The sequence below is a fragment of the Eubalaena glacialis genome, chromosome 3 (genome assembly GCF_028564815.1).
Source record: "Eubalaena glacialis isolate mEubGla1 chromosome 3, mEubGla1.1.hap2.+ XY, whole genome shotgun sequence".
Lineage (NCBI taxonomy): Eukaryota > Metazoa > Chordata > Mammalia > Artiodactyla > Balaenidae > Eubalaena > Eubalaena glacialis.
Window position 1 is genome coordinate 39,702,614 of NC_083718.1, and position 72,089 is coordinate 39,774,702.

The following is a 72,089-nucleotide window of genomic DNA, read 5'->3' on the forward strand; positions in this document are numbered from 1 at the left end:
AGAATTGAAAGAGAGCTGGGCCCCTCTCCAGAAAAGTGCACATTCATGCATAAACATAATTTTGCACGGTCAGGGAATTCTCAGACTTCTCAAAGCTCCGTGGACCCCAGCTTAAGGACTCCCTCTCTGCCGTACCCAAGATAGCAAGAGATGGAGCTGGTGATTCCCTGTGCCCGCTGCCATCTTTGCTCCTGCTGCTTCTTCCTTCAGGAATACCTACTCCTACCGCAGTCCCACATTTATGCCTATAGAAATTCCACCTCTCCTTTAAGACCAGCTTGAATACCACTTCCTCCCTGGTTTTCCCATTCAGAAGTGAGCTCGGTCTTCTGAGAGCATGTTCTTTATGCCATTTATGGCTATTAACACTATTCATGTGGACCTGTAGTTATTTTTGTTGTTGGTTGTCTTATCGCTGCTTCTAGATTATAAACTCTTTTAAGAAGAGTTTCCGCTCTGCGACTGCGAAGGTGGCTTACGTGGTATGCCCTTGACAAATAGCTCTTAAATAATCAAAGGGAAGCTGGGATGAGGGAACAGGAGGCCCACTGGAGACCCAGGAAGATGAATGCCTTTGCTCCAGAGGAACCGGAGCCCCTCATACTAGATGCTTCACCATCAACGTACATCCACACCTTGGCACCTGGCAAGCAGAATTCTCAAGTTGGCAGGATCATTTCATCCATTTCTTCTCCTCTGGGCAAGACAAACATAATTTAGAGGTCCCTAGGTGAAATTGGGTTACAAGCTCATACAGGATACCCCTGACAAATAGCAGATATTCTACCCCAAGTGTCCCCTTGTTGAATAAGGGACATCACCACCCACCAGTTGCACATGACAGAAACAAGCTAGTGTCATCCTTGACTCCTCCCCCTCCCTTCCTTTCCTCCATACACATTCCCCATCAATCACCATGTCCTAAATTTATTTCAGAGATTGCCCTTCTCTCCATCTCCATGGCCCCATCCCAAGCTCAGACCACCATTATTTCTTGCTTGAATTTCTGCATCTGTCTCCATCCTAGCTGGCCTACCTGCCTCCAGTCTCACCAGGCTCTGATCCAGTCTCCACATCCCAGCCAGAAGGATCTTCCAAAAATATCTACCACTTCTCTGCTGAAAATGTGTAGGCAGCTCTGCATTTACTAAGAATGAGGTCCCAACTCCTTCACCCAGCTCTCTCAGCCTCCAAGCTCTGGCCCTCAGCTAACCCTCTGGCCTCCTGTCTTGACACTTCCCTCTCACCCTTTGTGCTTCACTTGTACCAAACAACAAGCTCTTTCCCACCGTGAGGTGAGAAACCCCTTCCCTGATTTGTGAGGCTATACCCTACTCATTCTTCTGGTTTCCCTTCTGTCTCTGTCTCCACGTATGTCACCTTGCCCTTCCCCAGCTGTTACATTCATCACAGAGATTGTTCCTCACTTAGAGGATGTCCACTTACCCTGCCACACTAGGAGCGCTGCAGTAGTATCCTCAATGCCGGGCACGATACCTGATAGGAACACAAATGTTTACTGCTTATCAGAGGAATGAAAGCTTTGAACATGACGCACACAGGGACTCTGGGACAGATACTGTGGTGCTGCAGGATCTGAAAGTCAGAGGTGCTGGGGCCAGGCCCACTGCTTGTGAATAATAGCACCACTCACTGTTCTCTAGTGAATTCCAATCTTTCGGGGTCTTCGATTTCCTCAACTGAAAAATGGGGATAATAATACTCAGAGTGCTCTGAGGGTTGCCAGGGTGCTCTGAGGGTTGCCAGAGGTATATGGTATATGTGGAAGCACTTTGTAATTTTGAAGTTCTCTCTATATAATAATAGTATTGTATTAACTTCGCTTAATCCTCACAATAACATTTTGAGGAAGGTGGCTGACATTTCCTATTTTGCATATGAGGAAACTGAAGGTGGACAATGGAAGCAATTTGCCTAAGGTCACCTAGCTAGTTACCGGGGAACAGAAGCTTGTCACTGGGTTCCAAGCCCAGGCTCTCTCCATCACATTACCACTGCCCCTCCATTCCATCCCCAAGAGGGAACGTTTGTACATGTTGACATCCAGAGGCTCATGCAGCTAACAAATGTCACCACTTACTATTTCTGAAGGGGTTTTTTTTGGGGGGGAGGGGGGTAGTGGGGTGGGGGGTGGAATGTGATGGGTTGTTGGTAGAAAGTAGATTATATAACAACAGGTGTCCGGCAGGGGAATTGGGTTCAGGAGCAGTTGACCTTGGATCTGACCCTATACTCCCCATCTCTGCCCCTTCTCCCACCCTAGAAGGGTGGCCTCAGCTGACATTTCCCTTTTACCACATAGTTGGACCCCTGCAGGCCCCATAGTTCCCAGAAGCTGGAGATCTTCTCTTGCCTCCATATTTCCAATTCTGTCTGTCAGCATATACTTACTGAGCTCATTTAAATGTTTTGTCACTACCTGTGGAGTCCTAGCCAAATGATTTACCCTCTCTGAGCCACAGTTTCCCTATTTTGTAAAATGGGATTGCTAGTGGTCTGTCACACGGCTGTTGTGAGGATTGTAATAACAAGGTAACCTAACCGCTGCTGGTGGGCTGAAGCTGGTGAAGACTCTGTGTCTGCTCGTCTTCATTCGAGGGCACCAGAGTGTGTGTTTGGTAACCAGGGTGGGGAGGACAGAGGCCAGTGGAGGGGCTGGAAAAGAGAGGAAAGGAGTATGAAGGCCACAGTCCTCCCAGGAACACGGAGAGAGCTGTGGGGCTCAGAGTCTATTTGAACTGCTCAAGAATGACTTGTGAGTTTCTGGGCCCTATAAGTTTGCATGACACAGTCAGCCACAGCGATGAGAGGCTTTTCCCAGCTCTTGGTGGGCAGGAGGCATGGACCACTGAGAGCCAGACCAGGAGGAGAAGAGCAGAGCAGCCATTCTTTGGTGACCACAGCTGTGAAGGCTCGTATGAGGCTCCTTTTTTTGGGAATTCCCAGAAATAACTCGAGGGCACTCTAAGAATGTCGACGAAGTCATCAAACACGATGTTACAGACATAAAGAATGGAGGTGGTGCCTGGCACATAGTAGGGACTCCATGTGTGTAGGTTCCCTAAGAAGTACACACGTCAGCATCAGGGCATAGTCCCCGTGCTCCAGAGTCTTCTGATAACGCTGTGTTTGCCCTAAGCATGTTTGTTTCTCACTGTATCCAGTGCCCCAGGGAACACGCAGTGGATCTGCCCTTCACAGATCTGTGTGTGTGGTTATGGGGGTTTTTCTCTTTAAAGATTAAATCATTTTTTTCCCCTTTCTGTTCAACAAAGACAACAGCCTTTTGGTTTTTGATAAACGTTCCCTTCCTACTAGCAGGTGGATTTGCCCCGGGCACTAAGCGCTGTGCTTTTAAAACACACACATGCCCAGCTGTTTGAATCTACTATGCACTCCAGTCTTTCTTACTTCTCTTATCTCCTGCCCCCTGGGGGCTTGAGTTTTCTCTGCCTTGCAGGCTGATAACGTGTGGAAGGAGGAGAACAGTTTTAATTAACAGACTAATTAAGTGGTACAAGCCTTTAAATGCTGATTATAGAAAAGTCGTTCCCCACCCCCCAAGTGATTGATTTATTTATTGCTCTTGTGCTGCGTTATGGCGAAATAGTCAGCTTCTAATTATCTGTCGGTTGGTTCAACAGGTCTTTTCCTTCTCTCCCTTTTCGCGTTTCCCCTTGCTAATGGTGGGCACAGGTAGAATGGGAGACCTCAAACCAGGTGATAAGCAGTTCTGAACAGATATAAGTGTTGGGATGCTGGTGCCACCCCCATCTTGACAGTGAGAGCTAGAATGGGAATGGGAGGTAGGAGGAAAAAGAAGGCAAGAAAATCCTAGCCATACTTGTAGGTTTACCTCCCCATGACCCCTCCCCCTCATAGGCCATAACTCACACACATGTCAGTTGCATTCAAAAACAGTGCATTATGGAGTTTTAGAGAATGCTCTGAAATCCGACTGCCTGGGTTCAAACCTTGGCTCTCCCACTGGCTGGCTATGTGGTCTAGGCAAGTCGCTTAACCTCACTGTGCCTCAGCCTCCTCGTTTATAAAGTGGGAAGATAATCGTTCCTCCCTAGGATTGTCACAAGGATTAAAGGAAACAAGCCGGGTAAAGCACTTAGCCCACTACCTAGCACGTGCTAAGCCCGCAGACGTGAACTATGATCACCACTCCTGCTGCCTGAAATTATTCAAATTACCTGCTACACAGAAGGAATTTGATAAATGCTTGTAGAGTAAATGAATGACTATATCATAATTTTCAAATAGATTGTGAGTCCTTGTAGTTCAAAAGGGTGAAGAAAAGAGGAAATTGTCCATTAAATCGTAATAAGAAGCTACCTTTAGTTTAGAGCGCTGATCACAGGTTGGGCTCTGAGCTAATTGCTTTCTGTACATTCTCTCATTTAATCCTTATGTAACCTGATTTTTACCAGCCTTCTTAGAACATGTTTTCCTTAAACAGCCCGAGTCCCCGTACCAAATTCTGTGGGATGTCCCTGTTCTCCCCAAGATTTCCAAGGATTCTTGGGGGATGGGCTGACATTTTCATGTTCCCTTTTTCTTATGAATTCCTGCTCCCGCTGAATTCAAGGTCATTTTCCTGCCTCGTGACAGTGCATCCTCTCGTCCTATTATTCTCATAGCAAGTTAAACTTTCCTTCCTTCTGTCCTTAAAGCTCCCAGAACACAGGGTCATTTTGTGTGGAAGACTTTTACTGAAGGTCAAAGGCAAGATAGGACAGTTATAGCACCACTTAGAGCAAGCAATAGCTGGGAATCACCACAGTAAAGCTCCTCACCTCCCCCGCCCACCCTGCCACCCTGCCCTCCCTCCTGGCTGTTTTGCTACCCAGAACCCTGCCTGCAGACATTTTTCCTTCCTGAGAGCCCTCTCCTCCATTTCTCTACTGTTCTCCACCTTTCCCTGAAAGTAACAGCTTTCTATAACTTTATCACACGAAGAAATTTAGCTCTTTGAATAAATGTCTCCAATCTGGGCTATTCTCAATCTGGGGTCAAAGGAGGAGCTAAGGGGATGGGTGTGTATAGAGTTGCTCAGCTGGTTTTCTCAGCCGCAAAAGTTTACCCCAGCGTTCTCCCCAACAAATGAGCCGAGCGCCTCTGAGGCGAATCCTGCCTCACTTAGAATGAAGAAATACGGCAGTAATATTTTTACATAAAAATGTTTTCTTCCTGTTAAACTTGTGGTCATGCTATGAGGTAGATATGATTAAACCCCATTTTTTTTTTTCCCAGATGAGAAGCCTAGGAATGAAAGAGGTTAAAAAAAAAAAAACCCCACTCAAAGTCACATACCTTGGATCAGGGCTGGACTCCCAGGTCAGGCCTATCTGATTCTAAAGCCAGGGAGGTGGACCACGACACCGTGTGGTCATTTAATGGCGCTCAAGCCAGTCTGAAGTGGTTCTACTCCTAGGGCAAAGCTTTCTCAGGAAATCTTTCTGTGAGTGAGGCCCTGTGGGTCATGGGAAGGTGAATTGATTGACTGGAGGCCAAAGACATGAAAATAGATTTAGAGCTAGAAATAGCTACATATCTATAGGTTCATGTATGAGACCCAAGAGGAGTTGCTGCTATTAATCACCGCCGAATGATTACTATGATTGCTTCAATTTGTTGATGCTGCAGTTGCTGAATTTTGCTGTGCTTTATTCAACCTTGGGTAGGGGCTCTCACTCCAGGAAGATAAGGGAGATTTTCTTTTGCTTGTGGAGTGCTGACTTCATATGTAAAACATCACGTTGGTAGCCCATTCTTGTCTGAGAAGTCTGGCCAGTAGCTGAGGCTCTTACAAAGAGTTCAATAAATAGCTTTGAAATGAATGAAAGAATGGCTCTTCACTAACTTTAATTTGTCAGTTCTCTTCCCAAGGCAGGAAGGGTGAGTTAGGCAGAACCAGAGGAAGGAACATCCCTTCCAGCTGGGCAGCAGGCTGGGACACCAAAATTGTAACATTGCCGGAACATCGCTGGAAGTGGGGTGAGGTTACAAAATGGATTGATCGGAACTCTTCCCAGAAAGAGTAATGAATGTAGTTAGAATTCTCTAACAAGCCACTGCAGTGGGGGGCGTACAGATTTTACCACATAGGAACAATGTGACCCTGGCTTTCTCATCCCCAAAATGGGGATTTGGTGTTTATCACAAGGGATTTTCCCCCCAATTAAGTGTGATAATGGAAAAATTCTAGCTTTTATCCTTACTTATTCTTCAGTCTATTATAATCTGGTTTCTACCCTCCCACACTCCACTGACTGCTTTCACCAAGGTTACCAATCACCCATTTGTTGAAAATTCCATTTCTCTACCACTTGGTAGCATTTGACACTGTATAACAGACCTTCCTCCATGAAATAGTCTCTTCCCTGGTTCCTTATGATGCCAGTCTCAAAGTTTTCATGTCTCCTTGACCACCCTTCTAAGTCTCCATTTGAGACATCTGTATCAGTTATCTGTTGCTACATAACAAATTACCCCCAAATTTAGCAGCTTAAAACAGCATTGATTATCTTACAGAGCTTCTTAGGGTCAGGAATTTGGGAGCAGTTTTGCTGAGTTGTTCTGGCTCAGGATTTCTCATGAGATTGCAGTCTCATTCATTCATTCTTTCATTCATGAAGATTCTCTTCCAACCTCTTCCAAGCTCCCTCCCATGGCTATGGTCAGGAAGTTTCAGTTCTTCACACATGGACCACTGCGCAGGGCTGCTCGTGACATGGAGATGGCTTCCCCAGAGTGAGTGATCCAAGAAGAATAAGCACATGTGGCCAAGGTCTCAGGAGTGTCATACCATCACTTGTCACACAGACCAATACTAGTACAATGTCGGGGAGGACCACACACCAGTATGAAGATGAGGAGGCAGCACTGGGGGCCATCCTGGAGGCTGTCTACCATGGCAGCCCTCTTGGCTGACCCTAAAAAGTCAGTGCTCCCCAGGGTTCTATCCTCACACCCCGCTCTTCTCAGTCTCCACACACACCCTTGACACCATGGTGCTCTCCTTCAATTACTATCTAGATTTTAAAGTCACCTAAGCCTGCATCTCTAGCCAAGTTCCCTCTCAGAAACTTCAGCTTGTACACTACCTATTGGATCCCAAAGGCACTTCTGAGTCCACAGATCCATACTGAACTCATCCTCGCCCCACAAGCCTCTTTCTCCTCCTGTGTTTCCATCTTGAGGATGACAACACGGTCCACTCTGTTGCCGAAAGAGAAACAGAAAATCATTCTTCACTGCCCTTTTCCCTATCTCTCATATCCAATTGCTGCATTCTTTGTTTTTCATTATTTTCCCCATCTTTTTGCTTTGAAAAATGTCAAACCTCTAGAAAAGTTAAGAGTAAAATGATCCCCTATTTACTAGATTACTTCATATAGGTTCACAATTGCTAATATTTCATGCCACATTTGCTTTCTCTCCCCTCCTCCTCTCTCCATAGATATATATTTTTTCATAATAATACTAAGATGCTATTTGCCCTATCACTCTTATTCTCTCACAGATGTACTGTGTGTGTGTATGTGTGTGTGTGTGTGTGTGTAAAGTTTCCATGTAAATACGGTGGATTTGAAAGTAAGTTGCAGGGAAAAGAATCTGAAAAAGAGTGTATATATGTATATGTATAACTGAATCACTTTGCTGTACAACTGAAACTAACACATCTTTATAAATCAACTATATGCCAATAAAAATTAAAAATTAAACTAAAAAAAATAAAGTGTAGATAATAAAAGAAAGTTGCAGATATTATGACACTTCATCCCTAAAGAGTTCTGTGTGCATCTCCTAAGAATAAGGACATTCATTTCCCTACATAACCACGATGCCAATATTACACCTAAGATTACATCCTCCCATTCTGTCTCCAGTTTAGCCACTTTCCTTCAGGCCACATGTTTCCCTTATCTCCACTAGTGCAGTCACCTCCTAACTAGTTCTTCCTTTGATCCATGCCCCATACTTCTGCCAAAGTGACCTTTCTAAAATACAAATCTGATTGAGTCACTTCCTTTCTTTAGACTTGTCAATAGTTCCACATTACCTTCAAAATAAAGAATAGACCTCACATGGCATATAAAGCTTTCATCATCTAGATTCATTTAGAGCAGTACTGCCCAGTAGAAATATGAGTTACATAAGTAACTTTAAATTTACATTTTAAAAGTAGCCACATTTTAAAAAGTTAAAAAAAAACAGGTGAAATGAATTTTAAAAATGCATTTTATTTAATCCAATATATTCAAAATCTTATCATAGCAACATAAACCCAATATAAAAAATTATTAATGAGATGTCTTACTTTTTTTTCTAAAAGTCCTCAAAGTCTGGCCTCTATTTCATACCTTGATTCAGATGCTAAATTTTCAAGGGTTAAAGTGAAATGTATTCCTACAAAAATAACAAGATTATATTTAACCAAAGAAAACTATATTGTTCCAGTCTTAAAATTTGAATTAATTAAAATTAAATAAAGTGGAAAGTTCTGTTCCTCATTCACACTGGCCACATCTCAAGTGCTCAGTAGTCACATAGGCTAGTGGCTCCTGAAAGAGTGAATTCTAAAGCAGCAGTGTGGTCCAGGATCTCCTGGGGGTCCCCAAGACATTCCCGAGGGGTAACTAAGGTCAAAATTACTTTCATAATAATATTAAATGTTATTTGCCCTCTTTCGCTTTCATTCTCCCGCAAGTGTAGTACAGTGGAGTGTTCCAGAGGCCACAAGACATGTAATATGACAACAGATTGAATAAAGAATCATATGAGAGCATCAGCAGTTTTCTATTAAGCCAGATATTGAAGAAATTTACCAAAATGTGAAACAATGCCTCACTTCTCCCTTATTGTTTTTGTTTTGGAAAATATAATTATTTTTCATTAAAATGGGTAACTTATACACTCACTTAAAGAGGTAATTATTATTTTTAAATGAGTTAATGAATAATTTGAAATGGTCTCAGTTTTACTTTCTGATACAGTAATTATTGATAGATATAATTCTCAAAATCAAAAGTCTTTTTGAAATTCTAGATTACACCTCTCGATGGTGTAAGAGGGCTTTGAGAACAACTGGTCTTGAGCAGGCCTAACTCTCCAGCCTCATGGCTAGTGATTTCCTCTCCTCCCTCCTATTTCTTGCACGAATGTCCAGTTCCAGACAAGATGAAGCAGACACACTTCTCCCAATCCTCTGGCTAAATACTTCTAAAAACACTGAACATCATATATAAAATAAAAATCTGAAAGGTAAAGAGAAGAAGGTTAGGGACCTCAGGACTCAAGGAGTGACATGTCATCAAGGTAGTATCAGCAGAGACCTAGGGGGGGGATGCTGAACTTCCACTCTGGTCCAGCAATAATGAGGCACCCACCACTCCACAAGTGTCAACAGTTGAATGGGGATCCTGGACTTTTACCCCCACCTGGTGGTAACCAGGAGGTACCCCCCCGCCCAGTGCAGTATGAAAGGGGCCCTGCTGAAACAGATCCAGAGTTTCATAACACAATACCCGAAGTGTCCAGGACACAATTTAAAATCATCTGTAGTGCCAAGAACAAGGAAAATCTCAAACTGAACGAGAAAAAATAATTAGCAGATTCCAACACTGAGATGACAGAGATGTTGGAATTATCTGACAAGGATTTAAAAACAACCATTATAAACATGCTTCAATGAGCAATCATAATATGCTTAACATAAAAGAACAAATAGAAAGTCTCAGTATAGAAATAAAAGATACAAAGAAGAATCATATCCTTTGCTTGGGCCTTAAAAGAACCACTCACATTTCTGGAATGACCAGTCTCACTTTGTGCCTGGGCCAAGGTGCCTACCTCTCCCTGGAACTTCCATATCTCCTCTTCTCCTTTTTAAATCCTGCTTGTCCCTCAGGGTCAGCTGAGTTGTCACCTCCTCTGGGTAGCCTTGCATGACTTCCATGCCCTTCCTCCTCAAGGCTCCCTACACCACAGCACTCACACTCAACGCTAATTATTCTGTCATCTGTCCCTCCACACCCACCCAATGTAAAGGCTTGACAGAGGGACTGTGTCTTATCCCAGGCCTGGCATAGTACCTGGCTTAAAATAAGCACTCAAAAAAATTTTGTTGAATAAATGAATAAATGGAAACTCTGCAGTGGCCCTCTCTCTTCTATTGCATAAACCTAAACTCTGTGGTCTGGCATTAAACACCTTACACAAACTGTGATACATATCTTTTTGGTACCCTCATTCCCTCCATATATCCTACTTTTCTGCCACACTGGAAAACACAGTGTTTTGAAAGTACTTTTTACATATCTGTATCCCTATCTCCACATACACATATGTATGTACTTCTGTCAGCCTCAAATATCCTCACCCATTTTTTTTTTAATTTATTTTTTGGCTGCGTTGGGTCTTCGTTGCTGCACACGGGCTTTCTCTAGTTGCGGCGAGCGGGGGCTACTCTTCGTTGTGGTGCGCGGGCTTCTCATTGCGGTGGCTTCTCTTGTTGCGGAGCACGGGCTCTAGGCGCACGGGCTTCAGTAGTTGTGGCACGTGGGCTCAGTAGTTGCAGCACGTGGGCTCAGTAGCTGCGGCACGTGGGCTCAGTAGTTGTGGCTTGCGGGCTTAGTTGCTCCGCAGCATGTGGGATCTTCCCGGACCAGGGCTCGAACCTGTGTCACCTGCATTGGCAGGCGGATCCTTAACCACGGCATCACCAGGGAAGTCCTCCTCACCCATTTTTGCCATCAAATTCTTATCCATTTTTACAATCCTACTCAGATATCACCTCTCCATGACCCAGCCCCTGATCTCCCCCGCTAGAAGGGGTCCTGCCCACCTCTGGATATTCGGCACCTCATTTAGTCTCTTCTTGTGTTATTTCTCACTTTCTGCCTTGCATTTGTTTTTGTTGGTTTGTTTGTTTGTTTGTTTGAATGCACTTGTAGTATTCTCCCCAAGATTTAAAACTCTGTGGGTTTGGGACTTCCCTGGCAATCCAGTGATTAAGACTCTCCTCTTCCACTGAGGTGTGGGTTTGATCCCTGGTGGGGAACTAGGATCCCGCGTGCGGCACAGCCAAAAAAAAAAAAATCTGTGGGTTCAAGTGAACTCATATTTTGTTCATCTTTGCCTCTGGCACTGAGCCCTTAGCACAGTCCCCTGTTACTCTCTGAGTTTCCATTTCTTTTTCTGAGATCATGGTACCTACTTCATAGGATTTAATTTAATTTTTGATACAGCATCTCAATTTTGATACAGTCAGTACTCAATAAGTGTTAGCCATTATGATGATGATGATGATGATGATGATAATTTGAAGGAATAAATGATGGAGCAAGTCCTATTGGCTCTACCTTGAAAACATCTTTTGAATTCCATTTCATCTCCCCTCTTCCACTATTATCGCCCTGCTCCCAGCCATGACCATTCCTCTTGATACCATCACTATAGTCTACTTGGTCTCCCTGCTTCCCCTCTCTTGCCTGTCTACCTCTATTCTCTACTTAGCAGCCAGCACAATCCCTTTAAATAAATCAGATCATCTTACTTCTCTGCTCAAAATGCTCCAATGATTTTCCCCATCTGCTAATAAAGGCCCAACTCCTGAGGCCTCAAAGGCCTGATGCGATCTGGCCTGTCACCACTCTTCCCCTCACTCCCTCTGATGCAGCTTCAGCCGCCTTCTCGTCCTCCTTCACCTACAGCTTCTTGCACTTGCCAGAGTTTGCATCACAGGCGCCTGCACTTGCCCTTCCCTCTGCATGGCCTGATCTCTCCCCCACTTCATTCTAGTGAACTGTGTTCTCAATTCTTACCTCCTGGAGGGTAACAACCACATGTAGATATCAACTGTTACTCTCAATCTATTTTATGCTTTCCATAGCTCTTAATACAACCTGAAAACATATGGATAGATTTGCTTAGATAAATGTGTTTGTTTCTCCTGCACTGGAATTGTAAGCTCCCTGAGGATTTGTTCACTGCTCTGTCCCCAGCCTCTAGAATGGTATCTGGCACATGGTAAGTGTTCAGAAGACTTGCTGAATGATTGAATGCTGGCTGTGGGCTTCTTGGGTGAGGGCTGTAGGGATAGAAGCAGCATCCCGTTGCATTAAATTGCTCAACTGCTACTGGGTTTACGTGAAGAGGAAAGGCAGGACTGTTCCGCTTAGAGGAGATGATGCGGGAGGGGGTGGGGGCAGACCTTTCACAGACAGGAGCACAGTAGCAAACCCCATGGAAGTGGAATTTCCTAACCAAAAAACACTTGCTTGTTTGCTCTGTTTTCTGTAACTTTTGCTAAATACTTTATACATTTTTAATGCTAAAAAGCTGTGTCTCCTCTAGCATTCCTCACCCCGGTATGAATGTGTTTACTCCACATAGTATATCCTTCCATCCTCTGGCTGCCTAGGTCAGTAAATAAAATCGATGTACTATAATTTATAAGTAACACTGTTGAAACTCTGATCCCTATGGAGGCTGTAATCTGCCCTTCCCACCCTGTCCCCACTCCCAGCCCACCCCCGTAGTAGCATTTGTGTGTATTCGTGCTGGAAAATTAAATGTTTAAAAGGTTTAAATTTTAAAGGTGTTTGCTATATATAACTGTTCTGCATTATTATAAAGCATTTTCAGGAAAAAAAAAAGGGCCACTCTGTCACCGACCTTTTTATCCAGGCTTAGGGGACCCTCCTCTTTATCCATTAAATGAAAATCTAGCAGAAGATACATCTAGGTACGCTTTTCCATAATGAACTATGTAATAGTCCAGGGTCAATTCTCCAGGGCTGACTTCAGGCACAGCAGAGTGAACTAAGGTCCCGGGACCTGCTTGGCTGCCCAGGCCTGGGAGAGCATCCATTGATGAAATGCTCCAGAGGTGAAGCCCCAGACCTATCCTGACACTGTCCTCACCAGCTTCAGGACATCCAACTCGAGGAAGCCTGAGGTCCCAGCAGAAGAGTGGGAAAAGCTTTGGATTCAGGACACCTGAATTCTAAGTGATTTGGGCCAGCTACAGCCCCTCTCAGGGCCTTAGTTTGTCTTTAACTGTACCATAGTGAGTCGAGTTAAAAGTATCTTTCAAGTATCCTCCAGCAGCGACTGTCTGTATTTAAATGAGCTTCAGGTGTGGGACTGTCTGGATTAGGCTGCTTAAGGGCAGGGCAGTAGTGGAGAGAAACCCAACATGGAGGCAGTTGAACTGAAGCTGAGCGGTAGGAGCCCAGCATGGCCAGCAGGTGGAGCCATTGCCACACCAGGATGCTCAAACAAAGGTGGGAAAGTTTCATTTTCTAGAAAGCAATGAGTCCTTCAGGGCAAGCTGTCCAGCATCAAAAAGAACCAGTCGCCACCCCACCCTACCCCCTAAAGACACACATACACACACACACACACACACAAACACACACACACACACACAACCCTCGCTTCCTCCCAAAGCCTACACACTCTGACAAACTCGGGGCAATATACTATTACAGGTTGCTGGGCCTGAGGCTGAAGGCGTTTCAAAGACCCAGCTGCCTTTTCTCCTCCTCCCTTGTTTCCTGGGAGTCTGTACCCTGTACCACCAGCCTGACCTGGCCAGACTCTCCTCCCGTCCCTCTCACGGCCGGATGTGTGACCAGACAGAGGCCAACCTGACTTCTCCTTCTGATTACCATCTTCCCTTTCTCCAACCCCCAGCCATCACCTTCTAGGGAAACCTCAAGATTTCCTCCCTTTGCCTCCCCTGAGTCCTGGGGAGGAACCTCTGGTTAGAGCAGTTGGAGAAAGGAAAGGGGGAAATGGGGGTAGGGCTGCTGAGGGAAAAGGTCTGGCTTTGGCCAGATAAGAATCGAAGGATCCTTTGTTTGGCCCCAACTGCTGCCACCACTGTTGACACACTTAGGAGTGTTTCCTGAAGCTCCTGATTGTCCAACAGCTCTCCCTCCCCCACTTCCTATGGTAGGGGCTGGGGGTGGGGCGTCTGGGCTCTGGGGGTAGGGGGGCTTACAGATGGTTTTGCAGTTAGGTTGCTGTCTTAATGCAGAGGTGGAAAGCATCCCATCCAGGAGTTGGCAGCCAGATCTCTAGAGAGAAGTTCCCATACTGTCCTTCACTGTTCTGCCCCCAGCTGGGGATGGGGATAGTGTGACTATAATAGAGGGTGCACAGGCCCTGGCTCCTTCTCTTTGTTTGGCATCTTTTGCATATGGTGACCAAAATGTGCCTCTATCTCAGAAAGGTGTTCATGAAGGGTACAGCTCCTAAGTCCTCAGCACCCTCCATCCTGAAGACCCCGCTGCATTCTGCCTGCTTTTCTTTCCGCGACTAGAAACATCAGCTTCCCTGAGAGCATCCCTGTCTCTCCCCAGAGAGGGGAGTAGTTAGTAGGCTTAGACAACAAGCAGCATCCTGGTTGGTACCTGTGTCCCCTGAGCTGGTCCCACCTCTTCCCTGGCTAGCCCCTCCCTACCGGGTCCCTGCGTAGTCTGGCCAGGTCTCATGGGGAGACCGCTGCTCTGGTCTTCAGGCACACCCGGCTGGGACAGAACCACAGAACAGATATGTTTCAGTATCACTTTAATTACAGTATTTACACACATAATTTTTTATTCAGGAAAAAAAAAAAATCCACCCCATCTTCCTATCTCTGGAAAGTTCTATTTCCAACCGTCATTGAAACCAGGATCCCTTTTCACCCCTCTGGAAAAAAACAGAAACAAAAACAGGACCTGGGTCACTCACAGAAAAGGTGGCTGGTGGTGAGGGTCCTCTGGAGATGTGCTGGGGCCCTGACCACATGGTTTGCAGAGCAGTAAAAGGATTAAGGGTTGGGAAGGCAGAGACAGAAAGGAAGTCTGCTGGGAGGCTGAGGCCACAGCTCAACCCAGGAGTCAGGGAGAGGAGGGAGGAAGCCGTTGAGACAGAGGTTAAGGTCAGAACCTAGCCTCAGCGCAAGAGTCTTCCTCAGAAGCACACAGGTCAAGAGGCACGGCTCAGAGATCTGGTCCCACGGTCCTGTCCACTCTGAGCCACAGGGAGAAACAGCACCCCAAGCAGAAGCTCTGCGTGGCCCCGCAGAGATGAGGGCCAAGCTATGTGCCCTCACCCATTAGTGCCCATGTGTGTGCCCATTTATGAACATGTGTGTCCATGCACCCCAAACACACAGACACAGGACATTGTTCTAAAACTTGGGGGGGTGGGAGGGGGGAGGGGCCTGTGGAGCTCAGGGAACTTGGAGAGCAAGAGGGGAGCTGGTGACGGAATCCACAGTGCCTTAGAGGGGGAATGAGGGAGATGGTTTAAGACAACATGATTTTCTGTCTATATCATTACAAAGGAGCAGGTGAAAGGGGTTGCTTTTGGTTTCCCTAAAGTAGAGAAAGAAAATATAACGAAGAAAGAGTAAAAGGCAAAGTCTCCTGGGAGGAAATTACAGCCCAGAAAAGCCTGTGCTTTCCCCTGGGAGTTCCTATAATGAGGCAGAGAGGAGGGGGAGGGAAGGGGACCTTGTGTGGAAGCTGCAAGACCATCAACCCCCCCAGGGAGTTTCTCTGGACCTTGGCTTTCCCTATCACACCTTTACGCAGAGCAGCCCAGAGGCTGGGTGCAGGGAGCTGAATGTGGAAAGGGCAGGAGCTACCTGTCTCTCCCCAAGGTGGCGAGAACCCCTTGGCCTGGAACAGGGCAGGGTCCCAGGAACGGCCTCCGAGGGGGTGTGCAGTGGGAAAGGGTGGAGGGTGAGGGAGGCTCCTCCAGTAGGGAGACAGCACGTGCTCAGGTGCAGGGAGGGGCTCCTTCCCCAGACTTTGCCCAGTCTCGCCCCGCCCGCTCGCCCCCGTCACAGTTCGGTATCAGCCACCACGTGTTGTCTCGCTGAATGGCCGTTTCTGGAGGTGGCCTGGCCGGTGCCGTTCTCCTGAGCCCCTTGATTCACACTGGCCTTTCCCTGAGCCTCAGGGGAGGCCCCAGGGCCTGAGCTATAGCCCTGGCCTCCACCGTTCTCCGTGTAATAAGGGTCTTCACCCTAGATGGTGTATAAATAAAGGAGCATTATCTCGTAAGCAGGGCAGCAGGAAGGGGGATGGGAGGAAGAGGAAGGAAGTAGGAGGGGAAGATGGAGGTTGCAGCTGCATGTGCAGACTCCTGTCTTCCTGAAGAGCGATCAGGGTTCCAGCTCCTAGAGGAGAAAGGACAGAGGAGAGGCACCACACCGTGCCACGGCAGTTCAAGAGCCAGCTCCCGCCAGAAACTAGGCAGTCCCCAGGGTGCAATAACCTCCCCAGAGGAGGTAAAGGGCCAGAGGCCAAAAGTCAAACCCTGGCCTTGTCCTCTCTCATCCAGAACACGTCAAGAGTAGATTTTCTTTCCATGTGTCCCCTTGTGAGCCACTTGGTGCCCGTGGGCTTTTAACATGCTTGCAAATAAGTGGCTGATTTAGCAGCCTGTTCTGGTTTGTACCCAGCTAAACTATCCCAGGGAAAATAATAAATAGATGACACGAACCACCTGCTACCACAGGGACCAGGGCCCCAGTCAGTGCCCCCTCCCCAATCTGCTATATATTGTTTTGACTTGTCCATGGATACAGTAATGTGCATACACGCATATTCCCGTGTGAGGGCACAGAAGTGCCTTTTCTGGTATTTCTCCTCCCCCACCATGACATTCATGGACCTCCCCAGGAGACCTAGCTTCCCATTTTCTTTGCCCTGGACCCTAGAACTGACCAGCCTTTCTCCTGTGGGGCTCCAACTGCGGCGGTTCATCAGGAAATAGCCCGTGGTGCCCAAGACAGCCAGCAGGATCCCCGAGGTGACCAGTGCAATCAAGGTCTTTCGAGAATAGCTCTGGTGGCTCCCGACATCTTGTTCAGTGAAGCCTTGGATGCCCAGCTTGAAGAGAAGAGACAGAAAAGAGAGCCTGTCATTTGTGGAACATGGGTTCTAGACAAGGGGCCCAGTCCATGCTAGACCCTGTATGTGACTCAACAGTGAATAAACCCAAGAAGACATGGACCTCAGGGATTTTCTAAACAGGACTTAAGACTGGAATCTCTTAATTAAGCTGCACTGTAAAATTTTGTTTCAAACATAGAAGGGAAAGGACTATTGGAGAAGGGTGGAGAGGTAGGAAGGGCAGGTCTGGAGAAGATAATTACTTTCTCCCCTGCTCCAGTGAATTCCCCTGAGACCCCTCATCTCAGAGAGCTTACCTCTTTCAGGTCAGACTGGTGCTTTTTCAGAAGTTGGAGCTTGCTGGAAAGTTCTAGAATTAGAAACAGAGGTTGTTGGATCTAGAAGCTGGAACAGCTCATTCTGTACTATTCTAGAAGATGCTCTGATGGTGAGGGTATATCTCGGGAGGGTCTTTCCCAAAGTCAGCATAGCCCTGCTCCCTAGCACCTGTGCTCTCTGAGTGAAGATGCCTGATTTCTACCCAGGATTCCTCTAACCTCAGCCCCTCTCCCTCCCTAGACTTCAAGACAGATGTGCCCCTTACCTGTTCTGTTGGCCAAGACCAGCAGCAGGCAGTGAGGCCTCACCTCAGACTGGGCCAGGAGCAAGGAGCACACCCCCGCCCTGGCCTCAGCCTGCTCCTTCCCACATAGGACTCGGGTCAGTTCCTCTCCGTTGTCCTTCTTAAACTCCTCCTGGGACGACAGAGAAAAATGGTGAGAAGGAGATGAGGTTACTAGTATACTCTGAACTACATCCGGAGTCTCAGGCAATAATTCTGATTAAAGTCACACTATTACCCTGAAAACAAGAAGAATCCTTTTTTTCTAAAATTCCAACTGAAGAAAAAAATCTTGCAAACTTCTTATGTGCAAAAACACAATAAGATAAAAACTCCAAAATCTTGCAGGACCAAAAGGTGGTCTTAGGTGGCACTGCAAGATGCCAGAGAATGAATTTAGGAAACATCATCTTACTGAAGGATTGCCCATGTAAACATATACTATTCAAATTAAATTCAAAAGAAATTACCAATAACAGAAAATATTAATAATGCAATACTAATGAAGAGAAAATCCTCTGTTTCAAGGTTACAATAGCCCCAAATATTGAAGGAAAAGCTAAGGGAGGTGAGGAATAGAGAACAAATTTATGACTATAGACGCAACGGGATCCTGGGTCCCTTCCCTCTTACTCTCCAAGGGGTCTCACAAAGAGCACGGCTCAAACTCAAGTGGTGTTCTTGTCTAGTCTTCCATTCCCCTTTCCCATTAGAAACATGGAACCCAGTTTTACATGAGGGTGACAGATTGCTCCAGGTTGCTGACATAGGACTCAGGCACTCAGACTCAGAAGACAAACTCTGATTATTCTTCAACAGTTGAGTCCCAGAAAAGGGATGAATTGGAATCACTGACTGTGTCCCTCCAGCACCCTGTGCTCAGACCTCCAGGATTTATTCCAATAGCCTTCCAAAGGGAGTGGCCTCCCCTGCACAGAAAAGGAATTAAAACCAAGACTTTCTCCTCTGTCCAGATGGCAGATGGCAGGGGAGGAAATGCCTGAACGGCTCTGACAGCTTTCCTGTTAGGGGAAAACTGCTGGGGCGTGTGAGGGGCATCAGAACTGAGCCTCCGTGGAGAAGAAAGCTTCCTGTTTGTGGAGCAGGACTGTTCCTCAGGGCAAGGCCAGAGGGCCCTCCCAGCTTGGAAAGCAGCCTGGGTATTTTCCTACTGCTATGGCCCAAGGCAGGAAAACCCAGGCTCCTTTGCTCCTGCACAAGACAAGGTCAAGATTGGCCTCACGTCCAGCTTTCTCCTGCCAGCTGGAATTCAAGGCTTTGGGGAGGCCAGAGAGCAGGGCTACCTAACCTCCAGATCACAGAGAGAAGAATCCAACGGTAGCCTCAGAAGGTCCCCAAGAGCCAAGGTTACAGAGAAATGAATTCTCAGGCCACGGCTGCTTCCCCCTCAGGAAAAGGATAGATGATGCAGGTGTCCAAGGAAGTCCTTGGATAGAGGCTCTTCACAACAGCATTTGCTGTGGGGAGTCTGGGCACCACATTTGATGTGACCAGTAGTCTTCTTCCTCTCTGGGCTCCTGTCCCTTTGGAGAGCCTTGCCTTGCCTCTCCGTGAGCACCTCACCCTCCCCAGCACCGCGCCTTCTGGATGAGGAGGAGGGAAAATCCTGCCTGGATGATTCTGGGCTTCTGAAGTGTCTCTGGTTGAAATGTGTCTTGTTACTGAGAGAGGCAGAGGGACAGGGCTCCTGCATAATCTAAACAAGCCGAACAAGGCGGCACCTCCTCAGTCTGCTGAGTCCTAGGAAGCTATTCCTCAACCAGATTCAGCTGTTCTGACAGTGATCAGGACCCGAATATGAGACACTGTGTGAAACCCTCTGCGCGTGTGTCAGGTATGGGGGCGGGGGGCCGGGGGGGACAGGTGTGGCAATGAATTCCACATGGTCAGAGCTCTCACTGTATATGCATGGCCATGAAGATAAATGATGCTTCCTATGTCTCAGGCCCTATTTTAAGTGCTTTATGCATGGTGACTCATTTAGGCCTCACACAACCCTACAAGATGGATACTATTATTCTCCCCATTTTATAGATGAAGAAACTGAGGCACAAAGAGACTAAGAGGTAACAGAGCTAGTTACATGGTAAGAACCCTAAGAAAGGCACAGACAACTGCTATGGACATTCAAAGGAGGGTGAGCATACATCTGGTTTGGGGTTATCAGAAGCATCCTGAAATAGGTCTTGAAGAATGGGTAGCATGTATGCAGGAGAAGCTGGCAGGAAAGGGCCTTGGGAGTGGGGGTAGCACCACGAGGAAGCCCAGGAGTGTGTGAGCCTGCGACCTTCACAACCCTGGTTGCAATGAAGAACATGGCTTTCCCCCTTGGATTCCCATCCTTCAAGACTCAATTCCATCTCACCTCCTCAGTGAAGCCAGTCCTATCTTCCATTAGACTGGGTATCAGCCCCTGTTCTGCTATTAACTAGATTCTTTGCAAGTCATGGAACTCATCTGAGTGTCAGGCTCCTCAGCTGAAGACTCAGTAGGGGTGGTGACTGAAGAGCTGCTGTATGAAGAGTGCCTGGCAAGGTGCTTGGAACCAAATGGGCACTGGATAAATGGCAGCTGTTACTATTACTATTAATAATAGCAATACCTCATAGACTATATTGTCCACACTTCGATGTTTAATCACATTCTGCCTTACTGCTACTGTCATTTCTCTGTGACTAGACTATAAGACTTCTTAGTGGGGGGAGTGGGTGTACATTACATAATTTTGAACCCGGACTGCACGAAGCATAACACTAAACAAACAAGAACTCAGTGAATTGTTGTTCGTCTTAACATCCCAAGTGGTTTGGCTTCTACACAGGGTCCCTCCACCCCTTGTTTAGCTTCTTGGACTCAATTCAAGGGAATTGAGTGGCCAGCCTCCCTCCCACTCTGGAATCCAACAGCATCAGTGAATTGTGTTTGGGCCTGGAGAGGAGCAGGTGGATCCTGAACAAAGCACAATGCTCCTCCGGATGCTTGAAATAAACATCTTCCCCCAAGGGAGGCTGTGGGCAGACATCATGGGAGAGTGGGCAGGAGGAAGCCACAGCCTCAGCATTTTGCTCATGGGAATCAGATTGGTGGACCCCTAACTACATCTGCTTGCACATGTTACTTTGTAAAAATAATAATCATAATAAAACCACCTAACCTTTCTAGAGTAGCATTCTCAAACTTTGCAAAGACTCTTAACATGTTAAAGAAGCACATTAAGTATTGGAGCTGGGAGAGAGAGGGACAGGTATTTTTCTAAATGAACGTTAAGATATTTCCCAATGTTAAGATTCTAGGCTAAATCGCCTCTCTCTGTCCCTCCCACCCTCTCTTTCAATAAATTTATTGACTGTGGTGTGAGTTTGACAATGCAGCTAAAACACCTATTTTCATATACAGGCTGGAGTAATTAAAGGACCTGTTACAAGTCACACAAATGGGCAGCTGACCAAAAGTTAGGCTGTCCCAGATCTCAGGCTCTTTCCAGAAGACACACTGTCTTCATCAGTCCTCCATCTGTAAGTTATTTTTTCTGCATGGAAACTGACCTTTAGTGTTGGGGCAGAGGGCAAGGAAGGCGAGGGCTGCGGATATTATCTGGAGGCCGGAGGCAGCCTGCCTCCAATGAAGTAAATGTGACAGAACAAGGGTGATGTGAGCTAGCGGAGAAAATACAACTTCTGCATATAAACATACGTGTTTCTGAAGAAAGGTAGTTTTGAAAAACAAACTGGAGGGCAAAGGACTTGAATAGAGATTTCTCCTAAGAAGATATACAAATGGTTAGTGAGCACATGAAAGGATGCTCAACATCATTAATCGTTAGGAAATGCCAATCAAACACACGTCATGCCCATTAAGATGGCTACTATCAAAAAAGCAGAAAATAACAAGTATTGGTGAGCATGTGGAGAAACTGGAACTCTTGTGCCCTGTTGCTGGGAAAATAAAATGGTGTAGCTATTGTGGAAAACAGTATGGCGATTCCTCAAAATTTTAAAAATAGAGCTACCATATGATTCAGCAATTCCATTTCTGGGTATATACCCAAAAGAAATGAAATAAGAGTGTTGAAGAGATATTTGAACAAAGCAGCATTATTAACAATAATAATGTTATTGCTCATAGCAGCATTATTACCAATAGCCAAAAGGTGGAAGCAACCCAAGTGTCCATAGGTGAATGAATGGATAAACAAAATGGGGTATGAACATACAATGGAATATTACTCAGCCTTAAAAAAGAAGAAAATTCTGACACATGCTACAACATGGATGAACCTTGAGGACATTAGGCTAAGTGATATAAGGCAGTCACAAAAAGATAAATACTATATGATTTTACTCATATGAGGTACCTAGAGTAGTCAAATTCATAGAGACAGAAAGTAGAATCATGGTTTCCAGGGGCTGGGAGCAGGGGGGAATGGGGAGTTGTTTAATGGGTGGAGAGTTTCAGTTCTGGAAGATGAAAAGAGTTCTGAAGATTGATTGTACAACAATGTGAATGTACTTAACACTACTGAACTGTACACTTAAAATGGTAAATTTTTATATTATGTGTATTTTACCACCATTAAAACGATTCCTTGGTAGATTCCCCTGGACCAATAGCTATAGCATAAGAGAATAAAGTAATCTCACAGTTTGGAAATTATGTGGGAAACCACAACCACAAAAACTAAATTAACCTGATATTGCAGTGGAGAGAATGAAAGTCAGATATAGGGTGGCATGTTCTGCTAATGAAGATTCTGAGATGTGGTAACAGGTGCTTGACAAGAGTGTGGGATTACCTTCCTTCCCTCTGGCTGAAATAGGTGATTTCTGCCTAGAGGTGACGGATGAGGAGCAAAAGGAGAGTAGTTGGGATAGAAATGTCTACAGAATGCATGTACAGAAGACAGGCCTAAATAATCCCCATAGCAAGAGCTAACAGGTTGGATACTCACTATGTACCAGTGCAAAATGAGTGTCTGGATAGCTGAGAACAATGCATGCATACTTCTGTTATGGGAATATACTAGATGGAAGAGCATGACAACATTACATAAGTACTCAAGGATGTGATGTTAGAGGAACCCATGTCTTTCATGCTTCTCATTAGGCCTGAGTTTCCCTCGATTAGAACCAGTGTGGTAAGGCTCTCTGACACCGAAGGTACAAATGCAACCTAAGGAAAATTAGGAGACACTACACCACTTTGGAACAGATTGATTATCAGACAAGCATGCAGTAGGACTCAAGGAAAAGGAATCTGGGACACAATCAGGAGCTGTGGCCAAAAATTCTGGAACAAGGATTGCTGACTGAGGAAAATTACCTTGGGAGGCAATGCTCCTTGGGGGCTGGGGAAGAGGAACCCTCAGGAAGACAGGGGTATCAACGGTGGTGGAAGGAAAAGGAAAACAATAGCACTACACAGGTGCTGCCATAGAGTTGATTCATCATGGGCAGTGCAGAAGCCTTCTTTAGGATATTGGAGGAATTGCTATCTTTTCACATCCCTACTTGCAGATCCTCTCCAAATTGAGTAGAGTGCAGACCTTAGCTGTGGCACAGAATAGAGTAGACAGTAAAGACCTCAGAGAGAAAGAGACTGCAGCACAGAAAGAGGAGTTATTTCTGGAGTAGCAGTAAGTTTCTGGCACTTGTCTTGTACAATTACCCTCATTAAATGTGAACTTTGAAGAGCAGTGGACAGACATTTAGAATGAATCCTCTGCAGTTAGCTCTAAATCGTTCATACAAAGAATTAGCATTCTGGCACAGACCACTGTGATGCACAAGAAAATAAGTGCTCAACCAAGATGATACAAAAAGAAAGAGAGAGAGAAGATGGTCATTTTTCTTGGCTATAATTAGCAAAGTGTTGGGCAAAAAATTTTTTTAAATGACTAGCGTTGAAAATCAGCGTCAGAAACACACAGAATGTTACTTGTACGTTGTATATTCATGCTTAACTATTTTGCAGATTGCACTTAGTTATTCCATTGTGTGAACCTATGTCTTCAAAATTTGTGTTGTTTTTTAAAATTGTAAGTTAAATAATTTTCTTAGGTATTATTCTAAAAGACCTGTGAGTCACAATGACCCAACTGATAATCATGAATAAGATACCAATAGTCAGAGTGGACAAAATAAGTAACTTAATGCCCTCTACAGACTACGGTATTTGCTCAGGCTCTTTCCAATCTATGAATGTCACACATCATATATATGGTCCCCTTAAATGGATTCCCATCTTGTAAGAAAAGGTTTTTTTTTTTTCTATGAGTAAATACCATTCTTCCTGTCATCTTATCCTTCATCCAGGAAATTGTTACTGTCAGGAAATTGGATTTACTGAAACAAAGCAAGGAGGTCTGCTATCATCATTAAAAATTAACACCATGCTGTACAGTTTACCAATGCAATAAGACATGAAACTGAAAGAAGAGGCATAACTACTAAAAAGAAGGAGAAAAGCAACATGTTATGAGAAATAACACAATAGCTTATGTTAAAAATGAAAAATAATCAGCTAAAAAGCTCCTGGAATTAATAAACAAGTTAAAGAAAATGACTAGACCCAAGATGTTCAAAACTCAATGAACTTTCCAATATACCAGAAAAATCAATTGGAATATATCATGGAAAATCTATATTATAAATAAATCTTAAGAAATCCATAAAACCTAAGGAAAAAACATTTTAAAAACTAAAAACAGAAGATACTGAACAATACCAAAGAAAACCAGAAAAAAATAGAGGGATTTTAGAGCAGTTCCAATTAAAATTTTAATGGTTTTGTGGTTTTTTGGAATCTTGAATAGGTGTTTCTAAAGTTTTTCTAAAAGAATAGATGAAAAATGTCTTACATTTTTATAGTGTAATAAGCAAAAACCTGCTTGGCTGGATATTAAAAGTGCTGTAATATAAAAGTATAATAATTTAAAAATTTAAAACAGGCAAAAAAAAAAAGACAAACTAAACAAATAAAATCTCTCTGAAGAATATGCCCTAGGACATATAAAAACTTAATACAAACTAAAGGAAGCATTCCAATCAATAAAGGAGAGGATCATGCAATAAATAATGCTAGGGGAAATGGTTATATGGAGAATGCAGCATTTACAGCAAAGAAATTCTTTGTATATTAAAGAGTTATATGAAAATAATAATAAATAAATTGATATTTTAGGTGACTAGTTTATATTTCATGAAGAACTTTCTTAACATAAAAGCAAACTTAAATCTGACTATATATATATGTGTGTGTATATATATATATAAAATGTACAGTAGAGGAGGGAAAACGTAAATTTAAATAAAATTGTCTTTGCCTTCTTTGTCCACCAGATGGGGCCTCTCATTCCTTAAATCCAAAGCTCAGTATTCAAAGTAGCCTGTCCATGTTAAACTCCCCCCACCCCCTCCCAAGTCAGTCAGTCCAAGACTTGCCTTCAGGACATTCAGAAGGAATTTTGGGAAAAGAGGGACAGGTAAGGAATTGGGGGCTTTGACTTACACAGCTGGAGGTCTCATTTAGCTCCAGGCAGATACCTTGGGTCAATTTCACTTCTTTGACTCTGGAACATTTTATTTCTCCCTGTATTAAAACAAAAACAAAGTAAATAAGCCAGCATCTTTGCCCCTCATTTCTTCCCCACCTCTTTTCTGGTTTGATTTCTGTGAGATACTTTTTAAAGAGGCTTTAAAGAAAGGAAATTTAAACATTTTGTTAGGAGACTAGAAATTTATGTCACATTCTTCTTTCACCTCACTTCCTAACTCATCAGATAATCAAAACTTTTGTTACTAGCCTGGGCTTGCAGGCAAGCAGCTATTTGTGACCTTGGTAAACATTAGCTTGGATGGCGAAGAAATGGAAGAGGGGAGGATCTTTTCCCCTTTGAGCTGTTTTCCCTCCAGTGAATTACACACTTGCAGGGAAACAGATCATGAGGTGGCCAGGCAGATCCTGGTGACACTCATTTTCCTCCTGGTCCCTTAGGACTTTCTATTCTGGCTCCTTTAAAAACAGAAATCAGGCAGGTCCCCCATGCCTGCCCCCAGGCTCCATGCCCTCACATTTTCTACTCTTCCTGCTGAAAGCTGTTGATAGCCACAGGTCCCAAGGCTGAGAAAGGCAGGTTGAGCTCAACATCCCTGGTCTGCCTAGTTCCTCACTGCCTCTCTACTCCTGGCATACCACCAAACCCTCTTGCATACAGGAAATGGTATTTGCCCTAAACATTTTGGGAAAAGCAGCGCCATTAAGTAGAAGATGGTTTCCAAATATGTCCAAAGGCGAGTGGTACCCTAGTCAAAGATTAGACCAAGAGGTACTGGAAAGAACCACAGAGAATTAGATGGATTTCTGAGAATCCTCTTTACTCTTTACTTCCTAGAAATATAGTACCCACGGCACAGATCAGCCTTGCTACCCAACTCTACCCCTCTCCTCCCTTTTCTATCCCTTCCAGCAATATTTATGCTGCACATTTTTCATGCTAACTCCTATATGACCCAAATTCATTGGTTGGGATAAGCAGAGGTTAAGGGGAAGAGAGAGCTTGCATACATATGAAGTGAGGGGGCAATCTGTCATTTTCGGCCTGATTCACCCACCTTGATGGTACTTGGGATAGGAGAAAATGATGTATAGGGGTTAGTAGGAGATGTCACAGGGCTGGTACTATTGTATGGGGAATCTGAAATATTTCCAGGTAACATGCTGGGCTGCAAGGTCATCTCTGAAGTTGTAAAGTTGATGGGGGTAGAAGACACTGTGGTGGCTAAAGAGGTCTGTGACTGGACAGAAGAGTTCATGGTTCCAGGGACTGGGGTGATCCCAGAGGTAGATGTGAAATTGACTGTAGGCTCTGGAATTGACCAAAACAGAAGTGTGAATATATGCACATTGGCATAAACACACACACACACACACACATACACAAACACATCTCAGTTCATTGACATAGGCACGAACTTCAACCCAGAAAAGGGAATTTGGGGAGTTAAGAGTTACTTCATGTCTTAACCCTTACCAACTCATTTCCAGCCAGCTGTTGGAACCATAGCTATAATCATAGAATGTATTAGAGATGCCCTCAGGACTCTGAAACTGAACTGGAAACTGGTCCACCCTAGAGATGTTACAGACCCCCAGTTTGAACCTGTACACAGTCTGCTTCACTTAGAAGAGATCAGAGATCTCTACAGAGTCCTCATCAGATCCTTATTTTATCACTAAGCTGAACTCAAACAGTACAAGGAGCATTACAAATCAGGATCAGCAGCCAAGGCGCTGACTTGAGAAAGCTGTCACTACAGGAAGAACTGTTCTAGCACTTACTTCAGGGTACCCTAAGCATGATACTCAAGCCACTATTAAAAAGGGCTTGTATGTTTCCATCTGTGGTGGGAAATAGAGGGTGGGGGTATTTGCAAATATCCTAATGCTTTACCCAAGTGCCAGCAGCATCCTCCTGGGGCCTAAGACAAACACTCTTTACCTGAGATGGCTGCTGTGTTCCCATTGCTGTCCTGAGAGACAGCATAGAGGCTGATGTTTCCAAAAGTACTTGATACTGTGCTTTCCTGGTTGGGTATAGTTGTAGGGACAGTTGAAGATATTCCTGGGGTAGATGACTTTGTGGCAGTAGTAGTCAAGCTCTCTGTATTTGTGAACCCAGAGGCTACAGAGAAACAAAGAAGAAATATCAGAACCCAAATCATCCTGGAGCCTCATGGCATCACCTGATTTAATTTCTTGACTTTAGGTAGAATCCATCTAGAACATCCCCTGCCACCCCTGGCAACAGAGCAGAACAAGGATATCCTCCTGGACATGTGACTAATTTCTCATTAGATTTCTCCTAAGGAAAGAGAGAAGGAAAAGTTTGCATGCACCAAGCATCTAGTATAGTATTATTTATAGGAGGGAAAAGTTGCAAGCAACTAAATGAATTACAATAGGACAGATGTTATATGCACTTAACATACCATAATCATTGCAAATAAAAAAATATAAAAACTATAGCAGCATGAGAATATGAGGCAATGCTCATAACATGCTAAGTAAAATATTAAAATTTCAAATTACACCTGAATAAATATTGCCAAGATCTGAAATGTGGGAAAAGATGTGCTTCTATTTACTTTTTAATGTATCCTTCTCTTCAGCCAATATACTAACTCCTGGAATAATCACCAGATTGACACCATCTCTATGTAATCCTTTAAAAATCTTCTATCATCCCTAGATTCCCCCATTCCCCAAATCCTTTCATTCTTTCCTTTTATTGAGGAACTGCAGCTAGCAACCCCAAGATTTCTTTCAGGAAGCTCCGACCTAGGAATCTAGCTGATGGACTAGAGAGCATAAGGCTTGGTTTCTCAACAAACGTCCTGGGAACAGAGAACTTAGTCCTGGCTCTGTCAATAACTCTGTACTTTAATGTGTGTGTGTCTCAGTTTACTAATTTTTAAAGTGAGGGTCTTCCCTTACAGGGATTATTGGGAAAATCAGTGAGATAACAAATGTTAAATTGCTATAGTATAACGTTCCTGGAACTAGTTATTCTCTGAAAATTTTCCTGCAGGTTATTACCCTTCCATGTTTCCTGTGGTACCCAGCAGTGCCATCCTTAGACCCAGGAAGGAGAAGCTACCTGTCTGGACCCTGCACTTTAGAGCCTACACTCTGTTCCTCTTCCTGCCCTCCCTGTCCCCAAGCTACGAGGAGTCCATGGGGCCAACAGAGGTGTACCCTCTCTTCTGGATCACGTGTTGGGACCAGAAGTCCTAGAACTTCTTGCCCCAATGGCTCTTTGCTCACTTGAGGACCTGCATGGGCCTCTTCTCTCAGTCCATCCTTCCAAGGGTGAACTGCAGCACCAGGGTGTGTGCCTCCAAGGCCCAAGGGTGGCCAATGGGTGGCTGTTTGCAGGGAGAAGGGTTAGAGCTTAAGATCTAACCCCACCTTGTAGGTGGGGTGTCCCTTGCCTGCATGCAAGATCCCTTACAGTATGGACCAGAGCCATGAGTAAGAAGAAGAGAGGAGGGTAGGCAAGGGCCGAGGACCACCTCTTCCTGCTAAGCCACATTGTGGCATTGAACTCCGAGGCTCTGAGAGTCCTAAATTCAAATCTGGCCTTCCAGGTGGCCATGAAGGTAAGTTTTTCAAGGTAAGAGGATAGAAGATATTTTATTTACCATATGGTTGGCCTGATTTATAACTTTGAAGTATTTAAACATATAATATGTGGGCCTCCATTGTATTCTTAGCTTGAGCCCTGTAAATATTAGGGGTAGACTTCGTATTCAGAGCTCATACCCGGCAGCAGCATCCTCAAGGAAAAGGCAACTGAGGGTCCCAGGCCACCCTAAAGCTTGTCTCTAACTTTTCTGATTGAAATCTAGGCCTGTATTTTACAGAAGTTTCTGGGTAATTAGCAGTGCAAAATGACACCTCTTCTTTTCCTCAGCATCAAGGTGGAAGTTAGGCATTAGTTTCAAGACAATGAACCTGAGGCCAAAAGTTTCCCCTAAAGGTGGTGGCAAGTCTCACTCTCCCTCATCTGCCTCTCTTTCCAGCCTGCTGCAGGTAGGTTGATACTCATGGTGAGTACAAAACTCGTATCTCAAAATTATAGGGCAAGTGAGCAGGAGGAACAAGTGATATTACTATCTCCGTTTTAGAGCTAAGAACCTGGATCACCAGGGTTTTGGCCAAGAGGGAAGGCCATCATTCATGCAGGGCAAGGAGCAATGGGGCCACTGAGGTTTAGCTGACTCTTGAGTAGAAGTAGCAAGAGGGTCAGGGAGTCCAAACTGCTAAGGATCGGATGCATCTTCCATATTTTGGAGAGAAAAGTATGGGCTCCTGTCTGGCTGGGATAGGGGGCAGTAGCGGGTGGGGAGTGGATTTATCAAAATAAAATAGATGGGGAAGCAGATCCACTCTTCTTTTGTCCTTAAATAAGTCCCTCTCAGCAATCTGACCCTAAGGTATGAGTTCAGTTCAGGGGGCAGGTGGTGGGAACATTTGGACACTGAATTGAAGGACCATCCTCTCAAGGTACCATTCCAAGGCACCACTGGAACTCCTCCTTGACATCACTCTTCCTGCCCACCCTTATTTCTTCTTCCCACCAATACATCAATTCTTGGGAATCCCATCTGGCCCAACCTGGCCCAGCCCTCTTCTCTCCCCAGAGAAAGCTGGGCCTGGCTGAGGTGATGTCATGCTTTTGAACCCCCTCTCCCAGGGCCTCCTTCACCCAGACAAACAGTTTTGAACTTTTCCAGATGTGAAGAGAGACCTGCTGCTAGCTCTGAGGACAGACATGCCTGTTCCAGATGAGTGAAGCAATCCTGGACCCAGGCCAGCTACTGAGCCACTAGGGTCAGGCTCCCGGCTGCGGCTGCCCCCTCCCACCCACCCCTCAGCCAAGAACTGAGGAACAGGTTGCAGGATCTGTCTGCAAATGGAAAGGGAACCCCAATCTCAGATTTATGTCCCTGAGCCCAGGGTGAGTGGGGAAGCCTCTGAGACCCTAGAGAAACAGGACAAAGAGGGAAGGCAGAAAGGCAAGGCTGAGCAATGGGGTACATATGAGCTGGTGTAGGGCAAGGGGACACCTTGGCAGAGCCCTGGGGGCCAATCCTGACCTACACTGCAGCACAGAGGCTGTCAGTAGAGACTGGAGTCTCTTGTTTTCACAGTCTCTAGGGCTCCCTTTCTCGTGCTCCCTTGAAGAGATGGGTCTTGGAGGAATGACATTTATAAGAATCAAGACTGACCACAGATTTGTTCTTATCCTATATTCCCCCCCACACCCATGGCATTAAACCATCCAATGCTGATCTTTCTTTATCTGAGCTTCTTATCCCTGACTCTGTATGGAAGTCATAGCAGCCTACCAGGCAGATCCAAGAGACAATCGATGAAACCTCTACCCCATTCCACTCTAGACTGGAATAACAGCCCTTACCCCCAACCCAACAGAGCACTATACTACAATTTAAATTTGAATGAAAGGCTATCTTCTGTTGTTTACTTCTCACTCTGTCTTTATTAACTGTGTCTCCCTAAGTACCCTATTTGCCCCTACCTACCCTACTTGATCTCAACCCATGAACTTGGGACAAAAGGAGACAAGGTATCAGGAAGTTAGCAAGATGAGGATTCCAAGAAGCCAAATAGTGGTCACAAAATTCATGTTGTAAAAGTCACGCATTTAACTTACACGTACTTATTTCAGAGGCAATTATTCTCGTTTTACACACAATTCTAACAAACTTGTTTATCTGATATCCTAGCTAAAGCTAAAAATTAGAAAGAGAAGCAAACAATAAGGAGAAGCAAATAATAAGGAGAAGCAACAGTTGAAAATGAATAAGCAGCAATAAATGAAAAACAGACATGAGTATCAAAAACCACACTAGTCTGGAACCATTTATGGTAGGAGTAAATGAAAATATACACCTTCATAGGCATTAACGATGCCACTGAGTTGCACCATATCTGAATTATTTTCATGATACATCTGAGTCTGAAGGCTAAAGCCCTTTTTTTCCTGATACACTAAGAAAGCAGAAACATATGTAATATGTTTTTAAAAGATTTCTACCTACAATTAGTAAATTAAAGATTCTTTTAGTCTTTAAAGGGGGTTTACAAATCCTCAGAGATCCAGAAAGTTCTGCTACCTAAATTACTAAATTCCTGTACTTTAGGAGAAGGTTTTTCCCCCTATATTTGGTCTTGTTTTTCACAGACCCTCTGAGTTTTAGTTTTTGCTGGTGCTGTTTTCTTATCTCCTAGCCAGTCAGCACCGTTCTGCCCATCCTTTCAAATTCTAGCACCTGGCCCAAGAGGAGTTTCTTGGAGGAGATCCTGGGTATCTTAGATGCAGTACTAGGAAGAAGGAACAAGCTGGCCTCTGCTGGGAGCCCACAGCCTGCGTTGATGGTTGATGAGAAGACAGGAGTGCCTCAAAACAAAGAGCTCGGGCTCTGTAATTGGACCTTGTTGAAAGGCTCCTCTACCAAGTTCTAGCTGCATGGCCTCGGGAAGATTCTTCACCTCTCTATACCTCACCTGTAAAATGGAGATAAAAATAGTCCCTACCTCCTTGTTGTTCGGAGGAATAAAGGAGATGGGGGGTGTAAAGCAGTTGCCTGTCTGGTAAATGCTCAAGAGACAGTGGTTATCTTTAGGACAGGTCCCTTTTTTCCTGCCTCTCAGAGACCTTAAGACACATATATCCATGACTTATCTGGCACAAGATCATATATGCTGTTTCCTGAGTATAGGTCTTGTCACCTCGGTTACATCATAGGTTTCCTGAGTGTCGGAACCATCTCTCATACTTGTCTGTATTACTCAGGACACTGAGCACAATCCTCTGAGTTCACAATAAGCACTTGGGTTGAATGGCAACTGCATCAGGAGTGTTCACACTGACCACCTCTATGTAGAACCGTGTCATTCAATGCTATATTTTAAGAGGGAATTTATTTAATTAAGGGAGTGCCCATGAGAGGACAACTAGAATTAGGAAAGTTCTAGAAACCAAGTCATATGGTTGAGGGCTTAGTGCTATTTCATCTGGATCAAGGGTTGGCAAGTATAGCTGGTGGACCAAATCCAACCCATGGGCTGTGTGTTGTTTGGCCAGTGAGCTAAGAATGGCTTCTACATGTTTAAAGTGTTGTAAAATAAAACAAAGTAGAGTATGCGTCAGAGACCACATATGGACTCCAGAGCCTAAAATATTTACTATCTGGCCCTTTACAGAAAAAATTTGCTGATTTTTGATACAGAAAGGAAGAATTTGGGGAGAGAGAATAAATACCTTTCTTCAAGATTCATTTCACTCATTCATTCATTCTTATTTTCCCGAAGCGCCACCAAACTCAGCACTGTGCAGAGCACAAGCTAAGAGAAGATACCTTTCTACTGCTAGGTGTTAGTGTCACTAGAATTTAAATAAATCCCTGTCCTCAAGGAGCTTATAATCTAGTGGAGCAGACGAGAAAGGTTGTTAAGGATTGTCATGAAGAAAGATCAGATTAATTCTGTGAGAGTTTAAGGAATAGAATTGCAGTTAATGATTAGAAGCTATATAAAGGCTAATTTCACTGCAGTACAAAAAAAAAGCTAATAATCATGGGATTTTTTTTTTTTTTTAATAGAATGAACTACTCTGGGAGATAGTGAGCCACCCATCTTTCCTGGGAGCATTCAGGAAGCATCCCTGCTATGGGTCTTGGTGGGTTTGGGTCATGTTGCACTAGATCAAAGAACTGGGCTGATGCCTTCCTACACTGCAGAGGCTAAGCTGAGGTGTGAGCATAAAAAAGTGTCTGTGGCCTGAGTGTTCCCAGGGGACTGAGACTCCCCTTTAATATTCAAATAGCATGTCTTGGCCGCCATCCACTTCCTGTGGAACCCCAATATCTTGAGCTTTCCCTGGGGGCCTACGTTTCTCCCAGTCACCTCTTCCTCCATTTTCCTAATTGCCACCAACCCCTGTTTCACAGCTCTGTGCCTCTCTGTCCTTAGGCTGCAGGAGTTCTTGTTCTACACTACTGCACCATGGGCTTGCCAAACACCCATTCCTTTATTCCCCCCCACCCCACCCCAGAGCACCACTAACAGTGTTACAAGGCCAGTGCATGTTTACTGAAGGTTTGAGATCATGGACGGAGATTACAGCACAGCCCAGAAGAGACAAAGGCATAATCTTGAAATCCTAGGCTAGACATTCCTATGCTAAACAGCTGGGCCACACCATAAGGAATTTTCCCAGCCAGGTCTTTTCCACCCTCCACTCACTACTGTTCCCTACTGCTTCGAGCACCTCCCCTCCTCTCTCTGTGCTCTCCTGGCCTCTGGAGTCCTTTAGCCTTTTGTCTCTAAGGCCCATCAAATACAAAGTTCTACTTTATCATGCTCAGCAATTCAGCCTCCTGTTTGCCACTGCACATCAAAGGTTTGTCCAGGGGTCTAGGTTTTTTCACCCAAAGACTCATTAAGGCATTTTCTTAAATAATGGAGCTGGCTACCTAGAGATGCTGCTCTGCTAAGAAGGTATCAGTGGTGGGTTCTTTGGGGGTTTTTTCCTCTTAAACCGGGAGCAAACTTCCCAATGAAGCCAGAGGCTTTTTCCTTTGTATTCCAAAGGGAAGTGATTCATTTCAGTGGGCTCCAGAGTGTAGGTCCTAGGAAGTACACCCTGGTATATATCCCTATTCATTTGTATCGCATTCTCCCAAGATGCATGCGTCTTTCTCCTTAGCAAAGTCTAGGGCCCTTGGGACTAAAAATCGTAGATACTGTGTTTTTATTTCTTAGCTGAGGAAGGAAGAGAATGTTCTCATTAGGGAAGTCAAAGCCCAGAAAAATATGGAAATTCTGCCCTGGCGACTCCAAGCATTTTCTTTTGGAGGGTGTGTTTTATTCTTTTTCCACACCTTCACATTTTCAGTTCCCCACACTCGGGGCCATTTAGTGACATCCGGCAAAGTCAATGGGAGAAGGAGGCCCAGGCACCCTGAGGGTGGAACTGGGTAACCATCCAGCTCTGAAAGTAAGCCCAGGCCCTCCTGCCCAGGATCTAAAGGAAATCAGGCAGTGAGACGGTAAGAAGTGGAATTTGTTGCTCCTTTTGATTTGTTTTTGTAAGACTCTGAGCCTGAGTTTATCTGTTGCAGTTTGGCACTTCTTGCTCTGAGCTTTTGGAGACAAAGACTCACAGAAGGAAGGAGATGAGAACTAGTGAATGAACAGGCCCAGGAGGTGGAGCCAAAGGGATAAGAAAAAGATGCCCAGGCTCGTTTTATCAGTCAAACAGGAATGTTGCCGAAGATTTGCATTTGCAAAGGCTATGCCAGCTGGGCTGGCCCTACAAGGGGGAGAACTGGGGACCACGGAATTAGTCAGAGGTCCCAAGGCTGCTCCTTCTTGGTCGCCATGTGGCAGAGAGTCAAAGGGTGGAGTCCTCTCCCCTCCGGAAAATATCTGATAAAATTCTTTTCCCTTTTCTTTTTTCCCCTCTTACACGTAGCCCCAGACAGGATATGGGTGTGGGGTCAGCAGACACGAAGGACCCAAAGGAAGAAGAGGAATGTGAAGGGGTGGGACTTGTAAGGGAAAGAGGAAGGACAGCCTTGGAGGGCTTGGAGGAAACAGATACCCTGGGCCTGACAAATGGGGTTCCCTGATTACCTGAAAGATTTCTCTTTCCAGCTGGTGGTGTGGCAGTGCTACCTGGTGGCCTCTCAACGCCCACCCTGACTCTGGTCACCACCCAGAGCCACCCCATCTCCAACAGAGAAAGTCCACTTTTGGTTGGCTGCTGTACCCAAGCCCAGGCCAAGTTCTCACAGGGACAGAAAAAAGACCTTCCCAGAACAAAGCTCTTTGTCAGGGTCAGTGAGGAGAAAACCAGAGAACCCTCTTCTGCCCTAAAGTTCACAGTAACAATAGCACAGAATTTCTGCAATGCTCCTTTGTTAGCATTTCAAGGTAGAGTCACTCACTCATTCCAGTCACCCCACAACATAATAGAAAATGACTCCTACTATTAAATAAAAACAAACCGTAGAAAGCTCTTGGGGAATGCATAAAGCTACACACTGGCCTTAGCAGTCTGGCAAGATTGAGCATAGGGACCCAGGCCCCACCGCTCATCCTCAAAGCGGAGACACTGAAATTCTCAGCATATCTGCCCAAGGTTTTGCAGAGGTTAAATCGCTCTCCCCGTCCCCACTGCTGCAGGCCAAGGCGAGACTGAGACTGGCCAGCTGAGGAAATAAGAAAAGGGTGGGCCTCACTCGGCCCAGGACCAGGTCATCATGAGCTGTGAAGCCAAAGGAGAGTGGAGCATCGGATAGGAATCTGAGCCGCTGGTCAACTCACCCCATTGTGAGGTGCAGCCAGCCTCCAGGGCAGTTCCCCATTCTAGGGCTTCAACGGACACCTTAGTGACAGCTTTTTCCCTGCCCTGAAGGGCATGTCTGGGGCTGCCAAACAGGTCAACCCAGAGCCTAACTTAGAGCCTTCTCCAGCCTGGAGTCTCTCTCCAACTGGGTGGACCCAAAGGGGGACAGCAGAGGAGACTGAGAGCAAAGAGGCCTAGCTGGCTGGCCCAGGTCCCTCTGGGGGGCCGTGGTGGGTGGCCTTTAGGATGCAATAAGAGTAGGGAATTGGGAGCCCTAGAGGCCTGGAAGCAGAATCTTGAGCCAAAGGGAGAATAACTTACAATGTTTAAATCCTTCTCAGTGCAATGAGATGAGATGGAGAGAATGTTATCCCCAAATGAAAGCAATTATGAATGAATATTTATTGAGTGCCTACTAATTTTTCTTTTTAACCAAAGTGAGAGCAAGAGCTTAAGAAGTCAGGGCGGACGTGGATAAGCAAAGGAGTGTCCACCAGTCTGCTGATCTGTCCACTAGTTTTAGAAATTGGAGAAGAAGGGCAGGGGAAGAAAACTCCAAAATGTAACAAGTTTGAGTTTGTGCCAGGGTGAGGGCTGCATGGGGAGAGGAAGGCAGGGCACAGAACAAACTCCATCTACCCTGTGCCTTCTCTCCAGTGGAATGGAGAAGAAGGTGTCAGAAGACGGAGTGTAACTTAGCTTTCTGGTCTTAAATGCAAGAATATTTTCACGGACTGTTCTTCATTCCAAACTCCCCATGTCACCTAACTCAGCCTGCCTCCTGGGCCTCTGGACATCGGACCTGGGGCCTCATCCCAGGTTGGCTTCGCTCCGGTGCCTTGAATGTCCAATTCTGGCTCCCCCTGTCCTAGTGGTCGGTGGGCACCAACGCTCTCTTCCCAGGAACCGCTCTCTTCCCAGAAACCGGCTCAGGCCGCAGCTTTCTGAATCAACCATCAGTCACGAAACTTTCCTGCTTCTCTCCTCCCCTCTCTCCTGGTTCTGGCTCCAACTCTGCACTCTGCACCTTTGGCAACGCGAAAGGACACTGGCATCTTCAAAGAGCTTTACTTTAGAGACAACTCGAGAGAGCCTCATTGACTCTGGGAAGCCTCCGGCGCGCCCTCCGGTTTACACCTGGGCTAGTTCACGCTCACAGTGTGGTTGCCTTCCCGGCGCGTCCAACCCCCACCCATTCCCAGCTGAGGCACCAGTCCCCATGGGGCTCGGTTCAAGCGGCCCCGGTCCCACCAAGCCAGGAGCAGCCGTGGGCGTGGGGGCGTGGGGTGGGGCAGGGGTCCCTTCGCTCCGCCTAACTCGGCTCTGCGCGCTCTGCCTCCGGGAGAGCGTCGACCCTCCCCGCCACCAAGTCGGCCGGGCCGGGCGCGCGGCCCATACTCACGCAGCAAACTCAGCAAGCAGAGTGCGGTCCAGCCGCGCTGCATCCCGCGCCCCGCGCGCGCGCCCCTGCGGACGAGCATCCTTCCCGCGCCGCTCCCGAAGAGATGCACAGAGCCCGAGACGCTGCTTGGCTAGGCCCGGACGCGCAGCTCCCGCCCCTCCGCCCGAACGTGGGGTGGGCGAAACTTGCTTTTTCCCCTCCCCTCCCTTTTTAGTCCTGGCACGGCCAACCCCTCTCCTTGGCTGCCACTAACGTGAGCTTCCCGCTTGGTCCCAAAGGCGGAGGACGTTAGGAGGGAGGCTGGGGTTGCCGCTGTCGAGGCCAAAAAAGGTTTTGTGAGGACCCCAGACGTCTTGTTCAACTTTATATAGAGGCCCCATCTTCTTAAAGCTCGACTTCACTTAACTTTAACCCCTTTGTGTCAGCCTTGCCGGTGCCCAGGGCAGGGGGCAAGTTTCCTCTGATTTTTTTTTTCCATTTCCTTTCCTTTTTGTTTTTCTTTAGGTTTTAAGCTGAGAACAATCTTGCAGATGAAATCTACCAGTAAGGACCTGAGTTTACAAGTGTGAGCATTTTGCTAATCAGGTAAAATTTAGCACCTGTCAAATCTGAGGCATTTAGTGATACTCTACCAGAGACTATGCTGTGTGTTAATGATGCAGAAAGCCTGAGCAGGACATATAAATGACAGTAATTATTCACTTTCTTTTCATTATTTTTCTTACAAGATCTGTTTATTTTAATTTGGAGGGTTATTTCCTGTGACCATCCCTATTTTCCCACATAGTTTTATCCTAACTGTCACCATCATCATAAAGACAAAGGACTCCCCCTAGCACCTGGGATGCCTTCTCTCCAGTCCTGGGGCTGAGACTCTAGGGGCTTCATCCTGCTCTCTTATCAGAAAAAAAGACTTCCCCTGGCTCCACCCTCTTCTACCTAATTGATCCTGGAGCTGTGTATTCCTCACGAGTTGTTCTGGATGTTGGTAAACTGAATTACAGAAACTTTGAACTGGGCAGTCAGCCTAGTCAAGGACTGGATTGGAGAGATGGATACTGGAAGAAAGAGGAGTCAGGAGGAGCAGATGACGGCACCGGGAGGGGGTAAGAGAAGGCACAGTCTTGGAGACTATGCCCTGAGTTCCTGAGTGGGATCACATGATTACAAATACCCAGTCCAGTCTCTTCCATGATGTCTGCTCCACAGAGCCGAAAGGGAGAGAGAGGAAAGCCCAGCACTGCTCTTTTCTGATTTACTTCTCTGCAGACCCCCTAGCATTATGAAAGTAGAAGGGTGTCCAGGTCTGAAGCAACCCGAAACTCCCATTCTGATCATGTTGCCTAACTTTCCTTTACAGAGGAAACAAAGCCTTTCATCACATGATGAAACCAAAGGCTTCTGATGCAGATTTGGTAGAACATGGTGGTATGGTATGTATCTGTTTCAAAGTGCAAATGGTGATTCAGATCTGACCACACTGTGATCTCAAGGGCCTGCAGATGGGGACAGAAAGGGTTACAAGATACATTTTTAAAATCAGGCTTTTGTCCTTGGAACTCCTAATGAACAGAGAAAAAGAGTTGCCCTCCACCGACCCCCAGCTCTCTCAGCTCCGGGAGCTGGATCTGCTTTACCCGCAATGAGAGGTTGTGAACAAAATGTGGGGTTGAAAACCCCATATGAAAACCAATTTGGCCCTCTCGGCTCTTCCTTCATTCTCAGTAAATTCTTCTGGTTACTTCAAATGCCCTTTGTCTGCCCTAGCTGGAGCAAGAACTTGTCCCTAGCACCTGAATTTCTTAACTAGCTTTGGGGGCAGAGGAGACAATGATCCTATGAAACAGAGCTTCTCAAAGCATGGTCTACACAGAATCAAGGGTAAGGTCTGGGAATCTGTGCTTTTAATAGGCACTCTCTTCTATACACGCTAAAGTTTAAGAAACCCTGGTATAGAACAAAGACAGGTTAAGTACAAAGTGGATGGCAGACTTCAGGGAGGGAAATAGGAGTAGGCACTGGAGGCTGACAAATCACTTCCTCTGGGAAACCAGAGCTGTTCTTCTCTGGCCTACAAGACTATGGATGACACCAGAACCATGACACTAGGTGATAACTGACCACTCTTTCTATTTTCCAGGGCCACTGAGACTCATGACTCCAAGCACACATAACCTTGCCCCGGCTGCCCACAAACTCAGGTTCTGCCCATTGGACACACGTCTGCCCTGGGGCCCCAGCCTTACGTTTTCTCACAGGCCACATAGAGCTGAGCTAGCAAGGGTCTTCAAAGCTCTAGCCTTTTTTGGCTGCCCCTCAATTCTTCTGCTCCCCTGCTTCGTCACATGAGCTGTTGCTGAAAGAAGATGTTAACTACACCACGCAGGGACTTCCCTGGTGGTCCAGTGGTTAAGACTTTGCCTTCCAACACAGGGGGTGCGGGTTCGATCCCTGGTTGGGGAGCTAAGATCCCACATACCTCGTGGCCAAAAAACCAAAACATAAAAAAGAAGCAATATGGTAACAAATTCAATGAAGACTTAAAAAAAGATGGTCCACATCAAAAAAAAAAACTTTAGGAAAAAAAAAATAAACCTACACCGCACATTGTGTCAGATGCAGCAGAAATCTATAGAGTGAGAGGCTCTGTAGGGCCCTGATAGACTTCTAGGTCATGGCCACCCTTACCATTGAACATCCCCCACCCCAGCCCCAAAACACACACATGTCGTATCAATCCATTTAAAATAGACCCTCATCCCATGTTAAATATAACTCCTTTGATGTAAAAAGAATAAGGGAAATTATTTAAAATTTTTTTGAGTTTTATGATATATTCTTCATTTTGTTCTTGTGATTCAAGCTTTATTACATTTATATACTGATATAAGTGCTAAAGAGTTGAATTGCAGTTTACAAGTTGGCTAAGTTTACCTTTTAGAGGCATTTAATAAAACATTTGTTCATTTTGATTTTCCATTTTCATATTTTGGAACCAAGACTTTTTTCCCACATTGCTAACTTGTCTTGGGTCTTTGAAAGCTTTCAGGGTTTAGAGCCCAGTTTGGCAAAGAGAGATGCTTGGTGGTGGAGGTGTACAGATATTAGAGGGAGGCGATGAGAACCTGAGGTCAGAAGTGAGCCCTTTCTGTCCTCTTCCCACCTGCCAGTCTCTCTCCAGTGCTTCGTCTTGGCAGAACATAACCAGAAACCAGCTGACAAGGGAGCCTGGGAAATGTGGCATATAGATTCCCAGCCCTAGCGTCTTGTGGGAAATTGGCTCCATGCAGTGGAAACCTCCAGTGTGCTCTAGGCAGGCTACAGAGGCCACAGACCAAGAAGGCTCAGACCAAATTATGGTGATCAAATCACAAAGGTTACTGAATCTATTTAAAACATACAGCTAGAACCAAGAGGAAAGAGTTGGGGTAAGTTAACCCACTTGGGATGGGTACAAGCAGGGTGAAAGGACCACACACTCTCTGAATCTTTTGTTTTGCTCCAGTAGTGCAGTTTTGAGGACCAGCACTAAGGTTAAAGGATCAGTAGGTGGAAGATGCTTGGAACCAACATGTACTTGCTCTACTGGGAGATGCAAGGCCAAGTTGGTCTGGTGGCAGGTTTATGCACACAGCTCATAAGTGTTCTTCTGGGCAGCCATCCCTTTTGTCAGCGTTTATGGGGCAGAGCATACAGGGGCCAGAATGATGTCTACCAATAGGTAGACAACTTAGGGATGACCTGGCTGTCAGCCCAAGGAGGCATGCTCTCTACACTTGGTGACTCATGGCTTGATTTTTCTATTCCTTTCTACCTGTAAGTAACACTTTTGTTTGGTCCCTTCTTTTTATAATATATTCAATTTATTCTATTTTTGCATGTCTCACAGATTACAAATTTGCTCCTATTTTTAGCACATGTGACTTCTGCCTATGTCTCACAAATCACTTGCTTACTTATCACCTATAATTAGTACATCTGATGAAATTCACCCATCTGGTCTGCTTTCCTTGTCCTCTGTAGCAGAACTGGATATTCTCACATAATAGAGCAAACACACATTATACCCTGCATTATAGAGAAGAGTATAGAAGCGTGGGGTTGGGACTGAGAGATGCAGGGTGAATAACTGTCACTAATCCAGTTTCATGTATTTTTTTATACAGAGAAACACTTGCCCAGCTCTATTTACTGCATAGTCTATCCTTTCCTTACTCATCTGGAATGCCATTTCTGCTATGTGTCAACACTTCATATATATGTGCCTGTTTCTGGGCTCCCTATTCATTGGTCACCATATGTATCCCAGGGCCTTTAGCATTGCCTCATTTACTGCAGCTTCAAATAAGTCCTGATATGGTTAGGTCAAGTGAAAACTCAAATTTTTCTCAGAAAAGTGGCCTGGCTATTCTCGGCTCTTTACTCTTCTATATAGATTAGAATTTGCTTATCAGATTCCTCTCCAAAATAACCTTTTGGATTTTGATTAAAATTTCCCTGTAGATTAATTTGGAGAGAATGGAATCTTTCATTCAGTGAAGTTGGCATAGCTCTCCATTGTTTGGTTCTTCTTTAAAGTTTATGATCTTCCCTGTAGTGGTTTTAATTCATCTTTTGTTAGATTTATTCCTAGGTAATTGACATCCTCTAATACTGTTGTAAATAGTATCTTCTATTTAATTATTTTTGTTGCTGGTGTGTGAAATGACAGTTCATTGTTTTATATTAATCCTCTATTGAGCTACCTTGTTAAATTCTATTATTTCTAAGTATTTGTAGATTCTTTGGGGTTTTCTATGTAAATGATCATATCCACTACAAATAGTGATAATTTTATTTTTTCTTCTCCCTTTGAATTCCTTTTTTTTTAAAGTTAATGTACTGGCAAGAACATCTGCTACAAGAATGAAAGATGGGTGATCTTATACATTCTTGCCTCATTTCAGATTTTAAAGGGTAATGTTCTAATGTTTCCCCACTGAGGACTACATTTGCTTAATTTTTTTATATGCGCTATTTATATCATGCTAAAGAAATTCCCTTCTATTCCTAATTTATTAAAAGAGTTCTTTTTTAAATAATGAATGTATGATGTTTTAAAAATATCTACATCTATTGAAGAGAAGTATAGTTTTTCCTCTTTTAATATGGGAGTTTAGTGAATTACATTTATAGACTTTCTAACATTAAACCAACTTTGCATTAAACCCAACTTTGTCATGGCTTATTATCATTTTTATACACTGTAGAATTTAATTTGCTAATGCAGTCTTCTATTTATGGCTTTTGTTTCTATATTCATAAATGAAATGGGTCTGTATTTCTTTCTTCATCATTGTGTCATTGTCTGATTTTGGTATTGGGGTTATGAAGTCCTTAAAAAGTGAGTTGGAGAATATTTTCTTTTTTTATGGTCCCAGGAAGAGTTTTTGTAAGATTGGGATTATCACTCTTTTAAAGATTTGTTAGAACTTTCCTATGAAATCACTTGGGCCTGATATTTAGTGTGGGACCATTGAAAAATGCTATTTCCATTTTTTCTAATTGTTATAAGAGTTCTCAGTTTTAAAACATTTCCTCTTGAGTAAACTGTTATTTTCCTAGGAATTTATTTATTTACTAAAGTTTTCAAATTATTATTGATAAAATTCCTTTTATCTTGTTAATCTATACTTTAATATTTAGAGTGTATCTTCATTTTCATTCATATCATCACTTGTTTGTGAATAATTTGTTACAAAAATTTAAATTACAAAAGTTTTAAAATTGCGCATATATATATATATATATATATATATATATATATATATTTCAAGTGGGGTTGGAGAGTATTCTTATGTTGGGATAACATCTCTCTCTTGCACTTGAGTAGGTGGGGCTGTTCCTTAGAGGGGTGTGAGCTTGGGCTGATCAACCAGTGCAGGCGCCCAAGATAATCTGTTGGCATCTTTCATAGGCCCCTTGGGATATCATTAAAGGCAAAAATGTAATGATGTTCAGTAAAGAGGCATAAAATGCAGTGCTTCATTTCTCCCTCCCTTCGATGTTGGCCCAGGGCTGCCATCCCACTTTTGCTTCCTAAGAGACAGGCTTCTCAGAGAGAAGGACATGGTGTTTCATCTAGACTTGCACATAATCCACAGCTTTTCTGTGCATTGCTATAGCTATTAAGAGCTGGTGATGTGACATGTAAGTGAGGAAAAAGCACATCACGGTGTGATGCTATTTTGTTGTGGGAAGGAAAAAAGGTCAGGTTGTGAGGGGATAACATGCATCACATACATACTCAATGATCATCTCTGGGTGGTAGAGTTAGGGGCAAATGTCACTTCATCTTTTTCACTTCTGTGTGCAGCATGGACCTTATTTTATTTTACAATACCTGTGCATTACTTTTACAAACAAAAATAACAAATAAAGCTATTTTCATTGTGAAAAGGAAAAAGCTGCGGCAATTATTAATTATTATAGTTCTTTTCTTAAGATTTGTTAGGACCTGGGTCGTCTGAGGGAGCAGCCACATGATAGCTGAAAACGGCTTAGCTAAAAGAGTGGATATGTCAGTGATGAGGGCAACTTGGGTAAAGAATTTTTAAGCCCTGGGAAGCAGCTTTCTGAGAATGGGTCAGAAATCCATGGTCTGTGAATGTGAGTGTGTCTGTACTTCTGATATTGCCTCTGCTTATTTCCCTTCTGTCTCTTCTAGACTTTCAATAAATCTTCCTGCAAGTGCAGGCGTATCTCAGCTTCGCTCATGAGTGCTACCAGACAACATTTATATTTCCATTAAAGCCAGAGTACCAAAGCGGGTCCAGGCTACCCTGGGGGTTGGGGTGTAATGGATTCAAGGAAATTCCAACATGAAGGATTTATTTGGAGTAACAAAAGTGGAGCTACTTGGCAAACTGTGCTTCCTCATTTGGAAATTCTCTCTCTGGTGCTACCTAAAGGTAGGAGCAGGGAAGCAATTTCCTTCACTAGAGGGTCCAAGAATTGCCTCAAGGGGCTGGAATCATCTTGCACCCGATACTGCATCTAGTTCATGGGCCAACAGGCTGTAAAATCCAGGAACCTATCAGTCTTTGTCTTTGGAAACCCAAATGGACAGTTTTAATGACATACATTTGATGGAGGCCAAAACAGAGAGGGTGGTTATTTTTAACCTGGGGCAGGAAAATGTGGCTGGAAAGGAAACATCTGTCCCAAACTATTGACTGTTGCACTTTATATAGAGGTCTTTTCTGTCTTGAAATCATCACATAAAGTAAGGTGGTTGGTCGGGGTCTGACTCTGGGAACATTCCTCCCTTCTCCCTTTTCCCACTGCTTATCTTCTGAGTGAGGCTTATGCCTCGAAGAGACCACCTTGGAGGCAGAGGGTGAGGGAATGGGTCAAGGACTGCCCAATTCCTGTGAGTTTTTTGGACCCCTCCTAGTCTGACATCTTCATCCAAGATGGCCTGCCCTTTAGGGTACAAATTTTGCAGACTCCCCAGTTGGGGGGTCACTGGAGGTCTCGCGCTGGGAGAATCAGACCTCTGAGTGCCAGAACACTTTCCTTGGCAGTTCTGACTTCTGGTCTCTGAGCAGAGAAGTCGTTCTTTATTCCAGGGCAGCAAAATCATTCCCTTTGCTTCAAGACATGGCAGCCTCCTGTGTGTCTGGCTGGGGAAGGAAAGGGGCAAGTGTGCCCACAAAGTTGCAGGGACATATTTTCGTCTCAGCAGAAGAATTTTCCATCATTTCTGAGCACACAGAGCAAGGCTGAATATACCCACAGAGCCTCAGGGTGGATTATGTGATGGGAGGCAGAGGGGCAACATGTAGTGCTCTGGTTGAGCGCTGCACGGACCAGCAGCGCTGTTTACACAGACCGTGGGGAGGTAAGTGGCTCCTCCAGGAGTGGCTAGCAGTGGAGAAGGGGAGGAGCAAGACCAAGTGTGTAGTTGGTTGAGGGGTTCCCAGCCTTTGGTCTTGGAAAACTAACCAGAATAGTGCTGCTGTGTTCTTTTCTTCCCTCCTCTCTCTGTCTCTGTCTCTCTCTCTCTCAATTCCTTCCTGTTTTCAGCCAAAGACTGGACCTGGAGAGAAACAACTGTGTTTTCCAGATCGAGTAGACACTTGCCAGGAGAAATGACAAGGGAAGAACAAGAATAAAAGAGCCTACATGAATCCACTCCTTCCCTCTGCTGGTGCAATCCCAGCAGAGCAGTGTCAGATCAGCAGCAGGGCTTGGAGGGTGTGAAACAGGATTGCCAAATTGCATGAGTCTCTAAAAAGATCCATATGTCTGGGCTGCACCAAGCTTCTGAGCTCAGGGAGGGGCCGATAACATCATCTGCTGGATGGGTGTACAGTTCTCTTCCTTTGGGGAGGATTGGATGTCAGCTTGACTAGATGCTGTTAGACTCGTCATGACCCAGGTTGGGAACTCGGGGTGCAAGTGTTTGGGGTGAGGAGAAAGGGAGAGGGACAGAGAGTAGAATAAATAGGAAAGGTAAAGTTTCTAAGCTAGAGTCTGTGAAACATTTAGTAGGGAAAGAGTTTGGAAACCCCAGCATATTGATTTTTCTTTAAAATTTTTTCTCATGCCTGGAGAGTTTTGGGGGAGCCACTGTGCAGATGGATGTCAGGCCATTTGCCTGCTTTGTGGGAAGTCTAGACGCTTATTCCCATAACTCACCCTCCAGAGCCAAGGAAGAGTCACTCTCTTCCTCCTCACGTCTTTAACCTCCAAACTATAGCTTCCTTTGGGGTAAGGGGTAGCAGATGGTACACAGCTGTGGGACACATCTGGTCTTGCAGGGATCAGAGGAAGGCACAAAGGCCAGTTGGAATCCCAGTGGCTACCCTGGAGGCATGGCTCCAAACATTTGGGGTGGTACCCCGACACTCTACCCAGATCCCATCTTGGACAGACTTCATGTTTTTCCTTAGACCTCCACGCCTATTCTCCATTCTGGCTTCAACTGCATCAGACAGAGATGATTTTGTGAGAGTGGCCAGGCAGCTGCTTCCCAGATGTGTGTTTTCTCCAGAGATGGCCATATCCAAACAGAAGGACTTTGAGAAGATTCGTTGGGGACAGTAGGGATGGGGCCTGGGAGATTCCTCTGAGCATGTGTTGACCTAGGAGAGCTAGCCCAGCAACCGTCTGAAGACCCCAGAGTGAAGCCAGAGGATTAGGACTGGAGAAAGGGTGGGAAGGTCCTGAAGTGCTGGTGATCTTACCCTAATTTTCTTCAGTTTACTGAGGGCTTGTGAAAATGTTGTCACAGGGAGCCCACGTCTTCTGACTGGCATCTGGAAACCTTAGCCCAATCTCATAGCTCCTACAGCCCATGACCCCACCCGACACTGGTTAGATGTTCAGACCCTAAACATCCAGGTGGACCTGAACGAATCCTTGTCCCTCTGTGGGGCTCAGCCCTGGCATCTGTAGAGTGATAGGGTTCAGTGAAGGAACCAAGGCACCTCCTGGCTCTAACTGTACCCAGAAGCTTCCCTCTAAGAGGGAGGCTGAGCCATGCCTGCCGCTGAGGGGACTGAGGGGGTGGCCTGTGTCTGAGCCGTAACCTGCTGCCGGGTAGGGGGAGCGTGGGGGTCATTTCCTTGTGTGAGGGGCAGCCAAGGGAGAGAGGGGAAGCAGCCAGAGTGGGTGGCCAATTCCTGTCTCTGACCCTTGGGGCAGTGCCTGAAGCTCCTGCCAGGCTCCCACACCTTGGCTAAGAATAGTCCAACTCCTTCCTGCTGGCCTTCAGGCCTCCAGAGCCCAGAGGAAAGAGAGCTGGACTATATAACCTCAGGCTGGGCTGTCCCTTCCGGCAATTCTCTCTAGAGATCAAAGGGCCGCTGGGATTGCAGTTCTAGTTTCTGACGCTACTACCTAATAATAGTGCTCTGGTGTGTGGGGACCAGACACCAGGCCACCGCTGAAGGCTGGTGGGAAGCAGGAGGTCTGGAACCTGAAAACTAACAATTCTAGGTGCAAAGGGTTGGAAGGATGTGTGCTTGGGGGCACAGAAGGTTATCAGGGGTCTTCAAGGTGAACTAAGGTTACAGTAGAGAGTGTCTTAAGTGTCTTAGAGTGACTAAGACCCTGAGGGAAAAGGCCCCCTGGTTCTGAGTGACGAGGACCAAGGTGGGCCCCAGGCACCCGCGTGGATACCCAACTCCAAAGCTGGCTGAAGCAGTTGACCTGAAGACCACACTTTGAGAAACAACCAATGACCGATGGCTTACCAGTCCAGAAAGCAGTTCCCTGCATGACGGGCTGGCCCTGTTCTGGCTCCTGAAGTAACTTCAGGACCATCACTAGGTCCCAATGACTAGGGGGACCATATAATTTATCATCCAAACATGAGTGTTTTTGACAGTGAAAGAAGATGTTGTTAATAACTATGCCAGGAGAGCAAGCATAATGGAAACTGTCCCTCAAAAAGCAGACATCTGGTTGCTCTAACCACCAGACATTGCTGTGTCTCCATGCTCTTCTCTCTCTAGATTTCTCAAGAAGAAGAGTTGAGATGGAATACATAAAAGAGAACTTTAGAAACTGAGGGGCCACAGAAATCTGGGGATTATGATCAAGCTTCTCTGTGTTTCACAGGTCCTGTCCTTCATAAATCATGTGGAGGTTAATTATAGCCACAGAGAAGCTGGGCTCCGAAGCTGGGAAAGAAAGGAGAACTTTCTCAGGAAGTCCATTGCTTGGCTGGGGTGGGGGGCTGCCTGGATGGAGAGATAAGCTTCACCGACAAGCCAAGAGCCACAGCTTTGTGCTTTGTTTTTCTGCAGCTGAAACCCTGGGCTTGTAGCAAACCCCAGAAAAAAACCCTGCATCTTCTTTTACTGCAAAATAACCTCAGCTCCCAGTTAAGTGTCCATAATCTATACAACTCACTTGAACAGACAGGTCCATTTGTTGATTCATTAATGAGCATGTAAGGAACAAATCATATGTTACATGCCAGCTTCTGTGTTAGTTTCTAGAGATGTAAAAACAGAGCAATAGTCCCACCTCTTAAGGAACTCTCAATCTAGCAGGGGAAACAGAGGGCCAAATAATTTGCAGAGTGATGGAGTAATACTGCTTTGGTAGAGAAACCTGTCCCAAGAGCCTCTTTCTCAGAATCACTGAAGACTTTCACAACCTCCCTTTAAACAGATAGCAAAATCCTTGCTAATACGATGATGAAATTTACTGAGGGGCATTTTGGAGCATTTGTTAGGAGCGCAGGTTTTGGAGCCAGTCAAACCTGGATTTGGATTCTGCCCTGCTAACTCACAAATTATGCACTCTTCAGCAAGTTTCTCCAGGCAGATAGTAGCAGTGCCTACTTCATCAAACAGTAGGTCTAAAACTTTAACGTGTAAACGAATCACCTGGGGGACGTGTTAAAATGCACATTCACATTCAAGAGGTCCGGGCTGGGGCCCAAGATTCTGCATTTTTAATAAGCTCCCAGGTGATGTAGATGCTGCTGATCTGAGAACCACACTCTGAGTGGCAAGGGCATAGAATGCTAAAAGATCAAATAAGTGCAGAGCACAGTGCTGACAAATGGTAAGTGCTCAAGAAATGTGCCCTATTACTATTCAAGTGAAATACTAAAATGTTCATTGATCTTCATTTAGATATCTCCCCATATATGACACATTATCATAATCTAAAAGAAAATTTCTTAAGTCAGGAAACACTCCCTGTTCTATCTCTTGGGTACCACACGAGGCCAGTCCTTTACACAGTCTATGCCAATGGGAAAATTCCAGAAGAGAGGAATGGAAGATTTAGAATTTGTTTCTACTGTCATCCCCAAATCCTCCTGATGTGAAGGGTGATGGGAAATCTTGTGGAGCTGTCACATCTATCCTGCAGAATGGATCTAACTATGGATACTGCAAAGGTATCACTCTCAGACCCAATACTAACAGTAAAAAGAGAAACAAGCATGCAGATATCAAAAACATGATTAAAGTCTAGAAATTTTTATAAACTTTGGTGGTTTTAAGATATGGCCCCAAATTTGTTGACACTCCTACCATTGAGAGCAGGCTCTATGTCCACTCCCGTTAAAGCTGAGCTAGCTTGTGACTCCTTCCACCAGTAGAGTATGATGGAACGGCTGCTGTGTGACTTCTGAGACTGGATCAGAAAGGGCCCTGCAGCTTCCTCCTGTTTCTCTGGGATGCTTGCTCTCCTGACATGCTCCCTCTCTTGGAAGCCAGCTGCCACAAGCCACAAGGAGAGGCCCGATCTAGGCTCTCTGGTTGACAGCCTCAGTGGAGCCCCGCCTGTCAGTCAGGCACCAGATCTATAAACGAAGGAGTGTCCAGACACTCCAGTCTTCCCAACTGAGGCCCCAGGCCTGGTGGAGCAGAGACAAGACCTTTGGGCTGAGCCCTGACCCACAGAATTCACGAATATAATAAAATACTTGTTTTATGCCAACGCGTTCTGGGGCAATAAATAATTTCAACTATTTATATATATATTTTTTTTTTTTTAATTAATTTATTTTTTTGGCTGTGTTGGGTCTTCGTTGCTGCACGTGGGCTTTCTCCAGTTGTGGCGAGCGGGGGCTACTCTTCGTTGCGGCGCGCGGGCTTCTCATTGCAGTGGCTTCTCTTTGTTGTGGAGCACGGGCCCTAGGTGCACGGGCTTCAGTAGCTGTGACTCACGGGCTCAGTAGTTGTGGCTCGTGGGCTCTAGAGGGCAGGCTCAGTAATTGTGGCGCACGGGCTTTGTGGCTCCACAGCATGTGGGATCTTCCTGGACCAGGGCACGAACCTGTGTCCCCTGCATTGGCAGGTGGATTCTTAACCACTGCACCACCAGGGAAGCCCTTAAACAATATTTTTATTTAGAATAAGAAAATACAGATAAGGTGTTTAAAAAAATGAAAGTTTATCTTCAACCCTTATTTACAGGTAGTAAATATTGTTTTCTATAAAGTTAATAATTCATTTGGTTTTAAAAAGTAAACATCAAGGGCTTCCCTGGTGGCGCAGTGGTTGAGAATCCTCCTGCCAATGCAGGGGACACGGGTTCGAGCCCTGGTCTGGGAAGATCCCACATGCCGCGGAGCAACTAGGCCCGTGAGCCACGATTACTGAGCCTGCAAGTCTGGAGCCTGTGCTCCGCAACAAGAGAGGCCGCGATAGTGAGAGGCCCGCGCACCGCGATGAAGGGTGGCCCCCGCTTGCCGCAACTAGAGAAAGCCCTCGCACAGAAACGAAGACCCAACACAGCCAAAAATAAATAAATAAATAAATAAAATAATTAATTTTAAAAAAAGTAAACATCAAATCTCTAACAAATTAAATTTAAATCCCATGATTAACTATTATGTCACTAGACGAGGAAGAGTAGTGAAAAAAAAAATCAAGCTTTGGAATCTGGATTTGAATTCCAAATTAAAAACTTGCCAGTTGTGTGGAAGACAGATAGGTTTACTTTTCTATGTCTCATATTAATAATATATTAAATATTTATATCACTTAATAATATAGTAAATGAGATAATAATAAAATGAGAAGCTAAACAATCTGTGGTGGAGAAGACAGGAAGGTTTCTGATGAAACTGCCCCCTAAATTAATCCTTAAAATAAGTAAGAATAACTAGGTTAGATATTCTCAGATTTCAGAATTTCAAAAATTTCTGAAAAATTCTGGGGTAGATTTAGGGGGCAAAAGACTTCAAAAAAAGCAATTTTCTAAAATGTGTGTGAAAATTCGAAGAGCCAGTAATAGCCAAGCCAATCTTAAAGAGAAATAAAGCTGGAGACCTTATGTTAGTCTAGATCAAGATGAATTATAAAGATACAGTAATTAAGACAGTGTGGTTTTGGAACAAGGATAGACAAACTGATGAACGGAACAGATAGAGAGTTCAGAAATACTCCCACACGTTATTTGGTCTCCTGATTTATAACAAAGGTGACAACTCAGAGGTTGTGAAGAATATAGCAGCAGAATAGAGAGGTGTGAGAACCAGGAAAGTAGAGCATCACAGAACCAAGGGACGAAAGAGCTTCAGGGAGGAGGAAGAGATCAGCAACGTCAAGGACAGCAGAGGTCTATTAAACTGGAAGGTTATTTTGAATTTGACTTTTAAGCAATTGTTAAGACCAGAGTGTGAGCTCTTCTGCCAAAGTGGACAGGAACCGGATTGCAGTGGTTTGCAGAGTGAGGGGAAGTGATGGGTTAAAGAAAGGAAGTACAGGCTGCTCTTCCAAGAACACTGGTAAGAGGGGAGGCAAGGAATTCACAGCAGGTAACCGTGATAGGAATTCATTTTTTAATTTATTAAGGATAGCAGAAGCTTGAGTATGTTTGTAAGCTAAGGAGACGGTGAAAGTTGAGAGGAAAAATTAAAACATACATCCCATTGAAGATATATTACATTGATAGAGGAAATTCAGTGTATTTCTGGGGAGAAAAGAAGATTAAGAGTTGAGAATAACACATGGATAAACTACATTTTATGAGTCTTTAAATGTCTCCAGAAACTATTACATTAACATTTCAGTTTAAAATAGGCCAATTCTTGGACATCCTCAGTTATATCTCAAAGGCCTTTTAGCTGCTTAAAAATATATTTTGAAATATTTCAGGCATAAAAAAGGCTATAAAGAGTAATGTAAGGAACTTGTGAGCCTCCACTCACCCTAGGAAATAGAACATTATCAATACAATTGAAGACCCCCTTTTGTACCATTTGTGTGTATGTGTATGTGTGAATGTAACTGTGAGTTTTAATACATTGCTGGCTTCTGTTTGCTAGCATTTTGCCTTGAATTTTGCACCTCTGTTTAGCAATAGGTTAATATGTTATTATTCTTTTTCTTACTGTCCTGGTATACTTTTGCTTTAAAGTTGTATTAAAAATATATAGTAAGTTGGTTAGTATTGCTGCCTCTTTGTTTATTATCTGGAAGTGTTTGTATAAAATTAGAATTTTTTGCTTCTTAACTGTTCTATAGAACTCACCACTAAAATGTCTGAGTCTTGTGAGTGATACTGAGTAAGTGCGGGGGTCAATTTTTAATGATTCATTCAATTTACTTAATAGTTACAGTCGTGTGCCGATTTCCTATTTCTTCTTGAGTCAGTTTTGGGATGTAATATTTTCCTTTTCAACTGTTTTTAAACTTAAAGGGATATAATTGTTCTTATTATTCTCTTAATATTTTAAATTATCTCATATCTATAGTTATGAATGATTTTTAAATCCTAATATTATTTTCCTTCTTTCTTTTTAAAAAAATAAATCTAGTCAGTTTTAAGATTTTCAAAAATACCCACTTTTGGCTTTGTGTGCATTCTGTTGTTTTTCTGTAATTTTTTAAGACTCTTAGCTCATTAATTTCCATTCTTTCTTATTTTCTAAATAAACTTAAAAATCTGTAAAATTCTCACTAATAACAACTTTGCTCCTTACATATATCTTTATATACACTATTTTATTGTCCTTTGAATTTATGCATTTTCCAATTTCTACCTTGGTTTGTTTTTTGATCCATGGAATTTTCAGAAGTTTGTTTTATAATTTTTCAAACATATTGGGTTTGTTATGTTATTTTAAAAATAATACACATAATTCCATTTCAGTCAGAAAACATAGTGTCAATGATATGACAGCTTACCCACTTATCGAGACTTGCTTACCAGCCTAATGATACAAATTTAATTTTCATAAGTGTTCCATGTGTGCTTGAGCACAATGTGTATTTGCCAAGGGTTGGATTCAGAGTTCTATATACAGCCTTTGGAATAAGTGTGTTAATTATGTCATTCAATTCTTTTATTTCTAGCTAATTTTCTTACTGCTTGATTATTTTTGGAGGGAATTGTACTAAAATTTTCCACTGGGTAGGTGAATTTTGCTCTTCTTGTAGTTCTATCAGTTTTTGCTTTATGTATTTGAAATTATATTATTAGATATAGAAAAGAATAGAATTTTTATATTTTCATGGTGAATGAAACGTTTAATCTATTTAATCTTTAGTAATGCTTTTTGAAGTGTGTTTTGCCTGATATTAATGTAGTTCAATGAGCTTTCTCTTTTATTAATATTTGCCTGAAAGATTTTTCTTCATCCTTTTACTTTTGACATTTCTCTGTCTTTACTTTAAGATGTGCCTTTTGTAAACAGTATAAAGTTGAATTTTCTTAAGTCCATTTTAATAACCTCTGCCCTTTAGTCGGTAAGTTTTCAGTCCACTTACATTTATTATGATTTATTTCTATCATCTTATTTTATGTTTTCTATTTGTACTACTTTTTCTTTTTTTTTTTCCTCATTCTTTTAGATTGGTCGTTTTTCTTAATTCAATTTTTTTTTTCTTGTACTAATCCTAAACTTGAATCTGCTCCTGTCTGGACTGGCTGCCCCCAGTGCCTGAAGCACAGCTCTCCTACTAGGCTCTCCCTTCACTGTCACCCCGGGTATTCTCTTGTCCTCTCCTGTGCTGGATTCCCTGTTTCCTGTGCCCCATCTCCTTCTTTCTTAGTTTACTCCCTCATTTGTAACAGGCACATTCTTCACCAGCTTTCTGAGAAACGACATACTAGAGGCAAACTTTTTCATACCTTATATGTTTGAAATTGTCATTATTCCACTCTCACACTTGGTTTAGCTACAAATAGAATTATTGACTGTAAACTGGTTTCCTTTATAATTTTGAAGGCACTGCTCCATTGTCATTTAGCTCCCAGTGTTGCAGTTAAGAAATTCAAAGCTATTCCAATTCCTGATCTTTGGATGTGACATGTTTTCTCCCTGGAAACTTGTAGGATATTTTCTTCGTTCCTTATACTCTGAGAAGCCTTAATGTACCTTTTGTGGGCTATGTTCAGCTATAATGCTGGGTTCTCAATAAGTCCTTTCTCTCTGGAAACATGTAACATCCATTTGGGGAAAATATCTTGAATTATTTTGTTCTTTCGATGTTGGACTTTGAAACAAGTCCTCTGGCTTTATCCTTTCAATAATATTTTCCATCTTGTGTTTTTAATCTATTCTGGGTGATTTTCAACTCTTTTATCACATTTTAAATTTCTACTGGAATTTTTTTTTTATTTCCAGAGTACTTTTTAATTTATTTTCTAAATGTTGTTTCTTTTTTTCTTTTTTCTTTTTGTTTTTTGGCATTTTATTTTTGTTTTATGGGCATAATGTCTTCTCTTATTTCTCTGAGGATATAGGGGATTGTTCCTTTTTTATTTTTTTAAATTTTCTTCTTCCTGCATGGTCTCCATTTCCTCCAAGTTGCTTTTATTTTTTTCTTCCTGTTTGGTTATTTGCTTTTTTGTTTTGGTTTATGTAATTCAGAGGCTTTCTTTGCTATCTGATATCTGATATGAGTGGGGCACCAGCAAGCTGATTGTAAGCTGTGAGAGAGAGGGTTTGGTTTGTCAACTGTGGTCTCTACTGTGGGAGTGTTCTGGCTGGGATGTATCTTTGGAGAACCCAAAAGATACTGGCATCAGTAGCTTCAGACCTTCCATCTTGTGTTTGCCAGAGGCCCCAGAAGATTTTCCATTCTCCTGCCTAGAGTGTTTAATCCTAGCTACCTGCAACCTGGGAACTAGTGGGAGGAGTGAGCTGGGTGAGCATTCCAGCATTCAGTTCATGCCCCTATTTTCAGAATGATTCACTTGTCCTGAACAAGGGCTGGTGTCTGACAGTCTAGAGACTCTTTGTTTTATATCCTTCAGTCACCAAATCTCCAGGCATCTTGCTGTGGTTTAGAAGGGACAGTCTCTCATGGTATGGTAGGATGGGACAAGGGGGGCAGGATAAAAATTTGGGAATCTTCAAATTTGGGGTTGCTTCTTCAACCAAATTGATCTTCAACCAATCATTTCATTTTTAAAAACTCTATTTTATGTATAGTAGTTTGTATTTGTTAATCCCATACCCCTAATTTGTCCCTCTTCCCTCCCTCCCTCTCCCCTTTGGTAACCAGAAATTTGTTTTCTGTGTCTGTGAGTCTGTTTCTGTTTTGTATATACATTCATTTGTACTATTTTTTTAGAGTCCATATATGAGCAATATCATATAGTATTTGTCTTTTGCTGACTTATTTCACTAAGCATAATATTTTCTAGGTCCATCCACATTGCTGAAATGGCAATATTTCATTCTTTTTTATGGCTGAGTAATATTCCATTGTGTATATATACATATAACACATCTTCTTAATCCAGTCATCTGTTGATGGGCACTTGGGCTGCTTCCATGTCTTGGCTACAGTAAAGAGTGCTGCTATGAACAATGAGGTGCATGTATCTTTTGAATTAGAGTTTTTGCTTTTTGTAAATATATATGCAGGAGTGGGATTGCTGGATTGTATGTTAGTTCTATTTTTGTTTTTTTAACGAAACCTCCATACTGTTTTCCATACTGGCTACATCAATTTGCATTCCCATTAGCAGTGTACAAGAGTTCCTTTTTCTCCACATCCTCTCCAACATTTGTTATTTGTAGACTTTTTGATGATAGCCATTCTGACAGATGTGAGGTGATACCTCATTGTGGTTTTGATTTGTGTTTCTCTAATGATTAACGATGTTGAATATCTTTTCATGTGCCTGTCAACCATCTGTATGTCTTCTTTGGAAAAAATGTCTATCTATTCAAGTCTTCTGCCCTGTTTTGATTGGATTGCTTGCTTTTTTGATGTTGAGTTGTATGATCTGTTTATATATTTTGGATGTCAACCCCTTGTTGGTCACATCATTTGGAAGTATTTTCTCCCAGTCTGTAGGTTGTCTTTTTGTTCTGTTGATGGTTTTCTTTGCTGTGCAAAAGTTTTTAAGTTTAATTAGGTCCCACTTGTTTATTTTTGCTTTTATTTCTTTTGCCTTGGGAGACTGACCTGAGAAAATATTACTACAATTTATGTCAAAGAGTGTTTCACCTATGTTTTATGGTGTCATGTCTTATACTTAGGTTTTTACACCATTTTGAGTTTATTTTTGTATATGGTGTGAGGGAATGTTCTAATTTCATTGTTTTATGTGTAGCTGTTCAGCTTTCCCATTTGTTGAAGAGACTGTCTTTTCTCCTTTGTATATTCTTGCCTCCTTTGTTGTAGATTAATTGACTATAGGTGCGTGGGTTTATTTCTGGTCTGTCTATTCTGTTCCATTGATCTATGAGTTTGTTTTTGTGCCAATACCACACTATTTTGATTACTGTAGCTTTGTAGTATAGTCTGAAGTCTGGGAGGGTTACACCTCCAGCTTGGTTCTTTTTTCTCAAGATTGCTTTGGCAATTTGGGGTCTTTTGTGTTTCCATATAAATTTTAAGATTTTTATTCCAGTTCTGAGAAAAATATCCTGGGTATTTTGATAGGGATTGCATTAAATCTGTAGATTGCTTTGAGTAGTATGACCATTTTAATAATATTGATTCTTCCAATCCAAGAGCACGGGATAGCTTTCCATTTCTTTGAATCATCTTCAGTTTCCTTTATTAATGTTTTATGATTTTCAGCATATAGATATTTACCTCACTGGTTAAGTTTATTCCTAGGTATTTTCAATCATTTCATTTTTAACCTCTACTTTACCCTGCACTTCCTAGAGATTTTGCACACCAATTCTGAGCTTTTGGAGGCTTTTTGAAGTAAAAATTCTGTTGTTTCTCAGTTTTCCTTAAGGCTGGTTTAGGACTCAGTCTTCTAAGGATCTCCTAGTCAATTACCACTTTTCCATATGTTTTCAAACTTCCAATATTTTACCATTACTGATTCTTTCCTTCACTCATTGTTCTTGTAGTTTGTTTATTAAAAATTCTCTTTGTTCTAATTTTAGTTGGGCTTCAGACAGGTTACCAGTAAATGATGTATTCATCCTCCATATACACCCAGGAGTAGAGTACATTTTTTCTGATTCTCCTTCACCAAGAAAATAGCCTTTATGTTTCCACCAATAGTGCTTTCCAGGGGTCTCATTTCCAGTCCCACATTGAGGGGAGACTTGGCAATGTGGTGGGAACTTGATGATTGGAAATAAACGTTTCAATCCAACATGAAAAGAAATGGGAAGTTGATGTTTCCTCAACCAGAAGCTATTATGATTAAATAGTGTTTTGCTAGAAAATTCTGAGAGCTTTGTGCTGACCACTGGAACAGGGAGGGATAGGGATAACTAGAGATAAAGAAACCAGCTAGGAACAGCCACAATGGTCCATGGACCAGCTATGGCTTCCACACTCAATTTTTTTTCTTTTAGGGAGAGAAGAGTTTATAAAGATATCAAAAATTTCAAATGTATTTTTAAAAAATTTTATTTAGGATTCCAACTTTATTTCAACATCACAGGACTGCTTTGAAGTTCTGTTTGGAAATTATCTAGAGTCATATATTTGCCAAATATCTCTAAGTAACATAAAAATATTAAGTTCTTCGTAGTTTAAAAGACCTTTCTAGATAAGAAAACTCTAAAACAGATTTGTTCATAACACTATCTAATTCTGTTTTCACTCAGTGACCTCAGGCATCCTGTGTTAAAAAACCCAATTTATTCCTGAAAATATTTTGGATATTGAAATTTCAAATAGCTTGAGCCCATATTTTATGATTTTTAAGTGAGAAAAATTTTAAAAAGCATTTCCTAAAACCCCAACCAATTTCCCCCATTTATCCCTAAAACCCTCTTAGAAATCTATATAATAATCCATGGAGGATTTCTGAAATATAAAGATAAAAGATTTAAAACAACAATTGCATTTAATGAACTCATTAGTGAGTATAGACTAATGCTCTGCAACAATGTTGTTCAATAGCCAATACGTATTACGTTGTCCTTTCTACATGCTTATGTTTCTATTCATTCTCTTTCTCTCAAAATGCTTTTTCACTCTCAACTCTCTTGTTAGTGATTGGGTTTTTCTAGGCCTCTTTGGTTCATGTACTTGGTTCACAGGCTTTTCCACTTTCTTAGAAGGCATTTTTGCTTAACAATGTGGGGAAGATGATGGCGATAACACACAAGTTTAAACAATGCAATCATCTGTGCAAGCAAGAGAGAAATGTCTTGCAGGGGAAACAGCTAAGATAGACTGCAGGGCATCCTGAGTCCTCTTGCCCAGACTTGTATTCAAATGATGAGTTTTTACTGGCCCCAGCATGCAAATACTTTATAGAAGGTTTTCAATTAGAGTAATGTATGTAGGGTAAAAATGGTTCCAAGTCATTACAGGGAATATTTGGAGAGTGAGAATTCAGGTAATAAATGCAATATCTGTATTATGTCCTGTGTACCCACTGTCTTTTCTAAAAAAAAAAATCCTAGCAGTAAAAAGGTTTTTATAATTAAGAAAACGAATTCAAACACAATACAAAAATACACAAAAATAAAACCAATTGTATTTATTTAATTTTTCATGGTTTGCATTCTGTCTTCTGATTAGACAACAAACCTCTTTGTGGAAATGACCTCATTTTATAATTCAGTCCAACAAATGAGACTGGCTACCTACATGGTGGCAGGCACTGCGCTAGGCAGAGAACTGATTATGACACAGACGGAGCACCATGGCTGAGTGTGTAAACTTGCTCAGAAAGTGTTTGTTTCCTCCCAGTTTCCATGTGCATAGTCTATGTATCTGCCACCAGGTAAATGGGTTATTTCTCCATAGCACCCTACCTCCCCAAACAAACAAAACCTTTTCCTAACCATGCCAAAGTGGCAAACAATCTGATCATTTATACTGATATTCCTCCAAAATGTGATTATTAAAATAAGAGCATGAATTATTAGGTCATGACTAAAATCACTAATCATTGTGTATGATTCTTGTATATTTTAGAGAAAAATAGAAACAAATAAAAAATACACAAGGGCAAATTAAATATCCTTCTCCTATTAAACTTCAATTTTAGTCCTAATCACTTATTCACCTAACCCCACTTTTCTTATTTTGCAAAAACAACCTTTTACTTTCGTAGATGAAGTTTCCAGTGTTAAAAAGGGTCTGAGAAGCTCAGTTTCTCCCTTTCTCTGCTTCAGGGCTTCTGACAGATCTGGGGTCAAAAAGCCTGTAGCTATTTACTCACATTTATCAGGGTAAGGGCATTCTATTTCACTCCTTGGGTCTCTGAATAGACTGACGTATTTTAACTGGCCAGATAGACTTCCAGAGGAAATCTGGCTTTAAGCTTCCAGAAGTGACCTTCCTCTTTCTTTTCTTTTTGTGGTTAGAAGAGGAAAGAGCAGAAAGACAATGGCAAGCACTGACAAACGCTTATATACCCAACAGGGCAAAACGTTCTCCCAGTAGTCAGGGGACCTGTAATTCACCCAGGCTGACTCCCTCCCCTCCTCGCCTTTGAGGCACCTAAGTGCAGTATTTATTGAGGAGGCAGTTTGCAGACTCCTCCGGGCCACCACTGTCTGATAGAAATGTATTGTAAGTCACATATGTAATTTAAAACTTTCTCATAGCCACATTAAAAAAGTAAAAATAAGCAGGTAAATTAATTTTGATAACATACTTTATATAACACAATATACTCAATCATATAATCCATATAAAACATATTAATGAGATATTTTAGGCTTTTTTCTTTACACTTATAGCACACCACTTTACACTTATAGCACACCAAATTTGGATGCTCAGTTTTTATGAGGAATAGGTGAAGTATACGATTTTATGTAATTCACAGTTGGAAAAATATATTCACATATTTAAGGTGTTCCAAACATAATTAAATTTTTCCCTTAACTGAAAAATCATTGTCCTTTAATACTTGCAGCCACATGGACAAAACTGGTCTATCTTTTTAAAAGTAATTGTTTTGACTTCAAAGCAAAAGATATCAATTTCAGATTTATGTCTAAGTTTAGTAAATTCATTAACTCTTGTGTTAGCTCAGTATTATTAACATTAAACTCAAAATGGTATTGACAGATTGAAAAGCAACTCTTTATCAGTATTGAGTTCTTCACGTTTTTCTTGTAGTGCTGTAGTCAATTTACACCTAATGCTGTCAATTACAATTAAAATCGTCTTCATATTTACACATATAAGAAAACTGTAAAATCATTATTAATTAATCATAGGATGAAAAGTTTCAATTTCAACTTAAAATCTTGTATCGCTCTAGCTAGGTCACAGATAAGCTTTTCTTTTTCTTGGAACTTCAAATTTAGCTCATTCATATGCAGTGTGATATTAGTGTGAGAACGTAAATCACACTGCTGTTTTTTCTGTCTTTGATTATTGGATATTTGGCAAATATTCCTTTATTTTCAAGAAAATATTGAATTAGAGTTAACAGCACAGCAAAACTCTCACAACTCGACCAAAGAGCATTGGCAAAGAAGTCATGAGACCATTAAATTCACTGTCTTTTATTTCTTTCAACAGTTCTATTTGCTTGTAATTCTTCATTGTATTAACATATATACACTGAATAATTTTAACAACTGTATCCATGACAAATTTCATGGAGTCTGCTTCAGAAAACTGAGCACAAATATTTTAAGATGTATCATACAGTGAAACAAAGACTTAAAGGAAACATCATTTCCTTTTTAAAAATTCCAATAAACTGGGTTTTTGGCCTAACACAGGTGAAAAACTGTTTGTTGTGTTAGAAACTAATTTTTTAATATCTAGCCAAAATTCTTCTTTGACATATGTAAAATATTAAAAAATATGTATACCATGAGTTTGATATTTTAGGCCATGAATGGACAATATTTCTTGTAAATTAAGAAATCTTTGGAGACATAACATACCCAAAGTACTAATTGGACAGTGTCTTTTATATCTTGTGACTCATTTAAAGCTAACCCTACCCTCCAAAAGTTTTTTTTGCAATTTTTCAGATTTTGAATCAATTGATCTTTGATATTGTTAAAAATATCTTGTATTTTATAAGCAATAGTTTTGGTGGCTTAATTGAAGTTCTTACTTTTTGTGAAATATCTTTTTAGTATTTTCCTCTTAACTTTCTAACAAAAATTTCTCTAATTGAAATAATAGTTTCTTTTACCATCGCTCCATCTAAAATTTTATGTGTATGTGTATATGAAAATCAAAGCAATTTTATATCTGATCAAAGTGACAAGTTCAGATTCTATTAAAAGTCTTAAAAATTTGGGACAACATAGATAGATCTGGAAGACATTATACTAAGTGAAATAAGTCAGTCACTGCATGATTCTACCTATATTAGATATCTAAACTATTCAAACTTGTAGAAGTAGAAAATAGAATGTTGGTTGCCAGAGGGTGGGGGGAGAGGAAAATGGGGAGTTGCTGTTTAACTCATATAAATTTACAGTTATACAAGGCAGATAAGTTGTGGAGATCTGCTATCCAACATAATGCCTACAGCTAACAACATGGTATTGTGCACATAAAAAACTTTGTTAAGAGGGTAGATCTTGTTAAGTGTTCTTACACACACACACACACACACACACAAAGGGACACAAGGAAACTTTTGGAGGTTATAGACATGTTTATTACCTTCATTGTAGTGATGGTATCGCAGGTATGTATACATATGTCCAAACTCAACAAATTGAGTACATTAAATATGTACAGTTTTTTTGTATTTCAATTATACGTCAATAAAGCTGTAAAAGAGAAAGTGAAAATAAATTGTCTACAAAGAGGAGAAAAAGAAAAAAAATCTTAGATATTTAATTCTGATTTCAGGTAAATAATTTCATCAATTCTTTTTCAAATATTAGAGGAAATGTATCTAATTCAGTATGTATTTTCTGAAAAGTCTCTTAACATTGTATACTTCATTATCTCTAAAAATTTTTGTATAACAATCTTTTTCATTTTGCTCCATGTCAGCAAATTACAATGGTCATTCATTGTGAAATTTACAATATACATTAACCAGTCTTTTTTTAGAGTTCCCATCAAAGTACCAGCTTTTGCACCTGTATGCAATTCTGCATCAGTAATCCGCCATCATTTTGAATTAAAAAACTTGCTCTTTCTTATTTAACTAGAAAAATAATTTAATTGTGTTACAATTAAAATAATAATATTTGATTTAATCACCAATTATGACTTATATAGGTATCACTGGAACTTGTGCTGTCTGTATGAAACATTCAAATAGACACATAATAATTGTACAATGGTGTATAGAAAAAATCACTGGAACTGAAATCAGTGCTTCACTCTGTCAGTGAAGTGTTTACATGCAATACTAGAAACAATGCATATGATACCAGTAACGTGAGAGTAAAGTTTCACGGTGAAAGTGAAATGTTGTCCTGCCAAAATAATCAAGTTGTGTTGTTAGAAAACTATTTCACACTGCTTCAGTTTTTAAATGTAAATTATTACAATTAAGAAAAATTAAAAGTGCGGTACCACAGTAACACATTTCAAGAGTTCAGTGTCCACATGTGGCTGGTGGTTACTGTACTAGATAATGCAGCCTCAGATGATCACTAACTAGACCTGGTAGACACCTAGCTGAATCTAAAAACCCTCCATAAAGGGATTTTGATTCCATTTCCCTAAGTGAATATTTAAAAACACACATGAATAGATGTTTAAAAAATATGCTATAATTCACTGTGACTCTTCTAAATAAGGATGTAATGAAGTAATAATATACATTAAGAATTAAAAAAATCTCACCTTTCAGAAATCTAGCTTTCACATGTTCCACATTTCTGTTTATATTACATATTACATTAGATAGATAGTCCATGTAAATCATTTAACACAATGCCTGGAGCATAATAAGTTACCCATTTATTTGTTTTTTTCCCCTCTGTCATCTGATTGATGATGATTTTGAGCCCTAAGAGTTTGGTGCTCTTGCTGCTGCTGGGGGTGGGCGGGTGACCGAAGGTGATGGCTGAGAGCTGAGGCTGGGCTTCTAAGGGAGCAGTTGTCCTTGTCACCATCTTTCTCCCCAACGCTTGACCCCATCCCTTGACTGCCAGGATCTGGAGTTTGTTCACCACATGAGGTCATCCCCCCAAGCTGGTATCTTGCTAGGCCCCCTCCTCTCTGACCACAGGGAAGGCTGGCCACTGAGTGGAGGACCTTACTCATGGGTGAGCTTGGAGGAAACAGATCAAGCCCTCATTCAGCTATTGTTTTGGAAGCAAGGAAAAAGATCTCCTTTCCCCCACCTTATCCTTTGTATCCCTAGTGTCCTGTGGCGGGGATTGGGGTGGGGGGGATGGTCAAGGAAGGGGGCGGCATGGCTCCCTGATCCTATGGGTTACCAAGCCTTGAGCACCTCTCCATGATCACAGCTAATCCTGCCCTGGCCAGATGGGCCTGTTAAAGATTTTCACATGTTCTAGATCACTGGAGTGATCCTATGGGTTACCAAGCCTTGAGCACCTCTCCATGATCACAGCTGCTCCTGCCCTGGCCAGATGGGCCTGTTAAAGATTTTCATATGTTCTAGATCACTGGAGTTTAAGTGAGGCAATGTCTACAGGAAGCAAAATTAAGGACTTTCTAATCTTTTGCATTTGGGGAAGATACCTGATCCTGCCTAAAAAGATGTAAGCCTATTGTTCAACTTCTGAATACGGCACTTTCAAACATTGTCAGGATCTGTCAGGAGCACTGTGAGAAAAAGGGAGTTGTAAGAGTAAAAGCTAAAAGTATTTATTGAGAGCTCGCCATATCCTAAGTATCTCAACTGTCTTTATCTGCAATTTTGAGATGATGAACCTGAGACAATGAGATGATACATAACCTGCCCAAGAACATAAAGCCGGTAAAGGGTGAAGGTAGGATTCAAACCTAGGCAGTCTGATTCTGGAATTTGATATCTATATCTATATTTATATTTATATATGAAACATGCCTAGTTTTTTTTTAATCACTTCTATTTGATACTTTCTGAACAGATCTCTTAAATATCTATACAGTGACTTACATTTTCTTATAATACTTACCCAGTATTTTTGCTTTTATTCCTGTTGTTGAATTGAATGAACTATTGAATTTTTTTCATTTAAGGTTGAATGTTGTAATGCCTCTTATTTCAGAAAGGACTCAAGATTAAAACACAGTGCAAAATAAGATAATTCGCAGTAAAGTCCTGCAGTGCACAGCTGAAGGATGCAAGGAGAGTGGACAATCAGGCAATTACACTGAACTGATTGGCACATGGGCAGTAAGCTGGCTCTAAACTTTCTGGCAGCAAAAGCAAAAGTTAAACACATTAGATTGCATCGTTTTCATTTCCTGAAAGAAGAATAAAATTCAGCTACAGACAACTCAAGTAGGAATTAATGTGCGAGCCTTTAAAAAAAAAGGGAATTAAACAACATGGAAAATATCCAACCCTGGTTTTATGAGACAAAGAAAAGTCATTCAGATAGTTGGTTGTTACATTGTTCTTAAGTAAGAGCAGATGCCCTTACACACTAACCTGCTACTTGTGAAAGCATCTCCACAGGCTGAAAAAATGTGATGCCCCGTTTCCTTCAGGGCTAGAATTACGTGATTAGAACTTGGAGACTCTCTGATGGGTGATTTAAATGCTTTGACTCTCTCCAATACCAGACACCTAAACAATTTCTGGGCATGTGCTAAATGGCTATAAATAATGACCAAATCCTCTAAACAATATAGATTTTTCTGAACTGTTTATTAAAATGAGAGCTATGAACTGTAGATACAAGATGGGAAAGAAATAAATGTGCCATTCTCTGTTGGAATGTTAAGAGCTGGACAGGCTTCTCAGACAGGCTGCCCACTTCAGGAGAGGCATGAGCCACCAAGGCTGGGGCAGGGGGATGACTAGGGCTAGTAGGCAGTTGAATGATGTGTTGGGCACTGTTCTAGATAACTCTATAGGGAGATGTTACTATTCTCTACATCCTTCAGATGAGGAAGCTGAAGGTCAGAGAAATGAAAGGCCATATATAAGCCTCCCTGACTGCTGAGTACAGTACTGAGCCAACAGACTTAAGAAGTCTAGTCCATACTACTTGGGAAAACAAGACTTCCCCTTGACAAGTGATTAAGCTGGATGTTACCACCTGTCTACACCTCTCAAAGCAAACTTCTCTATGATTCTGTACTTTTTTCTGAAGAAGTTGTCTGTTGGGTGCAACAGATAAGCAATAGTGTGAAAAAGCCACTTAAATAGCAGGGTGATTCAATTTAACCAGTTAGAGAAAACTGTATAAAATTGTTCTTTTAAATTTTGATGAATGCTTACTTATTTCTATGATTTAAAGGTAGTATAATTAATATTAATTAATGTTCCTTTTGGCAATGGCTAAACTACAAATTCAACCACTGCTTAAGACCTATTTATTTATTTATTTACTATTTATTTAAAAACTGAAGTATAGTTTTTTTAAAAAACTAGCCTTTTATTATAATTACCAAATTCTCCATTCTAATGATCATATGTTGCCTAAAATATGTAAAACCAAAGTATAATTACTTTACAATGTTGTGTTAGTTTCAGGTGTACAGCAAAGTGATTCAGTTGTGTGTGTGTGTGTATATATATATATATATATACACACACATATATACACATACACACACACATACATATGTATATATATGTATATACACATATATATTCTTTTTCGAAGACCTCTTTATTGTCAAAGACAATAAATCAAGGCCACTGGTTCAAAGGAGAAAGGCTGACCTTCCTGTTTCCTATGGCAGAGGGACATGTCCCTAATTTTCCTGGTTTTATAAAGATTAAAAAAGGAGCAGTGCTAGGTCATTGCCCCATTTGATGCCATTTAAAACTGGTACTGTATCTGCTATGAGAATCTAACTATTTTAATAATGCTTTTTTCTGAGGCACTAGAGAAGCAGAGGCTAGCCTGAAGTCTGTGCTACATATTAAATGATGTTGAGTTGCCTGGGTGTCCTTGATGATTTCACAATGTGGAGGAAAACTTATTCTTTAATCGAGCTTTGTTCTTACACAAGACCCTTTTTATTTATTTAAAAAAATTTATTTATTAATTTATTTATGGCTGTGTTGGGTCTTCGTTTCTGTGCGAGGGCTTTCTCTAGTTGCGGCAAGCGGGGGCCACTCTTCATTGCGGTGCGCGGGCCTCTCACTATTGCGGCGTCTCTTGTTGCGGAGCACAGGCTCCAGACGCGCAGGCTCAGTAGTTGTGGCTCGCGGGCCCAGTTGCTCCGAGGCATGTGGGATCTTCCCAGACCAGGGCTCGAACCCATGTCTCCTGCATTGGCAGGTAGATTCTCAACCACTGCGCCACCAGGGAAGCCCAAGACCCTTTTTAGTAGTAATAGTAGGAATAGGAAAGTGGGTGTAGATGGGAGTCAAATTAGTGGACTAAGGGACTGTAGAGATTTGAGATGATGTGAGAGTCAAAGGCGACAAGGATTTTAAGTTTTAGTAGCTCAGATGATGGTACTACCATCAGCAGAAGTAGGCGAGTTAAGAACCAGGTAGGTTTGGATGGTAGAGGGATAGGGATCACGTGTAGGAATCTATTTGAAGGTAGATGGTTGGAGCCAGTGAAGTTTTTAAAAAAACTAACAGTCATTCCACCTCCCTTGTTTGAGACCTGTGCTGTCACTCTTCCCCATTAATATTGACACAATGTCAAGGGTCCATAACTGTCTGATAAAGGTCTGAAAAGGCAAAAGGAACTGATGTTGCCATCTCACAACCTGATGCAATTTATAGAACCAGTGCCAGGTCATCCGTCCACCTATTCTTTCATCCATTCAAGTTCATTCATCTATTCAACTAGCATGTGTTTCTATGAGTCAGGCACTGCAGGTACTGTGCTAGGTACTGGGGATGAAATGGTTAACAGCACAAGGAGCTTATGATCTCACTGGAAAGATGATAAGAAAATAGGCAATAACAGCAGAGTCAATATGCAGTGGTAGTGATAGGAGAAAGAGCATTAAGCCAGCTCATAGGAGAAGCATCTAACTCAGCCTTAGTGAGTCAGAGAAACCCTCCTGGAAGGTTATGATGTCCAAGTGCAGAAAAATAGGGAGGAGAGAGCCAGGTGAGGTGGTAAGGTGGGGAGCCTTCCAGACGGAGCTGTCAGCAGGTCAACATTGTTGAAGCATAAAGGGTGAGATGAAGTGTGGTGAGAGTTGAGAAGGGACTAGTAAATGGGCTTGATCAGGAGGTGCCTTGTAAGTCATATTCAAGAGTTTGGACTGGATTCTAAGAGAAGTGGGGTGATATTACTGAAGAGTTTAGAATTCTCTCTCTGCCTATAGTGGGAAGGAAGGGTGGAGTGGGCTTGAAGCAGAGCTTCAAGGAGTACTTTGTTGTTTTCTGGTCACCTGGGGGTGAGAGCCCAGGGCAGCAAGCCCTTCTGTTCCCGTCTCACTGGGAGCATCTTGGGAAATCAGCACAAGCGCGGCAAGAGCTTTCACCCCAGCACCATTCCACACTCAGCTCTCTGATGCTCTCTACCTTCTGCTACCACTTTAGTGACACTTCTCAAGGAATAATAAGAAACTATACTCCATAAGCACTTTCTTTGTACCAGTCATGATGTAAGAACTTCACAGCTTCCTTAAAACAACCCTATGAGGTAGGGATTATTTTATCTCCATTTTACAGAAGAGGAAACTGAAGCTCAGATATTTGTGTACCTCGCCTCTGATGGCACACATAGTACGAGACAGAGGGGGCATTTTAACCCAAGCAAACTGACTCAAGGGCCCACCCTTATGACTGCAGGGGATATGAAAATGCTAGTAGCGTTCATTTCTCTAACTTGGAGGATCTGAAAGATTGAACCACACTTTTATTTTTGGTGGGGAAATTATTAATATAACTAAGATATGCCATTTTAGCCAATTCTGAATGTATAATTCAGTGGCATCAATTACATTCATACTGTTGTGCAACCACCATCATAATCTGTTTCCAAAAACATCTGTAGCATCCCCAAAAAAAACTCAATACCCATTAAGCAATAACTTCCCCTTCTCCCTTCCCTAGCCCATGGTAATCTCTACTTTCTGTCTCTATGAAATTTCCTGTTCTGTATATTTCATATAAATGGAATCATACAATATTTGTCCTTCTGTCTCTGGTTTATTTCACCCAGCATAAAGTCATCAATGTCTATCCATGTTGTAGCATGTAGCAGAACTTTATTCCTTTTTATGACTGAATAATATTCCATTGTATATACATACCGCATTTTGTTGATTCGTTCATCTGTTGATGGACACTAGGTTCTTTCCACCTTTTGGCTACTGTAAATCATGCTGTAATGAACACTGGTGGCCTAGCATTTGTTTAAGCCCCCACTCTCAATTCATTTGAGTAGTATATAACTAGGAGTGGAATTACTGGGTTGTATGATGATTCTATGTTTAGTTTTTTGAGGAACTGCCAAATTATTTTCCACAGCGACTGCACCATTTTACATTCTCACCAACGATGTACAAGGGTAGAACCATAAGACTCAAAAGGCAGAAAGGATCCTGCAGTGTATTTAGTTAGTTCCCTTACTTTACAGCTGGGGAGACCTTAGTAGTTTAAAGATTAGTTACCATTTTTGATCACTGACTATAAGCCAGCCATTTTATGTACATTATTCCACTTTGTCCTCTCCAAACCCCTATAAAGTGTTTATTATCTCAGTTTTATAGAGGCTAATTAACATGCTCAGCATCTCACAAATGACAAAAGGTAGAGCTGAGCTTTGAACTCAATTTAGTCTTAAATTAACTCAAGATCCTACACATGGATATTCTCTGTTGCATGGGATTATCTGGTTTCACTTCCTGGAATTGGTTCTCAGTTTACTCCATCTCTAAAATGAGTACAAGATTTTGTATGCTTGTGAAAGCTTTTAATTACTTTTGTAAATTGATCTGGAATTTACGTTTTTCACATTACCTGGGTTCACATTTTAAAAATGCAGCTTCAGGGACTTCCCTGGTGGCGCAGTGGTTAAGAATCTGCCTGCCAATGCAGGGGACACCAGTTCAAGCCCTGGTCCGGGAAGATGCCACATGCCGCGGAGCAACTAAGCCCGTGCGCCACAACTACTGAGCCCACGAGCCACTACTATAGAAGCTTGCATGCCTAGAGCCCGTGCTCCGAAACAAGAGAAGCCACCGCAATGAGAAGCCCGAACACCAATGAAGAGTAGCCCGTGTGCGCAGCAACGAAGACCCAACGTAGCCAAAAATAAATAAATAAATAAATTTATAAAAAAAAAATGAGGCTTCATTGTCAATGAACAATGGAACAGGCAGGAAACAAAACACTTTGTTGTTATTGTTGGGTAAATATAGCATCGGTGCTGGTTTTCCTTTTCTGGATTTTCTCCAAAGTATTTCTCTGTAAAGCTACTGTAATCTGATCCTTAAAAAACATTCTGCTAATTTGGACGCTGTTAGTAGTTGTAGGACTCGTCCGATTTTCACATCTGTCTTTTTGTTCTTCTTGGGTGTGCTTATCACCCGTCTCTTGTCTGATTTTCTTTGTTATGGATTGAATTTCCATATGCTGCTACACAGTGCCTGTAGCCTTTCTCTCCAATGATCTCTTTCCTGTGTAAGACGTTTCACTCGCCATTGTTAAGCACAGGCATATTCTGTCTTCAGCCAATGATAACAGTTCCTCCAAGAAATTTCCTTCTGCTTCTCCTCTGCTTTATAGGTGTTTGATTTCATTCATTAGTTCTGTTTACTATCCTCATTATATAAATTATTATACTGTGGCTTCCTTTTTTCTTTGCTCTCTAAGCAATTTAGTTGGCCATTTTGGGGGTCATATTACTTTTTTTTACACCTACGATTTGAAATCTGGTTATTGGTGATACTGAGAATTGGTCTGGCATGTTTCTCAGTCCACTCCTCTTATTTGGGGAATGCAAGTACACTCGGGAGAAGAAATAGCCCTTGTAGCAACTTCCAGCACCTTCTGCAACGGGCTCTCTTTATTAATTTTCTCTTCTCTATTAGGATTCTAGATTTTCTAGCTAGATTTTCACTGCCACCGGCTCACCTGGCTGCCCCAGGCATCCTGCTGGTTGTTCTGGCTTCGTAAAAATAGTAGCTTACATTTGTACACAGTTTCATATTTTACAAAGCACATTGGAATACATTATGTGACTCGAGTCAGACTTAAATGCAGTAAGTAAACATTATAATCCCTGTTTTATAGGTGAGAAACTAAGATGTAGGAAGGCTAAGAAGTTTTCCCGAAGCCACACCAACTGAGTGGCAGAAGCAGAATGCAGACTCTATATTTTTCTTATATTGTCTTTTACTTTATCAGCACTTAGATATAGTCAAATTCTCTCTGGTTCTTAGTGATCAGATTGTGACTTTAAAAAATTATAAATAAGCTAATGGAAAATAAAAAGGAAACAAAGGTGGGAAGAACCAAAGTATACATAAGATGAAGATGGACACATTTCTAAGTCTCAAGTCTGAAGCACATATTTCTTCATTGATCTGCATAGAATTCATCACCAACATAGAAGCATAAGACAACACTCACTTATTATCTCACAATTCAGGTTTTGAAAGTAGTATAGAATGGTTGGATTCCTGCTCAGGATATCACAAGGTTAAAAGCAAGGTGTTGACCAGGCTGGGCTCTCATCTGGAGACTTACACTGAACTTGTGAGTATTCTCAGAGATCTAATAGAGCTTTCCTGACTCAAGTCCCAAGAATTCCCAAATATCTTTCACCACTCCCTTAAAGGTCCTTTGGCTCCCCAATCCTGAAAATCCCATTTCCACCGCTGCCCCCTGTCTCAGTGCTGGGCAGCTTGATTCAGCACCATTCACTGACTCTTCACAGTGGCCTCTGCTCCCTGGTGAACTTGAACTTCTTCCCCAGGTCCCCAGCCAGCATCAGGCCTGGCTCCCATTCCACTCCCCATGTAGCATCAAATTATGAATTACACCTGGGCTCAGCTCTGGATGCTACTGTGGCTTCCTCTCCATTTCCTCGGCAGATTCACATTAATGAAAGTGTCTCCTTCCCAATATCCCACCACCCACTTTGCACCCTCTAGCCATTTCTCATTTCTGATCTGATGACCACATTGAATCCCAAGCTCATCTGCTGAGCTGGGTGACAGACATCACAGGACCCAGTCAATACCACGGCCTGGAGCTTTAGCCTATGATTCTCTCAAAATAATCCCATAGCACACTTGCCCCAGGGAAGGGGTCTTTTAGAATGACAGCTTTAAAATGTTATAATATTATGTGCTCAACATTTTCTCAGGTGTCTTACTGTATATAAGAATCCTGGCAATCCTATAAGTGAAGTATTATTAGACACATTTTACCAATGAAGACATTGAGGCTCAGAAAGTTCAAACAATTTGCCTAAGGATACAGCACTAATCAGTGACAGAAACACCTCAGTTTGCACCTCTTCCATGCCTGTGATTACTTGTTCTTAAGGAAAGAATAACACACCTACTATCAGAATGCCATAAACACAGCGGAAGCAGTGTTGCGCTCTCACACTTGGGCTCGTAGGTGCGTAAATCCCTTATGCATTTTTAAAGCTCTGATTTGGGAAACATTGTGCCACTGTGGGTGCCCTCACTTCTGCTCCTGTTCCAACAGGGCTGCTGCTGCTCACACATCCCAAGACACTGTTTCACCATGACTGAAGCAACAAAACAACTCTTACGACAGTTGCCATAAATTGCCATATGGAAGAGTCGTGTGGTGTGTGCGTCTTGGACAACAGCCGTGTGTCTGCTTCCTGTGCGGACGCATGGGTGGGTGCATCTGGGGTGGGGATGTTTTTTGAGCAGTGTGACTGTGTGTTTGGGGGCAGATCTAGGATCTGGGCAGGCATTTTGGTTGGGCACCCCTTACTCTCGGGTATATAACAGATCTACAGCGGAGAGGGCTTGCGGTGGGAGTGGATTCCTTTGCTCCGACCCTGGTTGGCTCAGCACTGCCATTTCATTGTTCCCCATGAAGGCTGTGCTGGCAAGTTAGTCTTTGTACCTGCCAAGAACATTGTTTCCTTCTAAGGGAACCTTCCCAGCCCACGACCTCGGCCTCAGACTGAGTGAGGCTGGCCATGTTCTGCATCCACCCTCCTTTGCATGGCTGATTAGACAGGACTCTGATTCAAGGACAGTCAATCCACAGACTGACCAGTGGCTGATGAGGTGGCCTGGCATGAAGAGCTCTTCCCTATCTGAAGCAGTGGTCGTT

General features: G+C 42.7%; 1 protein-coding gene across 2 annotated transcripts; it reads right to left on the minus strand.

The window, feature by feature from the left end:
- Positions 1-14,596: 14,596 nt before the first annotated feature.
- Positions 14,597-37,079, minus strand: CD34 (CD34 molecule). Of its 2 annotated transcripts, none has more exons than XM_061187488.1 (8): positions 36,915-37,077; positions 27,074-27,256; positions 26,187-26,440; positions 25,084-25,164; positions 17,539-17,689; positions 17,252-17,304; positions 16,767-16,931; positions 14,597-16,063 (listed from the first exon to the last, which is right to left on the minus strand). In XM_061187488.1, the coding sequence occupies exons 1-8, from the start codon at positions 36,991-36,993 to the stop codon at positions 15,878-15,880; spliced, it is 1,152 nt and encodes a 383-aa protein (XP_061043471.1). In that variant the 5' UTR covers positions 36,994-37,077; the 3' UTR covers positions 14,597-15,877. The 2 variants fall into 2 exon arrangements, with proteins under 2 accessions (XP_061043471.1, XP_061043472.1); XM_061187489.1 differs by lacking the exon at positions 14,597-16,063 and adding an exon at positions 16,074-16,216 and having other exon boundaries at positions 36,915-37,079.
- Between the last annotated feature and the right edge of the window lie 35,010 nt (positions 37,080-72,089).

Bases quoted from the DNA above. Each gene is read 5' to 3' on its own strand.
- CD34 (XM_061187488.1), bottom strand. From the start codon at position 36,993: ATGCTCGTCCGCAGGGGCGCGCGCGCGGGGCGCGGGATGCAGCGCGGC. The intron at 17,690-25,083 runs GTAAGTCAAAGC...CTGTCGTCCCAG, and splicing joins TAAATGAGACCTCCAGCTGT to GAGGAGTTTAAGAAGGACAA. The intron at 16,932-17,251 runs GTAAGCTCTCTG...CTTCTCTTCAAG, and splicing joins ACCAGTCTGACCTGAAAGAG to CTGGGCATCCAAGGCTTCAC.